This window comes from Misgurnus anguillicaudatus, chromosome 24 (assembly GCF_027580225.2).
Source record: "Misgurnus anguillicaudatus chromosome 24, ASM2758022v2, whole genome shotgun sequence".
NCBI lineage: Eukaryota > Metazoa > Chordata > Actinopteri > Cypriniformes > Cobitidae > Misgurnus > Misgurnus anguillicaudatus.
This window is the reverse complement of record NC_073360.2, coordinates 39,397,701-39,469,789: the sequence shown is the minus strand read 5'-3', so window position 1 is coordinate 39,469,789 and position 72,089 is coordinate 39,397,701. Positions and strand designations below refer to the sequence as shown.

The window sequence follows — 72,089 nt, the reverse complement described above, 5'->3', positions numbered from 1 at the left end:
GCTTGCATTTGGTTTTGCGTTATTTGAGAAGCAGGAACTGTGTACAGCCGAATGTACAGCTACCGTTAGTTATGGCTATTTGTTGTTGGTGTAGATATAACGGTATTGTTTACACATGGAGAGCTGTGAGTGATGAGTTGTGTTTCTGTGGTTTTGCGATAAGTTGTGTAGACAACCGCCTGTGACTGTGCGCATACTACGTTAAGTTTGTTAAACGCAGTTGCTAATTAAAAGTTTCCTGCGATCGTGAACTAACGCGTTACTTTTGTATGTTTTACATCCTCTGATCAGATCTGTTTAACTGCATAAGTTACAATAATAGTAATAATATTTTTTATTGACTGCAAATAATAATCATAATTCACGGGCTGACACATGAGATGCACACGATGTAGTCTGTATCCTATGTCAGTAACACACATTTTTTTTTACAATAAAGTTGTTTTTGTTAACATTAAATGCATTAGCTAACATGAATAAACAATAAGCAATATAGTTTTCCAGCATTTATTAATTTTTGTTAATGTTAGTCAATGCATTTGCTTATGTTAGTTCAGTGTGTCTTAGCCACTGTAAACAACAACATTAGATTTATAAAATGAAGGCTATTAATAAATGCTTATGTTAACATGAACTCCGATGTATTATTGCTGTACTTGCATTGCTCATGCTCATTGTTGGTTAATGTTAGCGAATGTATGTCAGAGTGATGTTATAATGGATAATGTACATTATGTGTATTATACGTTGTATAATGTATTATATACGTTAATTGCGTTATGTACATTACATATTATATAATGTTACGCTCAATAACCCCTTATTATATTAGCAGAGATGGCTTTTTTATGGGCTGACTACTGTGTTGAGTGCATGCGCGCGCACACACACGCGCAAGCACACACGCACACACTTTTTTAATCAAATAAATTCCTGAGCAGCAGGGCTGTAATGGGAAACACAATAGCACAGGTTTATGTGTCAGGATACAGCAGGACTTTTTTTGGGAGAAATGTTTGCGCAAACATGGTCTGAATGAGTCTTGGTAAAACTTTGTGCTTTGGAGAATACAGATTAGATCTAGTTAAAGAAAAACTTTTGTTTATTGATGGTTTGGCTTTGATGTGTGTGAGCTTTTTTTGGTTAAGAGATGCTAATCTGTGATGTATGTGGTCTGTAAATGTTGTAATCGTCTGGATGATAAACCACAGTAAAGCCAGCTCATCCAATTGGAGTTACAACTATCTGTTTGGTCTTGTTTGCTTGTTTTAACGTGTTTTACATGAGTTCAATTATTATTATGATTTATAAGACTGCTAACACATAAATAATTTAAGCCCAGACAAGTTGATTCAACTTAAAAAACATAGGGTAACTCACTGCCTAAAAAATTTCAATTTTGCTTTGTTAAATAAACAAGTACTTAAGATTGCTGAACAGACAATTAAAATGTTTCGTTCATTGAACATAAAATGTCTCAGTCCGGCAATATATCCTTGTTAGATTATAAATTAGATATACTTTTCAATAATGGTAACCATAATCTAATCTCATGAAGTAAAAAGATGAGCTCTTAAGGGACACTCCAGTTTTTTTTGAGGGTGTTCTCATTTTCCGGCTCCCCTGGAGTTGAACGTTTGATTCGTGCCGTTTTGGAGGCCATTCGGCTGGTCTCCGGGTCTGGCGGTACAACTTTTAGCATAGCTTAGCATAATACATTAACTCTAATTAGACCATTAGCATCGTGCTAAAAAATAACCAAAGAGTATCGATATTTTCCTATTTAAAACTTGATCCTTCTGTAGTAACATCAGGTACTAAGACCGACGTAAACGTTGCGATTTTCTAGGCAAATATGGCTAGGAACTATACTCTCATTCTGGCGAAATAAATAAGGACTTTGCTGCTGTAACATGGCAGCAGCAGCCACAATGATATCACGCAGTGCCTGAAAATAGTCCCCTGCCATTGAAAGTTACTAAGGGGACTATTTCCGTCTGTCTTAGTACACAATGAAACTACAGAAGAGTCAAGTTTAAAATAGGAAAAATATTTTTTTAGCTAATTTTTTTGGGTGATGCTAATGGTCTAATCAGATTCAATGGATTATGCTAAGCTATGCTAAAAGTGGTACCGTCAGACCCAGAGATCAGCTGAATGGATTCCAAAACGGTAAGAATCAAATGTTTAACTCTAGGGGAGCTGGAAAATGGGCATATTTTCAAAAAAAGTGGAGTGTCCCTTGAAGAGTTCATTTTTTTACTTCATGAGATTTGATTATGGTTACCATTGTTGTCCCTTTAACTTCACCACGAAAATAATAACCAACAATGATAACAAAAAAACAATATAAATAAAGACAACAAACAGCAAAACAACACATAATATTATTATTATTTATTTATGCATGCTGCAATTCATGATGGGTAACATTTGTAAATCCAGAGATTTAAATTAGCTAAAATAACAAATTGATTCAACCTAAAATTTCTTGCTGAATGAGGGAAATCATGCAATACGTGTGTTAAAGTAAAAACACTTATAGAGGAGATTTTGGGTTTAGGGTAATAGTACTTATTCATTTGGGTTGAAATAAAATGAGGGTTAACAGTGTGGCCACAAAGTATTTTACTTTTATACTAAAATGGTTTTGTTTGTGTACAGTTTTTGTTGTTATGAGCCATAATGTGCCGTAAGTCTTGTCTTTGTTTTTCTCTCTCTCCTTCAGGTGAATTGCCTGTGTGTTCTCCATAATGTGTGTCGTTCTACGTGTGTTTGTGGTGGTGTTGGTGTGCTCTTTAAGTGGCGTTGTGTCTCAGTCTCCGTCATATGGAGAGAGGGGTTCTGATCTTGGCCTGCAGGTGTTTTTGAGTGTTGTCCAGACTAAACCCCAGGAGAATGTGGTTCTGTCCCCTCACGGCGTGGCGTCCGTTCTGGGCATGCTGCTTCCAGGGACGCATGGGGAAACTCGCCGCCAACTACTCATGGGTCTCAAATACAAGAAGTCAGGTGGGTGAATGTTTTTTTTTTTCATTTTAGTGTTTTGTTTAAAGAATCTTTAAGATCCTTAGCATTTAGTTTACAACACAGGCACTAAAATTACTTTTAGAAAGTAATTAAAAAAAAATTCCTTCTGAAAAATTAATTTAATAAAACTGTTTCAGTCCTTGATCCTGATTGGTTAATAGAGATTCTGTGTATCACTGCACAAGACCCTTAGCAATGTCAACATGTGTGATACATTCTGTTACTTTGCACAGTCCATCAGGGACTATTTTTCCAGCGGAAGGACGGCTTTTAGTGATTTTACATTATGAAAGTTGCGTCGATCGATACATATTTTTTTGGATGTCCTATAACTGTGACAGCACAGCCTCTCATACCTTATTGCTTAGGTAGAATTTACATACTGTGTTAAAATATTCTTGAAATAGTTCATTTGGTGTTTGTCTTTCTCTCAGGTCCATATAAGATGTTGCGGAAACTTCATAAATCCCTGACGACCAAATCCAATGCTGATATTGTGACGATCGCAAACGCGCTGTTCCCCAACAAGGGTTTCAGCATGCATGAAGACTTTCTGACAACCAACAAAGAGAACTTCATGTGTGAAAGTCAAACTCTTGACTACAGCAATCCACAGACGGCTGCAAATGCCATTAATGAATGGGTCAAAAACAGCACCAAAGGTACGGATCAGGAAGAACTTGAGTTTGTTGCGAGTTTGTTCTAAACCCTTAAACCAAAGAATTTTACAGAATTTATTTTATCTAGGCAAATTATATCTATAATACAACTTTGTTTATCCGTAATAGGGCCAGATTTACCAAATAGGGCAAATTAATGCAACAGCGCATTTTCAAAAAAAAGCTTTGATGGGATCATGCGGGTGGTTTACTGACAGGCACAACATCTCATTTCCATAATGACCGACGCAATCTTCCAAGAGCAACGCATATTGGCATTTATCTATTAGTTCACAGTGTTTAAGACAAGATTTTTGTAGGCGTTAAATAGTAGCGCAAATTCCAGCAACCCTTGTGTGATTAATTTAAAGGTGCCAAAGAATGCATTAAAATAATTTCTTAAATTGTTCTCTGATATCTACATAGAAGTTATGTGGCTTTATTAACGTTTTCCCCACCAGCGTTAAAAAAAAGGTGCCAGTCAGCGGCAGCATTTTTTAAAATGATTTTCACAAAAGTTTAATGCCTTCCAGAAAATGTTCTTCTAGAAATATATAAACATACAAAATATCAAATAGAAAAATACAAAGTTTCATCCTACCTTTATTTGTTTTCTTTTATCACCTCTCAAATATGGGTAGGTTTCTTTAAAAATACCAAATTTTGAGGAAAAAGAGATAATTGCGTTTTTGTGAAGGACTTTTGATAGAGATCAGATGCAGATCGATTGTCAAAACATACAGGGAGTTTTAACTGTTTGCCCTAAGGGAATACTTTCAGCTTTTATAAGTAGGGTAAGAGGGTCACCTAGTGAACAATAGCAGAAATACGGATTGCCGGACAAACTCGTCATTGTCAGGCAAGCGTCTTCTTTTAATTGACGAGTTAACTCGTCAATGGCGGAGAAAGAGTTAAGTGCAAAAATGTATCTAGAGACGGTTTTACATGTCCATTTACAACCCTAGGATTTGCCTTCTAGAATGAATTGGTCTATTATTACCTTAGGGTCATGAATAATAATGTAGAGCTCTGCTCTGATTGGCTGTTTCACAGAGCAGCTCCTTCTGTAGCTCTGTGTGTTTGTAAACAAACCTTATGTTTGGTCTGCATCAGACAAAGATGCAGAATTTAAGAAATAATCAATTGTTTGAAGATTGTTAATGGATGTTTTTGAGTGGCAATTTGTGTTTATCACTATGGACTGGCAAAACGTAGCTGTAACATCAATAGTAGAACTTTAGCCTAAACGCTAGCGTATAGAATTAACTAGCATATAGCGCTAACTCAGCAGTCACAACTTTGTTTTAGCATTGTAACAACATTTTAATTTATTGTGTAACTTAATGTTGGGGCGTTCATCTCGAGTGTAACGTCATGGTGTTATGTTGAGATTAGCTTTAAGCAGATTTTTGCATGCTTGAGGTTTACATAAAAAGGAGTAAACAATCTTGATTGATGCTCATGATATGTCATTACTATGCACAGAACTCTTATTATTCATCTATACTTGGATAAATACAGTTTTACATTCTACAGCCCCTTTAAATACTCTCCTACCATAAATTTTCCATCTGAAGGGAAACTCCTACAAATGCATATGCAATAAGGTCAGTCGCAAAAATAACGGCGTCCACCCCTATTTCAGCACTTATTTTTACTTCGTGTCTTTAGTACATCCTGACAGTAGTTATTTAAAAAGATGTTTGCGCTGGCACAAGCTGTTAGTAAATCTGGCCCATCATTTTGTATACTTTCTACTTTTTCATGCAAATATTATGTTGAATAATTACATTGTGATTTCCAGATGTCTTCTAACTTATTTTATTTATAAATATTCTCTACTATTTTTATCAGGCCATATTCCCAGTCTTGTTCAGCCAGACATGTTGGATCCAGCTCTGACCCGGTTAGTGGCGGTAAATTCCATTTACTTTAAAGGCCTGTGGAAGTCACGATTTCAGGCCCAGAGCACAAAACCGAGGAGCTTCACTCCAGCAGATGGGAAATCATACAAAGTGCCAATGATGTCTCAGCTCTCTGTCTTTAACATGGGTGAGATCTCCTCAATTAATTCTTACACACACGCAAGTGTTGAGTTATGAAATTATTTTTCTGCCCTGTGTCATTGTCTGGGTATGCATGGATTTGTTTGCCAGAGATATGAAGCCAGTTAAACTTGTAAACTATTTGATCACTGGGAACATTGTGGTATATTAACTCTTCAATCGAAATATTCCTTATAACCTTGCAGATTTGAATAAAACCGTGTCAAATTTAAATTACTTGGGTCTTATCTGCACCCAGATTGTGGCTGACCACATGGAGAACAATTTATTCAATAAAATAACAATAAACTTTTATGTGTCTGTTTTTATAGTCTAACAAGTACTTTAATAACAATATAAAATCTTTTATAGACAGTGGGAGAGTGCAATAATAAAGTTTCCCGGGGTGATTGATCCATACTGCCAAGTGTAATGTACTATGTTTTAAGGAACGCATATATATGACCCTGGAGTCTGGACCACAAAAGGTTTATACGAGATTTATACATCATCTAAAGCTGAATAAATGACCATCGATGTATGGTTTGTTAGGATAGGACAAGTTTTGGCCAAAACTGGAATCTGAGGATGCAAAAAAATGAAATATTGAGATAATCACCTTTTAAAGTTGTCCGAATAAAGTTCTTAGCAACACACATAACTAATGATAAATACATTTTGATATATTTATGGAAGGAACTTTACAAAATATTTTCATGGACATGATCTTTAATTAATATCCTAATGCTGCGTTCACACCAGCGGCAGTAAAGGCGTCAAGCGCGAGTGATTTCAATGTTAAGTCAATGTGATGACGCGTTGACCGCTTGCAGCACGAATTAGGCGTTTAGCGCGGTAGACGCGATTCCGCCTTATTCGCATGTCAATTTCGCACGAATGGCCTGAATTGAGCGTTGCCGCGGCAAACGTGCAAGTTGAAAATTTTAAATTTAGCGGAAAAAACGCACCGCGTAAACCAATCCAGAGCTTGCTCTAGTAGTGTTGGATTACAGGAAGCAAGCGGAGTCGCAGAAGCCCCTCCCATGACGCGAATTTCCACAAGAATGTCTCTGCCTAGAATTTAACGTGCGGCTTTCACGCGCGAATGAAGCGAGTAAACTCAAAATGTTCAAATTAGACGCAGTAGACGCAAATTAAACATCTCAAACGCGGCTGGTGTGAACCCACGGTTATGATTTTTGGCATAAAAATAGATAATTTTGACCCATAAAAACGTATTGTTGGCTATTGCTACAAATTTACCCATGCGACTTATGACTGGTTTTGTGGTACAGGGTCACATATAGTGAAAATTTGGCTAATTAAAGGAATAAGGTCAAAAACTTTGCACACAGTATTACTTTAGTCTTATAAACCAGACTTATGACACTGGAAGTAAAACAAAACTAAGCGCAAATCATTAAATTCGGCTGCTGCTGCGATTTTATGGGTTGGCCCCACTCTCTCAGGCACAAACACAGACGACCTTATCCCCCCTTATCTTTGTTCCCAAAACAGTATTAGGTTCCCACTTGATATTTTGATTCTGGCTCACAAAGCAACCACAGTTTTTATGATCATTTGTTTATTGGCTACGTAGTGTCTCGTGTCAAATTCATAAATGTCTTTTACATTTTTAATGTATTGAACTTTACAAACACCCAGTGACACTCTTTCTCCGAAGAGTTTATTGCAGCAGCCTGGGAACCTGTAAACTGTGTTTCCCAGCGGGGCTAATAAAAGTCTGTGCACCATGACTCCAAGAAACTGCGTAAAACTGAACAATGGGATAACTCTGAGGCTTTGTGGTATATCTGCCTGTCTATTAAGCCTTTCTCTCTCTCTGTCTCTCCAGGTCAAGCGAGCACTCCAGATGATTTGAAGTATATAGTGATTGAACTGCCCTATCATGGCAACGGCATAAGTATGTTCATTGCAATGCCATCAGAAGAAGCCACGCCCCTGTCAGCCATCTTGCCACATATTTCCACGGCAACCATCCAAAGTTGGACCAAACTGCTGTCTCAGAGGAGAATGCGCCTTATGATGCCAAAGTAAGGCACGGCCAAACGTCTGTAGTCAAATCTATAACTAGCACCACTAACATTTTCTTTCTTTCTCTCTCTCGCTGTAGGTTCACGGCTGAGGCAGAGGTGGATTTGGAAGCTCCTCTTACAGCGATGGGAATCAAAGATCTGTTCAATAAGGCCAAAGCTGATTTCAGACATATGAGTGAGTGACAGCTGTCAGTCATGCATTAGGGTGCAGGCTGGTTGTTGACTGTGAACTGCAGGTGCATGAAACAGGTCTCGCGGGGCAGTGTGATAATATGAGTCAATATCTAAAGATGCTAAACAAGCTAGCGCAGGCTGATCTGTAAACAGTGCATTCTCTTTTGTTATGAGAGGTCCTTATTTAATCACCTTAAGTTTGATTTCAAGACCAAACTGGCCTTTTTTACTTCGATCCATTAATTAACATTAGTTATGCATTAGTTACCCCCCTTGTGTACGTTCCCTACATGGCCCCCCAGAAAACTTTCTAAAACTTAAAATTGGAATTAAACAAAACATAACATTATAAAAAGTAATGCTGTTGGTTAGTAGCCTTATTTTTCTGAGGTTTAATTACAGAGAATTTATAATAACTTAATTTATTTTATAAAATTACATAAAATTGGGGCTTCCCTGGAACAATTTTGAGAACCAGTGCATTAGTTAACAGTCTCTTACAACATTTCTTAATTCCCAGTCTAATAAAAAAATTATAATTTGTAATATACTGTAAGTCGCTTTGAAAAAAAAGTCTGCCAAATGCATAAACGTAATTTTAAAAATAACGAACAATAAGCCAGATTAATCAATTATCAATTGCTGTAGAATTTATTGTTATTTCATAGTAGTTATCGCAACAACGTATAGATGGTTTCAGCAGTAACAACATAAACAAGCGGCTGTCGTGGTCCGCACGTAACTTCCGGTAAACTCCGCTAAGAATTTATATAACAAGCAAAAAAACAACACATAGATTACCTAGGAAACCAAAACATTTGTTATTTTCGACGAGGCATTTGTTCAAGAGATCAGTTTAGCAACTAGTCAGACCATTAAAAAATGAAACCGGAAGTAAAGTTCGGATCCAGACGCGTATCGCGTCAGCGCACGTGTGTCCGATGAAACCGTCTATTTAACCAGGGTGATATAAGAGGAATTTGAGTCTCAGCCTCACGCCCATAAACTGTTGGCTGAATGCTGATGCATATTGTAAACTTTTCTGGAAACACTTAAGCCGCTTCAAAAGTCTTCCTCTGATTGGTTGAATTGTACAGGATTTCCGGGAGACCTGTGTCTTTAACACTCCGTCTGGAAATGACACAAAGCCAAAAAGTATGCGAGGTTTGCGGCATAAAGACGTCCAAGAGTTTTGCTTGCCTTAATGCAATTAGTAGTAGAGATATTTTAACATGTTTGCCATTGCAGGTATGTTCATGAATGAATGATTTACTGGTTGCATACCGGTCTGTTAATGTGGAGACATTTCCGAAAGGCGAAACGTGATTGGTTGCTTTACGTGTCAGTCATATGGCCTCTCAGGCTTTACTTGGCCATTGGCCATGGCTTCCTGACCTTCAGGTCTGGGTATGCGAGACTAGTACAAATGCAGTGTGCATCTGTAGCCCTCTTGTGGTGTTCAGAGGTAATGACACGACTGTCCATTTACTACTATTTTTAAAAGCGCAAGGATTGTAAGTAATATTTGCCAAAAATGCAAGCACAATGGAAAAACACATGTTAAGTACTGTTATTAAGGACACTAATCCTACTTTTGCAAACTACCTAGAGCAAAAAGTATGCATGTATTGATGTTTCTCTTTGGTTGGATTACAAGCAGAACAGAAATGACATTAACATGTTATGCATTCAGCAGATATCCAGTGTGACTTATGTTGCATTCAAGGTATATTTTTATCAGTATGTGTGCTCTCTGGGAATCAAACCCATAACGTTTGTGCTGCTAGCACAATAAGCTACAAGATCATATTGTCATGTATGATTGATTATAAATATATGTAAACAAGTGTGCAGTGCAGTATGATAAATATGCTTAAAATTAGGTGTTAAGACTGTGTTATGTGTGTGTGTCAGGTTCAGAGTCTGTCCACGTGTCCAAAGCACTACAGAAGGCAAAGATAGAAGTCAATGAAGATGGAACCAAAGCTTCTGCTGCAACGGGTAAGTTACAATGTAATAAAATGTATTTATTTTTTTACTTTGGCCATAACAATGCCCTATCATCCAAGATATTTGCATGGGTAAATTCGCATCTTTCATCGGGGAGAAATGAAATCATACAATCTGTTGTTGAAGGTCAGAAGTTGGGAGAATCTCATTCAGCAAGACCCTGCAGCTGTGCTCATGACCCTAATATGTGTTTGTTTACTCTCGCTCTTGCTCTCTCTCTTCTTATCTTTTTGTCTTTCCAGCTGCAGTCTTGCACGCCCGATCTTCTCCTCCATGGGTGAGCGTGGACAGACCGTTCCTGTTTCTCATCAGACATAACCCCACAGGTACACACCTTTGATACTTACCACAAACCATACCTGAATTTCAAACAAATGTAGTAATCATGTAAGATTTAAAGTAAAACAAGTTTTCAGGAGCATGTAGGTGAAACCATGCTAACAAATTTTAAATCTCATCTCTTTTTTCAGGAACTCTTCTGTTTGCTGGCCAGATCAACAAACCATGAGCCAAAAATCAGAGATTTAAATGCACATTCACCCACAACAACACACTCCACAAATACAGATATATATTAAACTTTTGTCTTGGATTGTGTCTTTTGTACCCACAGATTTTTGATTGTTGCCCGATGGATTTTTAACCTTCGTTTTGACTTTTTATTTTTATTAGACGACAGGATGTATTGGATTGCTGATATCATTGGAAAATGTTTTATAAGATTTTATACATAGTTCATCATTTGTGTTTTGTGCAAAACATTCTTGCAAAATGTGCCACTAAAAAACTAAAATGCTGTTCACATTGTGATTTTTCTCTTTTATCATTATTATTAAACTGTCCTAAATAAAATACTAGTGCATTTGTTTTATATTATGAATGCTATGTTTTACATCAAGTCACTTTTTATTAAATATGGTATTTAAACAGATTAATCTTGTGAACAGTTTTGTGTATTTATACCAAGCAGTTTTGTAGTATTTTTTTTTTTGTTGCTTCCAAAAACAAGTTTTTGGTTTTCAAGGAGACAATATATATTTACTGTAGTCATAGCAATTTGCCGGGTTTTAAAAATGCCAATGCCAAAAACTCAAAGACTGACCTTGATGGGGAATAGGGGCAAGTATCGCCCCGAAAAAGTATTCCTCCGATTGTCATATGTGCATTTTATCCATAGCTACACCTTCTCTCCGTCTTCTTATATTTTCGTCTGTCACCTTGATTATAATTCAAAAGAGATAAAAAGATACAAGAAAAACAAAATAGGTTAAAGAACTAGGTTTATTCTTTAGTTATGCATCTAAACTACACTAGTCAACATTTGAAGTGGATCAAAACCTTTCATAAAAGTTGTCCTAAAACCAAAATATGTATCAATTCTTGTCATAGGACAACTTTGATAAACTTTTTTGATCCATTTCAAATGTTGACTAGTATTTTTGCTAATATTTTAGTCAAATATCCTGCCCACAAACTATAAGCTGCACTTTTTTAAAGCTTATATCTGTATTTCTGAGAATGATCATTCTTCTGCTTTAAGTTTTATGATTAACTTTAAAATACTGTAAAATGTGAATTTATTAAAAGGCTATCAGGAAAAATGTATGTTTCTTGTTTCGTCACTTTAACAAAAATGGCATATTTTACCTCAAATCAAAAATTCACACTGAGATTTGACTACAACTAAATAGTTCGGACCAGACATGACTTACTGTGGGTCATTTTACATTTTCATCAGTGAACATTTGTGAAATATTAAACGTATGATTTATTTTAAGTTATTAAAGCTACCATTTTTCCTAAGTCTTACCCAGCGCTCCGTGACAGACGGTTACTGAAGCTTCCCGCCTCGTTGAACAGTAAAGCAATGCGTCTCCCATTTGATTGGTCCCTCAAACACTTTGACATTGTCCGTTTCTCAATCCGAAGGCTGCAGCCTCCAGAGGTCGCATTTCTAGGCTGCATGCGTAATCAAAACGGTCTTATTTAAGAATATTAACAACTGTAAAGTTAATTATTATTCTTAGTTGATCGTAAATTGTTTTCATATGCTTATGAATTGCGAATGTAATGCTCAATGAACTTGAATAAACCAGGCTTGGTGACGTATGTGGCCTGCATATGCGAACTTCGCAGGCTGCATTAGGCTTGTTCAAGTTCGTGCAGTCCCACATGAACCAACATGCGTATGACATCAAAGTACCGCGAGAACGATTCCAGAAATCATACAAACAAGTCAGATTTCGAATCGCTCTCGCGGTAATATGATGTCATCCTGCTGTCGGTTCTTTTAAACAAGCCTACTGACAGGCGCAGGAGAGCTCGTCATGCAATATATATTTCTATTTAAATAATTTACATTGATTGTGCATAATATGGCATTTTAATAAAGGACAATGATTATAAAACAACAATATATTTATGCGTGAAAAATGCACAGACATGTCAAGGTTTGAAAAACACATTTTTATCATACTAAAACAAATCCTACTAAAAGCCAACATAGAACCATAACAGCAAATCTAAATATTTTGTAATGGCTTTGTAAACAGGTTATGGTTTTAATAATATTTTAAGTATAAACCAATAGAGTTTGTGTTGTTTTTTTTATCAGACACACTTTAGAATATTATAAGAGCAAGGTGTGTTTATTTATAACGAACATTTTGTAAACAAAAGTAAAACAAAGAGCTTTAGTAAAAAATATCGGCGCAGACAGATTTCCGTATGACACAAAAGTACCGCGAGATCGATTCGAAAGCACGGCTTTCGCGGTACGTTGATGTCATACTACAATTGGTCTGCGCAGCGCCTTATTAAAGTCCAACACAGCTCATATGCGCGTTTTCACGAATCTTTACGGTATTCCGGGCGGTTGCGATTGAAGTTCGCCAGCGCTCAGCTGACTTGAGATCATCGGCAGGAGGAAAACAACGATGGCGGCGGAGATTCACTCGAGGCCTCAGAGCTCCAGACCCGTCCTGCTCAACAAGATCGAGGGTCACAGCGACGCGGTGAACGCCGCCGTGCTCATCCCGAAAGAGGACGGAGTGATCACAGTCGGAGAGGATAGGTACCATATTTGCATACATGACAACACTATTACACTCTCTAAACACAGATTTTTTTCATTGATGCGTATATTATTTTTATTATGTTTATTTAACATGAGTGTCTATTCACTGTGTTTAGTGTGTTTGAACCTTACCGTTGTTGTAAATATTAAAGTATAAAGGATTGTTTACTACAGTTTATCAAAACACTAGGTTAGAAAATGCCTACAGAATACTAAGTATACATTACCAAAGTGTACTAATACTACAATATACTACATTTTACAGCATTTAAATATGGATACTGAAGTATACTATACTACTTTTTTATTATGGCATGGTAGACATCAATACTATGATATGCGTAGTTAATGATGCTTTACTGTGTTTATGTGTGGTACTGCCATGGGTCTTGTTTTGTCTGTTGAATTGTATTTTAAATATAAGGACTTCAATCTGAGGTTTTAGGAATTTATTTTTTTCCTGATTGTCTAATACATTTTAGCATATATATTTTATTTTATTCATGTCCAAAGCCTTAGATAAACTGTGTTAGGGATGGTTATGTGTTTTTAAGTAATGCATACACTGTATGATTGTTGTTGACCTACATGTATTTTGTTCAGTATCAGTTACACAAATTTGTACATGTGATATGTATGATATTTTAGCAGGAACTGAAAGGAGAGGAACTGAGAGAAGCATCTGCAGATATGTGTGCATGTGTGTGTCTGTGTATGTATGTCACTTTTTGTGTTGCTTGGGTCAGTCCTTTTGTAGTGATTGACACCTGATATTAAATCTTTATAAAATTCACACTTTGTTGTTGTTGTTTGTTTCAGGACTATTCGAGTTTGGCTGAAAAGAGACAGTGGACAGTATTGGCCCAGCATCTATCACACGGTCTCCTGTAAGTTTTAATTCAACCCATCCACACAGTTTTTACATGCTATAGTATGGTACGGTTGCTATAGTAACCGCTTCTATTATCATATCAACTGTACCATCTTCTCTTACCTCACGCACATTTGCCAGCATCACCAGTAAACGTAAAGATTTTGCTCTTGCATCAGAGCTATATGATGCGAATTACGGTACATTCACACAGGGTGTCAGATTTAACGCTTCACATTTGCTTTGAATGGTCATGCGTCGCCGAACTGAATTGTGGATCCGTTAGCGTCACGTCACTGGCATTGCTTGTGGCAGAAGTTGAACATTTCTCAACTTTTCATGTCCCAACGCTGGCTTTAGCCAATCAGATCGCCTTATGCAAATAACCTAGTGCAGAGCCACTCAATTACGTTCATGCAAGACTGAAGAAGCATGTGTTGCGACCACTGTGATTGGCTGTTAGCCAAGCTTCAGACACACCCTCCGTCAAGCATAGAGACAGAGTGCAACGCGTCATAACCTGAAAATCAAATACATCTGTCTCCATTGACTTTGTATTGCGAGAGGCCGCCTCCTTGTCATTTCAGGCTTATACGCACAACCGGCGCAACGTCATAGAATGTTTCTGAACAGGTTCACGCCCACTTTTGGGGGAAATCGCACTAGACGTTCCATTGGCTTACATTCAAAATAGCGGAACAAAGCAACCTTCGTACACAGCCGGCAGGCGCAAAGAACCCACGAAATCACTCAGATCAAACATGCTGAGCACCCATCTGTCCACCCCGCCGGCCACAGAGCGCGAAAGATAAATTAACATATTTAATTTGGTCAATATAAAAACATGTCTCTTTCATTCTCCCAGCATCAAATTTGTGTAACAACGCTCCCTATTGGCTAGAGGTGTCTTACCCGGACATTTACTCGTACCTCATCGAGTCAACAGGGAAGCAAGTGAATGATTTTACTTCGTATTTGAAAGTTACTTCGTATTTATTTATTATGTCTTTATATTTAGAGTAATGAGTGCACTTTTCCGTCCAGCCATACAACTAACTGGCTTAGCGATATTTCCAGCAATCACTGGATGGCGTTGTTACACAAAATTTGACGCTGTGAGAATGAAAGGGACATGTTTTTATATTGACCAAATTAAATGTGTTAATGTACCTTTCGCAGTCTATGGCAGGCAGGATGGACAGATAAATACTCAACATGTTTAATCTGAGTGATTTCATAAGTTATTTACGCCTGCCGGCTGTGTAAAAACGTTGCTTTTTTCCGCTATTTTGAATGGAAGCCAATGGAAGCGCTGCTTTTTTATCCCCTGAAAAGGGGCGGTGACGAAATTTACAGTCAAGTTCCCGGATGTGCCGGTTGTCCGTATAACAAAAAGCAGAATAATGCCCAAAAGCTGCTGTGTGACAGGATGTACAGCTAACAAGCCAAGAAATATATTTTTATAAGCTGTCGTCCCAAAAAAACGAGCGTTTAAATACACAAAAGTGGAAAACAGGAACTTTTCATAGTACTACTATTAGTAGAAATGCGTCACTAGGGGGAAACGTAGTCGGCGATCCACTTTTTCTTCTTAAAGGCTGGGTTTTACAGCTCGACAGCTTATTAAAACTTATTCCTGGGTTCTTTGGCTTGTTAGCTGTACACCTTGTCACACAGCAGCTTTTAGGCATTATTCAGTTTTTTGTTATAAGCCAGGAATGACAAGGAGGCGGCCTCTAGCAATACAAAGTCAATGGAGACGGTTGGATTGTTTTCCCCCGGTGGGTGTGGTTTTCAAATTAGCATAACTGCGCCCTGTCTCTGTTAACGCTGACGCCCTGTGTAAATGTACCGTTAGGGCTGCACGGTATTAAAGAAAATGCGATATGCAATAACTTTCTAAATTATGCGATGTACGATACATGAAACAATAATGCTTTTAATTTGTAAAATCAACTTGAATAATTATTAAATGGATTTATTTTTTTAAAAAAAATCTGGAAAAAGACCTCTTTTCTCTCTCTGTCTCACCACGGTCTCTCAGCAATCTGCATCAACTTAAAACTTTCACTAAAGTATTAAAATAATTTATTTATTTTAGGATTTGAAAAATTATTTAGGTTAATACAGTGGTTCTCAAACTTTTTCAGCGTGCGGCCCCCCTTGTGTACGGTGCATTCCTTCACGGCCCCCCAAAGAAAATTTATGCCGAAAAACAGTTCTCAAACTTAACATTTCAATTATACAAAACATTAAATTATACAAAGTAGTGCTGTTGGGTAGTAGCCTTATTTTTTGTTGTTATTTAATTACACAAAATTCATAATAAATTAATGTATTTTATAAAATGTCATAAAACTGGGGCCCCCCTGGCACCATCTCGCGGCCCCCAGTTTGAGAACCACTGGGTTAATACAGTCAATTTTTTCACTGTTGCCAGATATTAGTATGAAAAACAAACAAAAATAAAAGGCCATAAAGAACAAAATAAGTTCAGATTTAAAGGAAAACACCACCGTTTTTCAATATTTTACTATGTTCTTACCTCAACTTAGACAAATGAATACATTCCAATCTTTTTTCAATTCGTGCACTTTTAATCTTTGTACAGCGCCTTGTGAATGTGTTAGCATTTAGCCTAGCCCCATTCATTCCTTAGGATCCAAACAGGGATGAATTCAGAAGCCACCAAACATACGTTTTCCCTATTTAAAGACTGTTACATGAGTAGTTACACAAGTAAATATGGTGGCACAAAATAAAACTTTTGTTTGGAGCCATAGGAATGAATGGGGCTAGGCTAAATGCTAACACATTCAAGAAGCGTTGTACAAAGATTAAAAGTGCACGCATTGAAAAAAGATTGGGATGTATTCATTTGTCTAAGTTGAGGAAAGAACAAAGTAAAATATTGAAAAACTGTGTTGTTTTCCTTTAATTTAGAGAAATCACTAACACTAACCTACACATAATCATCACTTTATAAATATCCCAAAGTGTCACATCAATTGCTAAAACACTAATGGGATCTGGCAACACTGCAAATTCTGCAACCACGCCCTCGTGGCTTATGTCAATCTCCGTCATTTTACACTTAACTATACAGTAAACTTTTCCAACGTATAGTTGCATACACGGATAACAATACTCTTTTAGAGAAATTCAAGTTAATTTTTTTAATATGAAAAAGACCTCATAGTTGGCTACGGTCATGATTTATTGCGATATGCATGTTTGCAATATTCTGCCATATCCTGCAGCCCTAATGGGAATTCATGTGTTTACAATATCCTCACAATGACACTTTTTTTTGTTGTAAGATTACTGTGGTTTATATCTAAACATTATGCTATCCCAGTTTAATATACAGAAGACTATAAACCCTTTCCCAGGTTGATTGTGAAAACACTGTGGTTTTGTGGCGCTATCAAACATATCTGGAATTGTCTCAGTCAGTCACATGAGTTTGAGGGCAGAACGGTTTGTGTTGGGAAATAGTTTTTGCAGTTGCATTTCTTTCTGCTAATATTACACACTCTGACTAAGTAGTTTTATGTTTCACATTTTTCCCCCTGAAGCATTGCATTTTTAACATGACCTATATATGCACTATTAATGTGATGCTTTAATTTGTAATCTCTGTTTTTCCAGCTCCTTGTTCATGTATGTCATATCATCACGACAGCAGGAGGATCTTCATAGGGCAGGACAATGGAGCTATTGTGGTAAGTGTCACCATCGGCCAAAACAACACATTTGGTCATCCACACCGGTTGTTTTACTTTTTTTTCCCCCAACACCCTAATATATCTCAGATAAATATATTTATGTCAGTTAATTAAAAACTGACTTTGTTTTCTCTGTTACGGTGCACAAATCTCTTAAATGACTCCGACTCATCTCATATCCTGTTTCACGCCACGTGTATTTTGTATAGTTTTGTAATGTTGTCTTTTGTTCTAATTTCACAGGAGTTTCTTATCTCAGACGATTTCAACAAAATGAACCATGTAAAAACATACCCAGGTAAAACCAGATGCTTATGAGAAGTAAATCGGCGTACATGCTTTACACAAAACATCAAACACTGTTGCATTTCTCTCACGTGTGTGCTGTGTGCCCTGGGTCCTTGAGAAAGAAACATACGCATACTACTGTATCCTTTTTTGGCCATGCCCAATTTCTCACAAATCATTTGTTTTTTCCCAGCATGCCCTTGGGGTAATGCAACTAGACACTCATACACTAACACGAGATGATTATTAGTAAATGAGTCAGAGCAGTTCTGGAAAAATCGAGTCTGGAAAAAACGGATAATGCCGGGAAAGTGAAAAGGCTGTAATGTGGTTAGAAAGGACCCACATCCCAATGACATCATCACACAAGCATCTCTACATTCAAAACTTGATCATAACCATAGCCGTGTGTGTTTTTGTGTGCAGCCCATCAGAACCGCGTGTCGGACCTGCTCTTCTCTCTGGAGTCTCATTTGTTGATCAGTACAGGTCATGATAAGACCGTCAGCTGGATGAGTACACAGAGCGGCGCTATGCTGGGACGTCACAGCTTCGGCTCATGGGCATCTTGCCTACAGTATCCTTTATCTGATCGACCCATGCATCACAAATCAGCTAGTTTTATACATTATAGTTGTTGAAAAGCAGTATTTAATTGTACTTGTTAAACAACGCATAAGTACACAAAGTTTGGTCAAGACAATGAAAACATGGTGGAAAGCAAGTATGTCCGATATGTATTCATACCTCACCCAGACATGCTATATAAAATGCACTGTTTTAACAATAAAGCAGTGGGTACTTCATCTAATTCGGTACGTACTTTTACATTATATGATTTTGGACTTTATTACAAATGTCAGAGATTATTTTATGACACGTTTCTTTGTAAAAGGCACATCAACCAGACATGTGTGCGACCAAACATTGATTTTGTATTTAGCTTAGTTTGATGTTGTTTGCTTAACAAAACTTTTAGATACGATAATGATACCCAGCATGTGTTTGTAGGAGATTATTCAGGTCTGATAACTTTACTGAAACTGGATGAGCAGACGTGTTCTGTCATTACCACGCTTAAAGGACATGAAGGTAACATACAAAAATTAGACGTTTACTTGAATACATTTTGTTAACTTTAGGATATTTAGTGCCATTTTGTCCACATACTATGGTTTTGTAACCACCAACACATTCTCACACACATATCTGAATGTGTTTTCTTAAGTCCGGAGTATAGTTAGTTTTTTATGTCTGTGTGAACGTACGTGCACCGTCGAACGCACAGCCTTGCAAAGCATAGTTTATTTGACTCATACGTGTACACACAGTGTTGGGTAAGCTCAAAAGTAATGAATTACTAGTTACTTAATACGTCTTCAATCATGTAATTAGATTACTTCACAAATTACCATATTTTCCGGAGTATAAGTCGCATCAATCAAAAATGCGTCATGAAGACGAAAAACGAAAGTCGCAATGGACTACACGTCGCATTTATTTAGAAAATGATTTCACAAAATCAAGCCAAATAACAGACATTTAATTTTGAAAGGTTATTCAACTTAACAATAGCACACAGAACAGCTGCCTGAATAGTTGTCTGTACGTTACAGTAATATTATCAGTTTTTTACACAATAAACAATAGCATACTGGACGTACCTGGAAGGCTAAATGATCAGAACAAGCCAATGGGCTCGTCATTCCACATCACTGAATTCATTGAATTACATAAATACAGGAGCAGCATATAGCGGACTCTTGCGGCTGTAGACGTTCATGTTGTCTCTTGGTTCATATATGTCAAAAGTAATTCATACTGACTTACAAGTCGCACCTGACTATAACTCGCAGGACCAGCCAAAGTATGAAAAAAAGTGTGACTTATAGTCTGGAAAATATGGTACTCTCTCCAAAAAGTATTTAATTACGTATTACTGATTACTTTCTAAATCCTATTACAAGGATAGGCCTAAAATGGCTCGAATAAATCATATAAATTTTTTTAATTTTAAGTAAATGGGGAGGGTTAAGGATGTAGAATAAGGTTTTGCAGAATAAGGCATTACTATGTGCTATTTAAGTATTAATAAACAGCCAAAGTCTAGTGATGGGCGATTTTGAAACGCTGCTTAATAAAACCTCGAAACATTTACAAATCTTTTGTTTTGAATCATTGGTTTAAAGCGTGTTTCAAACAAGTCACATGATTTAAGCAAAACATTTTTATAAAACATTCATCCTTCAGACAGATAACGCTATAATTTTGCCCTAAATAAAACTAAAAACACAGAATATACTTTTACTTAATGGCTTAATTAAGTTAAATAATAAATTTTTCTTAAAAACATGTTTTTAGAAAAACCTTTGCAACTATTTTGTAAGAAGTGTTAAATGTTGCGACTGAGATTTTGTCACTTTAACAATGTTTTCACCAGCAGGTGGCGCCATATGTAGGTGTTTGAGCGCTTCGAAACAGTGAATTATTTCTGGAAAAAAGCTTTGTTTCTCCATCACTAAAAAAAATAAGCATTTTAAAGTTAGACTTTAAATTGTCAAAGAAAAAGTTACAGTTAAATTACAGTAACTACTTACTTAGGAACTAGTTACACTTCTGGGTTACATACAACATTCTCCTGTAAGCGCATGTGCAACCTTTGTATACAAACATCAGGTTACAAAAACCCAGCGGTGTACTGTTTTGATGAAAACGCAGTGTACGCAGTCCCTCACATATGCATAAAAATGAAACCATGTCTCTCTCTCTTTCTCTTACTGTGTGTGTGTGTGTGTGTGTGTGTGTAGGTAGTATCGGCGCATTATATTGGGATCCAGTTCAGAGGTGGTTGTTTTCTGGAGCATCTGATCACAGCGTGATCATGTGGGACATCGGTGGGCGACGTGGTCGCACGTTATTACTACAGGGACATCAGTAAGAACCCCCAAACACATGCACATATTATTATAAATATGCACGTGAAATAGTGAGATCAGATTATTTCATGTTTGATGCAGGAAACTTAAATCTTTCTCTCATGTTTTAGTGAGAAGGTCCAGGCATTGAGGTATCTTCCGCTGACCCATCAGCTGGTATCCTGTTCTGCTGATGGAGGAATGACAGTGTGGAATATGGACACGACTCGTGAAGAGGTCATTATTAATAAACACACACAGACAAATAGTCACCTTTATTGACACCGTTTAATAAAAAATTTGGTCTCAGATAAAATGAGCTCACAAAATGTTAATGATGTCTTTTGAAGGATGTTTGATCACATGCTGGAAAGTTATTTATTAAATTTAAAATTAAACTTTAACGATGAACAATAGTAAATTTTGTTTAAAACATAATCATTATAACAACGCACTTACACAAGTACACAACAACACAAATGAATTAAAAGAAATAGCGATTTAGCATAATGGTGATCACAAAAATAAAAAAATGATGCACATTTCTTTTGTGCACACCCGTGTATGAGACATGTGCCAAATGTCTAATTGTGGACCAATGTCCAAAGTTTTCTTGAAGTTACCATGGTAACCCTTGCATCAGTCATTAGGTAAGCTTTCGTTTCTATGCCGACCAGAAACTTAAATGTCACGGAGAAGGATGTAATCTTTCTTTGTAACTCTTTGTTTCAGGCGCCGCAGTGGTTGGACAGCGACTCCTGTCAGAAATGCGAACAGCCGTTTTTTTGGAATATTAAACAGATGTGGGACACTAAGACCCTGGGGCTCAGACAGGTACACAAGGAGAAATAGATTTTGAGTCAAATTTAGGCTTGCAAAAATCTGTGCCTGCTGAAGTCTGCAAAGACACTCCCAAATATGTCTCGCGTCTTGCATATAAATTCAGTTTATAAAAGTGCTCCATGTTTAACCAAGTTCAGCCAACTATAGATACATTTGCACTTTTTGCACAAGTTGTCTTTAATGATAGTCAACATCATTCTTGTGTCTGTAGCATCACTGCAGGAAGTGCGGTAAGGCCATTTGTGGGAAATGCAGTTCGAAACGCTCCACGTACCCCATCATGGGTTTCGAGTTCCAGGTGCGCATGTGTGACGACTGCTACGGCACAATCAAAGAAGAAGATCGAGTTTTTTATTGCTTTCTTGTTAACAGTTTAACAGAGACCGTCTATAGCAGGGGTCCCCAAACTTTTCCTACAAAGGACCAAAACTCAAACCTGACAGTGGGCCAAAAGTTAATTTTGCTGTGTTATATTAAAAGTAAAGTTGCCATGATTTATCATTTTTATATATAAAAAAATAATTAAATAAACATTACTTTGTTTATGCATAACTAATGCAGTTTTATTTATAATTTTGCCAATCATTTTTAATTTCCTTTTGTCTGTGCCACTGCCTCGATCTCTTCATTATTAGCCATAGTACCCGAGTTCGTTGAGTTTTGTGATGCATGCTAAACACTTTCAAGTATGCATGTTCATTAAAAAAAATCCTTGCATTTATTTTTCAATTTACATTTTTGTAATGTACAAATAAAAAAAGTTAAATTTTGGAAATTTTTTAATTAGAAAATGTTTAATTCCCATCATTTTTCCTTTTTCATTTTTCCAAATTAAAGGTTATAGCTTGCCAACTTTGGCCCTAGTTTGGGCACCTCTGGATTATTGCTTTCTGCATTTCTCTTTTGTTTTCTGTTTGAAACGTGATGTTTTTTTTTTTAATAATATTAAATTTGATCTCTTTGTGTTTATGCAGTCGAGTGTCTCTGGCCACGTTTCATGAGGGGAAACACAACATCGCTCACATGGACATGGACCCGAGTCGTGGACTGATGGTTACGTGTGGGAGCGATCGAGTTGTTAAGGTCACACAGTCTTTTGCTTGCTTTTAGTATTTTTTGTGATTTTGTGTATGTTCAGAAATAATACTATAAGGGCTAGCCGATATATTCATATCATTATCTATTAGGGGTGTAAATCGGACAGTTTATTGCGGTACGATACAATATAGATTATCTCCAATGATGATGCAATATTTGCCGATACATCAAGTGTTTATTCAATGCAGTTACGATTCGATACAATTAATTTATCGATACTTTAATATTGCGTGCCTAGTTAAGTTACATTTTAACTCATTCACCACCAGCCATTTTTTGAAAAGTTGCCCCCCCTTCCGGGAATTTTTTCTTCTAAAAATATATAAAAACATACAAATCAAATGAAAGAATAGACCCCCTGATTTCAAACAAACAAACAAACAAAACCGGAAAAAAACGTTTCATCCTATCTATATTTTTTTCTCTGCTTATAAACTCTTAAATATGGGTATTTTCTTTTAAAAATATTTTTTTAGCAAAAATCTGAAATAATTGCATTTTTGTGAAGGAATTTTGTTAGATATTAGATTCAGAACATTATCAAAACATACACAGAGTTTAAAATTAGTAAGTTACGTTTTGGGTTCAGTTTTTTTTCATAAATTGGATAGTCGCTGTATTGCAGATTAACATGAAAATTCTTCAGAGACACTTTTTTTTTCTCTTAATTGACGAGATATCTCGTCAATGGCAGTGAAAGAGTTAATAACTTACGATTGCAACCAAAATATATAACATGAACGTTTAATATACTCTTTAAAAAAGGCACAATCTTTGTCCCAATTGGGCTATTTACAAAAACAAAATGAGAAAAATACACTTTTTAAAATAAAGAAAAATAAATAATTAGGCAAAACAATATCACATAAAAATCAAGCTTATGGCAACAGTCAAAGTCTTTAGTGTTTCTTTAGTCTTCTTTAGTGATTTTTAGTGTGCAAAGATTTTCTGCCAGTCTGTTTGTCCAATCCGTTTTCCAAATACAAAATATTTTCAAACCCATGATTTGCATCCGATAGCTACAGAGCCCCTAAGGCAGTGCCTCTCAAATAGTGGGGCGGGACCCCCAGGGGGGGCTCGAAGCGACACCAGGGGGGGCGCGCGAGCCCCCGGGGAAAATACTTTTTCAGGAAGTGATTTTTTTTGCACCGTCACTTAAAGACATTACACCCCAATCACGCTGATAAGCCACTTGATTTTTTTATTATTATTTATTGATTATATTTAATTTAATTTTTCAGTATCAAATGGTCAAAAAATATTATACTTTATATAAGGATTGATTTTTTTTTTTATTTCAGGCAAATTGATGCATTTTAAGTCTTTTCTGTTACAGACTAAAAAACAATTTTAATAAAGTTATTGTAAGTTGATCGATATTTCTTTTTTTGTTTTCTTTTTGTGTTTTCTCAATGTTAATAAGGATACAATGTTTTGCAGATGTGTAATTTTATAGACAAATTATACTATTTACAGTCGCGGCGGAGAGTTGGGGGGGCGCGAAATGTTTACTACTACTTAGGGGGGGCGTGACAGAAAATAATTGAGAAGCACTGCCCTAAGGGGACATGGAGCAAAAATGAAATAAAGTTTAGTTTCATGTGCTCACGCGAAACTTTCATGTGCTCACGCGAAACTTTCATGTGCTCACGCGAAACCTTCATGTGCTCACGCGAAACTTTCATGTGCTCACGCGAAACTTTCATGTGCTCACGCGAAACTTTCATGTGCTCACGCGAAACCTTCATGTGCAGAATTTTTTTGTGAAGCTAGCGCGTATTATACAATGTATAATACATAATATTATACACAGTAAACACACACATTTATATGGGCCATTCTACCGAATTGGTGCAAATTGACACTTAAAAACTTCTTGAAAAAAGTGTGTTTTTTCCTGCAAGCTTTGTAGTCATAAACATAGTAGAACATCTAAGGAACATTAATCTACTGATTGGACACTTTAATTTCCTAGCATGTTTTTATACAGTTTCGAAATGTTTTCTCTTTCCCAAAATTTGTCACTACCGAAACACAACAACATTTGATATAAAAATTAGGTTTTTAATAGCCTATTCTGATTTTCTTTACATTAACTTTCTAAATATATTTTTTACATTTTTTTAAAGACAGTGTCATGGGTAAATTGGTTAGAAATATTATTTTAACAAAACTATAAGAGTGGTTCATCAAATTAAATGCATTTTGAAAGCAATATTTCTCTGTAATTGCCATACATGCACTGATACAGTTTTCAAATTCAAGGATTCTTTAGTTTAAATTTTTATCTAACTAAATAAAATTATGTCATCTTTTCTGATAACAAAACCTATTTTATTTTTCCAGAACATTATTTGTTTCGGTCGTGACATCAAATGTTCGGTAGTGACGACCATATTGGATTGTCCATATTTTGTGTAAAAAAAAGTAATTAGTTAGTCAAAAATGGTTGGCATTATGCAGTCAAAACATACAGCACAAAGAATATCTAACGCAACACCACATAAAAGCACTTTGCACTGAAATGACGCTGAAGAGATGGCGGATAGTTCAGACCTTGAAGGGATGCAAGATGCTGTGTTGATTTTCACATCTCTTGAGAAAAAGATGACAATGTATGTCCATATAAAACTTCAAGCCCACAGTATAAACTACAGAATTTGGTGTGTGTGCACCCATGTCCATCTGTAATGTTGGTGTACACACGTGTGCCTGTTTTTCCATTACACATTCTAACTTCTCTAAACCTCCTTAACTGATTCTCTTGTTGCTGAGTTTGACTTTTTGGAGTTTGAAGTAAACTTAATTATTTATTTGATTTGAGGTAGGTTGAATACATTTTCATATAAAAGAACTAGTGATAGACCGATATATCGGCCGTTTTTTGCGAGTTTTATGTGTATTGGCATTGGCCGATTTGTGGCTGCTGTGTTCACAGAGTTTTTTCGGCATTATTTACACACAGAAATATAGTTTTTTAAGTTCAATAAATGTTACTTTTTTAAATTGAGACTTATAAAGATGACACGATGATGCCAAATGTTACAAGTACACTAAGTGAGCAAAATAAGTATCGGCTCAAGTAAATAGGCTCTCTCAGTCTGTCCGATTTACTTTCATCTTTCCGTCTATGCATGTTGGTGATTCCTCTCTCTATGTAGCTATCTGTACAAATTAACCAAAGATATTTACAGTTACATTATTAGTGTGAGCCTGCCCTGTCTACACTTAACAATGACATGTCAATTTACAATGATACTGATAAGTGCTATCTGTTATGTCATTTATATAAAGCAATCAGTCAAAGTCCCGCTAAATTAGCGCAGAAAGTTTTCCTAGAGACCAGAGGTAGAATCATATAGCCTTCATTTATATAAATAATGAGTCAAGCTTCTACTATATGAATTCATTAAATTAATCTGGCCTAGTTCATTTTATCTTAGTTTGTAGTCCTAGTCAAATCACGTACAACATTACAGAAATATGACTAACAAATTATTTGTACTGAAAAAGAATATATGTGCACTTGAAAGTTTCTATTTATTTATTAAAATAAAGAAATAAGTGTCATTTTGTCACTACCGAAACAATCACGTCACAACCGAAATGTCAACAAATGTTTCGGTTGTGACTGTTTCGGTAGTGACGATTTAAGCTAACTTTGATCCTACTGCTAAGATGCTAATCAGTACGTAGTTAACTAGCACAGTTCTCAACATTGAAACATGAGTAAAACCTAAATGACCAGTAGAAAAAATAAAAAAAACTTAATTAATCGTTGAAAACGTGTGATCGGTAGTGACATTCATAAATGTCACACACTGACTTCCAAACTTTTGATCACATTTACTTCAAAACCATGGGACTGATCTTATCACCATGTCACCACAAGGGAGAGAGACACAGACAAAGTTTCTGGTTCAAAATGGAGGGGAGTGGCTTAAAGCATTATTATATTATTGACCAAACTATGCAATGTTTCGGTAGTGACGTGAAAATGCGGGACAGTGTTTTTTTACATGATTTTACATGATTTTTTACTGAAAATATTCAATAAATATATTTTTGGTTTTAATTAACAAAAGTATTCAAAATGATACTTCTTAAAACAATGATAAAAAAAATTACAAAAATTATTTCATATTTTTTTTCCTATGTTGAAATTCAGACATTGGGGTTTGGGACAACCACCTCTCAATTGAAAGCACCATATAAATGATGATATTTTATATATAAAGCCTGCCGCTACCTCAAATATTACTTTGGGTGTTGATTGGTATTTGCTTATATTTTTTTATTATCAAACATTTTCCTACATTAATGCTTTTTAATTTAGTTTTTTGGTTCCGGGACAGCAATTTGCACGAATTCGGTAGAATGGCCCATATATGAATGTAAACAAAAAAACTTTATTCTGAGTTGCGATTAATCCTTGTGCAGCCTGATAACCCAATATAATATAATATAATATAAACCCAAATAATTATTTGATTGGTCTGTGTGCAGATTTGGGATATGACGCAGGTGATTGGCAGCAGTATAGCAGCAGGATTCTCTCCCCGTTGATTGGCTGTTTCTGAATCCACCGCCCAGCACTCCACCGGCGAAGACCTATTGAGGACCAGCGGTCATGATGAAAACGCTCACCTACCTAATTCTGTCTCTCTTCACCTGTGGAGTCTGCCGGACAGTCCCGCTGAAGTGTGTACCTGAATGTCTGTTTCTTATTTGGATAGTCTTAGATTTTTACCACATCTGCTCTGAACGAGAGTCATTGTCGACTCTTATGACCTGGATTTTAGTGAACGTGAACTCAAGGTACTTCTGTAAGCACAATATTTGCACCCTTTCTCTTTTTCTGTGTGTGTACAGTATGTGTGTGTGTGTGTTGGATGTTTCCCAAACTAAATGCTTACATATTACAAATTGTGCCCACCATTACTATTTAAACAAAGGACGTCTTCATCCAACATCCTGTTACTTCTTTATCCCTGTTTGACTTTAAAAAACCACTACTGCCCATAGTAACTGCCCCTCATGTTTCCATGGCAACTATGGTAGCATGGACATTCCCATCAAGACAAGACTAGTTAAGTTGCTTTGCCCAAAAGTGACACTGCAAACCGGGTAAAAAGTGTCGACCAAGATTAAAGATGTTTTGGGTTAATATTATTTATAGCATATAAGTCTGTGGAGATGTATTATTAAATGCATTAAGTTACTAAAATAATGTTTAGTGTTTACTTTTTTAAAACATGTTATAGCACTTATTAACTTACTAAAAACTTAAACCTTAATCAACTTACAAAACGTCTTTTGTCTCTCCTGTGTCACATCTGCAGTGTCTTAACGTTCAAGCATTTGTGCAACAACACGGTTGTTTGTGTGTTGTAAATGGCTGGCTTGTGTATGCCCGACGTTTCTATTTTATTATGCGTCTCTCATTGTGCACTTTGTAAATGATAACCTTCCTCATTTACGCTTTTTGCAGAAAGCGAGCAGGAAGTAAATGTAAGGCTTGTTGGAGTGATGTAAGAGAAAGCAGATTATGTTGTACACATACATGTCATACTGAAAAAGGTTTAAAAAATACTAAACTTCTGCCTGTCTGGCAGATAAAGACCATGAAGATGTGCTGCAAGACCTACATTCAGTTTGTATCTCAACTATCTGTCAAAAAAACACGATACCTTACCTTGATATAAAATATATGTATGTTTGTTTAAAGAAAACCTTTTTCGACCATTAGCTTTTTATAATTGTGACATTTAATGAACAAAAAAGCCTAATGGTTTTAATTAAGGTTTTATTTCTTTAAATGATAACATAATTACTTTTCTTTTGTGTTTGAGGTTTTTGATTGCTATTGACATCCGCATTAAATTGGGACTTCAGGGTGTCGCATCAGTCATGATCCGGTTTAAAATCATACAAACACATCTAACATTTCACTGGAAACACTTAAATGTGTTGTTTTTTTCTTTGTTCTTGTAATAATCACTCTAAAACTGTAAATAACTCTTTTTATGTAATTTTTCTAAGACTTACTTTACTCACTAGTTCAATAATTAAGTATTCTCTCTCTCTCTCTCTCTCTCTCTCTCTCTATCTACAGTATATATAAAGTTGAGCTGTAATGTTGGTACGCTCACACATCTGTATTTTTCATACGGGGTATATCTTGTTGCTAATATGAAAACTGACGTAATTCTTATGCGGGTTGGTAGTTTCAGCCCAGAGATTGAATGAAATATTACAATAAAAGTTCTATGCTGTATCTTACAGTTGTTTGCTTGTTGTGTTTTGTATCTAATAGAGAGAATCTCCAACATTTTTATTTTATCACAAAATCAAAATAGGAGACGGGTAGCTGCATCTTGGAGTAATGGGCGTGCCGAAAGGTTTCTCATTGGTGAAAGGAGTTTTCTTCAGGCAACTGCGTTGGAAAGTAAAGAGAATTTTTTTAAACACATTTTAAAAACATCATGAAATGTGCTATAATTGGGTCCCCAGTGCTTTTATCATCCTAGATCATGTGAAACAGATCAACCCAGTAATTTATTTTTGGTAAACCATTCTCTGCAAGTACGTAAAAAATCGTGCTCCCCTTGTGATGTCAGCAGGGGATAATACCGCCCCTTAATCTGCACTATCCAACCACAGCACTGCCATTTAGTGCAGAGTTCAGCTCATTTGCATTTAAAATGACACATTTTAACATGATATAATAAATTATCTGTGGTTTTTTTTATACTGTAAAACCTAACAGTTAACTCAAACCATTTAAGTAAACCGGTTGCATTAGACCATTTAAGTTTTAAAACACATACATTTAAGTACTGTGAACTTGAGTCATGTGCAATTATGCACTTGTGTGAACTTAAATATAAGTGCATAACTGCATATGACTCAATTTGTTTAAGTTCACAGTACTCAAATGTATGTGTTTTAAAACTAATGCAACCGGTTTACTTAAATGGTTTGAGTTGAGTTAACTTTTAGGTTTTACAGTGCTAAAACTTTACATTCGTAAATAAAGATTTATTTTACATCATAAAGTCTTGTGAAATGTCCCTTTTGCATATTAGAAATGTATTGCTGAAACCATTCAGGTTGTAGCAGTATTTAAAGAGTAACTAAACCTTAAACCAACTTATTTTGGTTAATGATCTGTAAGAGTGGGGCTTTATTAGTGCTGTTGGTTAATTTGAGTAACTTTTTTGACATTCGGGTATAAAGTGTTTCAATGCTACAATATATGGTGTAAAAACGTCTGAGTGGTGCCCTCTTCAGGTTGAACGGTGGCTACTGCAGTTGAATTTTCCTATTTGATATGTGACATAAGCGGTTCGACCCTACGTAAGCAGGTTCAAGCTCACCACGCCCTTGGTACAAGCTCAGTTTGTCCCCTCTATCTCCGTTGGGGTCTGCCCACTTGCATTTTTCAAATATTGCCAGTGGGTGGAGTCAGGCTCTGATCAGGGGTTTAGTTACGCTTTAAAGGGGACATATCATTAAAATCAGACTTTTTCCATGTTTAAGTGCTATTATTGGGTCCCCAGTGCTTTTTATCAACCTAAAAAATGTGTAAAGAACAACCCATTCATTTAGTTTTGGTAAACCATTCTCTGCAAGAATGTGAAAAAATATCATTGAAATTTGGTTCCTCTTGTGATTTCAGAAGGGGATCTTATTATAATAATACCGTCCCTTAATCTGCACTATCCAACCACGGCACTGTCAATTGAGTGCAGAGAGAAAAGAATTGACGGCACAATTGAGTTTCAATTTCCACAAACCACCATTATAGTGATCCGTGTTTGCATTTCATCAGCTCATTTGCATTTAAAAGGACACACCCCAAAAAACAGTAGCAAACAAAGTAGCAATTTAACATGCTATAATAAATGAAATTATAAATTATAATAAATATAAAACTTTTCATATGTACTCTGGGGACACCAAAGGTTTTTTTAAATCTTAAAATTCTTGTGAAATGTCCCCTTTAATATAATTTTTATTAACATTTAACATCCGCCTCACATCATCACACTTTCACCACACCTTTAAATATTTTTATTATCGCTTGAACAACTTTTGACAAGACAAATGCTTGACAAGAACAGTCATGTTATAATTAATCATCACCCAATCTGTATATGAAGAGTTTCGTTGCAAAACGAGATAAATCCATTTTTTAACATTTTTGTCAAAACATGTTTATTATTATGTTATCATTTTGTTTTATGGTGCTACTTAGCTGTATTTTTTAAGTTATGAAGGTTTAAATCAAAACAAACCAACTGCAGTTGAATTGATATAAATTGGAATGCACAACCAAAAAACGCGATTTCTGAACAATTAAAAAAAAGGTGGTTATCTCGTTTTGCAACAAAACTCTTCATATGCAGAAATGTAAAGAAATGTTATTGTCCGAACAGATGAGCTGCGTCTGAAATCGCTAACTTTCATACTATGTAGTAGGCGAAAATCAATATGCGAGCCGAGTAGTATGTTCGAATTCATAGTATTCGAAAAACCGAGTAACCGAAAAGTGCGCAGATAACCTTTTTCGACTGGATTTTTAACAAAAAAGCTTTACAAAACCAGAGTTTTGAGCGATTTAGGTACCATAAAATGTATTTTACAGTTGCAGTTGTTAAACAAAGCATACGTATGGTCGCGGTTGTTGTGATTACATCATAGGTCAAAGGACATACAGGTCACATGACAATGAAAACAGGACGGATACACTATGACTGTTTTAATGATAAACACAGTGCGCGATTTCAAACGCAGCGAAAATGATTTAGCACTTCCTCATTCTCTGGAACATCAGGTGACAGCTTTAAAGCCAAAGCACAACCCCACAAAATCACAAAATCGTTTTTCAGTCAGCTTCCTGGACGCCACCAGGTGATTGGCTGTGAGTGATTGATTGACAGCTAGGGTGACTCCGGTCAGAGCGGGTTCCCACCTGATTGACCTGATTTGTTGGAGTCACCGACACAGTAACAGCGCACTGTGATTGGTTAAGATTGATCACATGGTGCTTGGACCAGTAAGCTGTCGGAAAAGAGCGATTCCTGTTTCTAATGACAGGAGAGAATAAAATGTGAATAAAAAAGAATTCATTTTGATAACAGACAAAAGCGTGATTTTAAATTTATTGAGGTTTTTCACACCTTCACACTTTCAGAGTTCTGGAGGACATTTAATCTATCGGCAGATGTTAAAGGTTTAATGTGAGGTTTTTATTGTAAGTAGCCTACATCCACACTGCTTTTACTCATTAGACAGTTAAACACTATATTGGACTGTGTGTTAGTTGTCTACATCTATACTTGTGTTGCAACTTGCAAGTGTTTTGTATTGGAGAGATTTAGTGAGACTGGAAGGTCTTGGCAAGGTCATCCATCACGCTCATGAACTTCTGATCTTCCTGCTGTGAACTGTGCGTCCAGGCCAAAGGAAGGTGAGCTGACACCATCCGTCGATCTGATGCAGAAAAATCATACGGATACAGTCAGTAGTTGCGTTTCTATTACAATTCAAATTGAGCAAATTGAAACGCAAAGTCCCAAACCCCAACGTCACAGGGGTAAAGGCAAATCCTACAAAAATGTATGAATATGTTCATACAAATTACTATGAATTAGCCACCTCGAAAAATACATACGAATTGCCATAAGATAGCGTTGGAAACACGTAAATTTTGCAAAAACTCCCATATATCGCGAAAAAGTTTTTCAAGCAATTTGAAAAAGGAAAATATCACAAAACTGCAATGGAAACGGAAATGGCCTTTTCACAAATACACATGTTAGTCACATGATCATTCTTTAAATATGGCGCTGTATGTTTGGTTGGAGGACAAGATAGAAAAGGTGTGTTCGACTTCATGGGTCTGACAAGCACATGACATCAAAATACCGCAAAAGCGTTTCGAGAGTCAACTGTTTTCTAGTCGCTCTTGCAGTATTTTGATATCATCTGCATGTCAGTCTTCACGGCATCGTATGAAGTCAAATACACCCATCGCCAGGGTGCAATTTGCTGGGGGATTATCCCCCCTCTGGTCTTTACACCGAAAAACTAACTATTTACTTAAAAAAAATTCTCGTAACAATTTGAATGAACTTTTTCTAAGTAAAATGTACTGCTATTTTAAAGGTGCAGTGTGTAAATTTTAGCGGCATCTAGTGGTGAGGTTGCGAATTGCAGCCAATGGCTCAGTCCACTGCTCACCTCTTGCTTTTGAAACGCATAGAGAAGCTACGGTAGCCAACACAGGACAAACATGTCATCACTGGAGACAATTTAATAAAAAAGTTTGTCCATTATGAGCTTCTGTAGAAACATGGCGGGACAAAATGGTGACTTCCATGTAAGGGTACCCTCGGTGTATGTAGATAAAACGTCTCATTCTAAGGTAATAAACACATAACGGTTCATTATGAAAGGTCTTTATACACCCCTGATAATTTAGTTTTGTATATTATTTTGCATTTCTGTCAAGAGATCCTTCTAAAAATTACACACTGCACCTTTAAAGTACAACTTACCTACTAAAATCAAATAAAATCTACTTAATAATGCATGAAAAACATTTGTTAAATAATTAAGTACATGTCACGTAATTATTTTTATTTTAGAAGATATCTTTTAATTGTTTAGGTAAAGTCTATTACTTTTTGGAATGTTGAAGCATTGTGTCCTAAAAATATTAAATATATCTAACATACTCTTATGGGCGGTTTCCCGGACAGGGATTAGACTAGTCCTAGACTTAAACACTTTTAAGAGCTCTCCAAACTGAAAACAACTTGCACTGACATTTCTTAAAATACATCAGTGCCCTTTGTTTTACCTCAAAATGTACACAAGTAATGTTTTTAGTAAGGCATGTTTGTTTAAACTAGTTATATTTCCTAATTAAACTAAGGCCTAGTCCTGGATTAAGCTAATCCTGGTCCGGGAAACCGCCGCCCCTTAGTGTTATAAATGGCATTATAACACAAAATTCATGACTGACTATACAATAAAATGTTCTGAACAGCGTTCATGTAAGGAAACACTGATTACCTGAATGGTGACTTCACAAAATTATAATTTACAACATAAACAACATCAATAATATAAGAGCTTAAACCTTTATGAAATTTTTTAACAAATATTTAAGTAGTACATTTAAGTTCATTTTACTTGAATGTATTAGTTTAATGGATTTTATACGCTTAAGTTAAATTAACTCCGATTTTTTACTTGAAAGTACAGAGCCCCTTAGGGGACATGGAGCAAAAATTAAATAAAGTTTAGTTTTTGCGTGCGCATGTGAAACTATCGCGTTTAGTTTCGCGGGCGCACGTAAATCTATCACGTGCGCACGTGCAACTTTCGCTTCTGCACATGAAGGTTTCGCGTGCAGCACATGAAAGTTTCATGAAAGTTTCAATTTTTTACACCAATGTCAGTGTGTTAGGGGCTCAGTATCAAGTTTTTGATTAAAATGTACTGAATTATTTTAGGACTATGTGCAGTGACTATAAAACAGGTAAAAAATACAAGAAAATATATAATACGACTTTATTCCCACACAGTTCATTTTGTACATAAATTAATTGTGTATTTATCATCATTTTAGTTCTCAATAAATGTTAATAAACTATGAAGAAATTCTGAGGATTAGTCTAATATATTAAACTACACCAAAAGTTTTTTTTAAGTGTATATCCTTGCCTTTGATAAATAATTTTTTATCCCTGGTGGGGACAAAATGTATTTAATTGTCATCAAACATCCATATAAACAGCCTAAAATAAAGATAATTTAATAGGCAAGTAAAAACACTGTCACGCAATACAGCAAACAACAGTGAAAAAAGAGTAGGCCGCCTATTACAATCAGCGCTACCGCTCCTGTGACAACAAGTGACAGCACGTCTAGGTTATATCCTGATCCTTTATTAATCCATGCCCAAATTTTCCAAATGTCGGCAAGCACGAATAGTCTATTTCAGCGTGAAAACAGCCAAATAATAAATGAAAAGGATTCCAACAGCGACAGACGTTATAACTCATCGCCTTTAGCGTCCTTGTTAGAGTGTCCGACTCTCATGCCGGACCAGCATGGCTTTTAAAAATGTGTAGGCCTATAAAAATGTGTGTCCCTGTTTGGTTTGCAGGGTCAGAGGTTTGTGTCCGGCCGTGTCTGGTACTAAAGCTCCACCCGCTACAGCTGCATTGGAGAACTGCCAACACTTTTTTCCCTTTCTTAATCTCTCTCTTCTCCTTTTATCTTCTTCTGCTCATCTCTCCTCCTCTCAGTGTCTCTCTTTCACTTTCATTGTCATGCTCTCATCTGTCCATTCTTTATTTAATTGCTCTCATTTCCTTCGTCGTCTTCTCTCTTGTTCTGTTCTTCACCCTGCTTTTCTCTCTCCCATGAGCATCTTTCATCGGTTCTTTGTCTCGTGAAAGACTTACTTCCTTCATTTATTTAAAACGCAGATGCGTGATAAAGATGCAGGCTCTGTTTCAAAAGGTAGTGGCAACTTGGGTGTCATTGTATAGTATTTCAGTAACACATTTGTGCTGCCTTTTGACACAAATGTAAGGCAGCATCGAAAAGACAATCTCGAAATGCATATAAATACTTATTTTGTTAAAACATGTTGTTAAAATAGTTCAGTCTAATTTAAGAACAACATGCAAAGGCTTTTTTTGTCCATCACTGCCTAGGTAGGGCGTTTCAAATCACACTTCACACTTGAGGTACCTCACTAGGTTTTGTATTACAGCCATTGTGTGTGTGCTTGTGTGTTTGCTCACCCTGATAAAAACGCCCGCTGGGATTCTTGACAGCAGCTTCGGATACAGCGAGCCACACGACCGTATCGGCCCCTTGCTCTGGTGTCCTCAAACGCTCCTTCATTGAGCTGTGGAAGTCAGGCATTGCGTTTGCAATAGCTACAGGGAGAGATATAACAAGTATACAATATTAATAATCAGGTTTACTGAGCTGTTGTGCTTTGTTGCATACATTTGAGTCTATAAATATTTCTGTAAACTGCTTTGTAAAAATGCACGTTGTGTAAATATAAATTATCAGCTAATGTTCTTGGTCATTCGGCATCTGGCCAAAATGTTCATGTTTGTCAAAGTTTGTTATGCAAAACTGTGTGTGTGTGTGTATTTGTGCATTTGTGTGTGATTACTTGGCGTGTCGACCCAGCCTGGGTGCATCACAGAGAAATGTATGTTGGGATGAGCTTTTGCAAACTGCTCTGTCATCACAATCTGCTGCCTCTGAAAATGTGCAAACACATAACATGCAGAATATGTGATATCACTGAAACTACAAACAGAGACTACAATCACTTAAATAAATACACTTAACTACAAAGACATGTCAGTCTAAAGTTCACTATAGTCTACTACTAAACTAAACTATCTTGCCGAACTCTCATAAAGGCTCATAAATCGTCTCATAAATGATTCATGTTTTATCAGAATCTAATAACGTCAGAAGGTTTGTGTTTAGGGAGAGTTTAGGGATGGGTTATGAAATCATCTCTAAGTATAAAGACGTTATAAAGTCCTTTTTCTAGATTTAAACATATACAGTAGTATTTACACTGTTGTCAAATCCTAAATTGATAAACTGTAGTAAATATAGTATGCTTTAATATTAAATATGGGAAGGTTAAAAAACGCTATAGTACACTGTAAAAAATTATTGCCTTAAAAATTGCCTTTTGTTGAAACTTCGATTTACTTTCTATATACAAGTCATTTAAACTTACTGATATTTATCTTGACTAGGGATGAGTTGTTATAACTACAGATGAGCTGAAAAAAGTCAACTTATTTTTTTAAGTTGTAGCAACTCATCTCTTAGATAAATAATAAGATAAATAATAGTAAGTTAACATGACTTGCAAATCTGAGTTGATTCAACAAAAAAGTAAACCTACTATTTATTTATTTATTAATTTTTTAAAGTTATATTTTTTGGCAATTTTTGGCTTTATTTGACAGTGATTAAGGAGAGGACAGAAAAGTACAGAGAGAGGGGTATGGGATCGGCAAATGACCACGCGCCTTAAAATTAATTTGTTAAGTTAAAGTAACATAAAAAATATATCGTCGCTGTCCTTCTGAAACCTTGTATCTCCATAATTTCATTTTTGGTCATAACTCATTATTATTGGTCACTCTTTATGTTTCTCAGTGGCTTTGCAAATATTAATCAATAAAAAGTATTAAAAAATTTGGACATACAAGCTTTCGGAAGGACAGCGATGATATGTTGATTTGACAAAAATGCTGATTTTTTTACAGTGTATGTTAATATTACTGAATAATATAGTATATTTATAATTACTACACTACAATTTACTGCAGTTTACTATAGTAAAGTATCCACCTTATTTCGAATGCGAAAGTAAGTGATGTGATGTATTTCCTTTTTCTGTGCGAGACTTCAGTTTCAATATCCAGCCGATAGAAAACAGTGTCGTGGGAGCACGCATAAAACATGATTTAAACAGTTATGGTAAATATTTACTACACCTGCCATGTAGAACCTAGTGTGAAGATGAAATTAAGAAGTGGCCTGATACATTATATGAAGATATATTCAATCATTTCGTGTTTGGTGCTCGGAGTTGACGGGTCTTTAATGCGCAACTATAAAAACACATACCAGGATCTGTACAGTGGGAAAGTCAGTCAAGTGTTTGTACCTGAAAAGACCAAGAGTTTGTGTTTGTAACATTGTTCATGCATATGTTTAAAATGTCCCACTGGTGTGTTTTTTTACGGCAATGTTTAATTGACTGTAATAATGTTTGAGTTATTTGACAACTACACACCACAATAAACATTCATTACATTTATTTAGTTACATTTTAGTTTTTTGTTAAATATGCATGTGATATATTTTATTACATGGTGCACTAGAGGGAGACATGATTTAGGAAATTATTTGCTTTTTAATTTAAAACAGCTTTTATTTTACATACTTTATTATACTTTATTATTATTACTTTATTAGCAGTTTATGTTATACTGTATACATAAACATTCTGTACTGTAAACTGTTTTTGTAAAACATTTTTGTAGTAAGATGCACGTCGACATTCAGCTCTTGTGCTTGAATTATGATTAAAACAAATGTTTTGTAGAGATTAACTGTGTTTGTACCAGCTATTTTGGCAACCCCTAACTGCACAAATTTTGCTGGTTGTTCTGGATTTTATAATAAACATTTACTAGCCAGTCAAAACGGCACACCTGTGTCACTTGCAATATGACTACCATTAGCTTTAGTGGCTCACCGGAAGTCTTACACAAAGGAGCTCAAAGATGGCGGCGTACACATTTACGTCAAAAATAAGGTGGATACTTAAATATTTTTTACATGGATATATAGTTCAAAAAGTTTCTCTGTGTGTGCACAAATCTTGACTTTTATAATGTGTTTGTGTATACCTTGTTTTGTGCGTACACCATAGTGCCTTCATATCGCCCCCTTTCAGACTGCAAGTTTCCTGTCCGCAGTTTCTGCACCAACATCCCACCTGATGAGACTGTTATCTGAGAGAGAGAGAGAGAGAGAGAGAGAGAGAGAGAGAGAGAGAGAGAGAGAGAGACAGAGAGATTAAGGTGACCTGTACGATCCCTCTTTCTCGCTCTCTCTGTGTGTCTGTGTGTTTGGTTTACTCACAACTCTGGGGTCAGGACTTTTCTCCAGCAGAGGAACGAGGCTCTTGATGAGGATGTAGACGGCTGTGCAACCGCACACATCAAGCCGATATGACAATGAGGTTTGTGGAGAATACAAAACACGCAGTTAATATAGGACTGTAGATATATTGTAGTATATTGAGCTGTTTGTGTGCGTGTTAACTCACCCAGGGAATTGCTGGCGAAGCTTTTCTCCAATCCTTCACCATTAACTTCCCTCTTGGTCATCATGCAGCCAGCGTTATTGATCTGTCTCATTCAAATCAATGGATTAGATGAGAAACTAACTGACAATCAGTCATTATTCATCAATAATTTAGTTCATCAACACATAATAGATGTAAGCATTTAGGAGAGAGATGTGAGGCGTCACCAGAACATTGAGGGTTTTGTACTTCTTCTTAAAAGACTCGGCAAACTCCCAAACCTTCTTGGTTTCAGACAGATCCAAAATATGCACATAGATTTCCTGAAACAAAGACAAGAGATGCCATAATATACAACCTACAGATGTTTAATTTTTTAAAATCTTAATTGACCTAATATGAAGTTTTTAGATTTCTTAGATTTTTAGGGCCTGAGCGCCATGTAAGTATTATTATTATTTTTTTTTCATTTCTTATCACAAACTGTGGGGAGAAGTCATAACCAAGCATTTCACTTATCTACTTATGGCAAAAAAATTCTCTGGCCAAAAATACGTTTTAAATATATGCTAAATATATTTCTGAAAAAAAAAAAAACTCTGTCCAAAATATGTTTTAAATATATGCTAAATATATTTTTGAAAAAAAAAAACACTCTGCCCAAAATATGTTTTAAATATATGCTAAATATATTTTGGAAAAAAAAAAACTCTGGCCAAAATATGTTTTAAATATATGCTAAATATATTTTTGGAAAAAAAAAACTCTGGCCAAAATATGTTTTAAATATATGCTAAATATATAAAAAAAAACTCTGGCCAAAATATGTTTTAAATATATGCTAAATATATAAAAAAAAAAAAAACTCTGGCCAAAATATGTTTTAAATATATGCTAAATATATTTTTGAAAAAAAAAAAAATTTCTGGCCAAAATATGTTTTAAATATATGCTAAATATATTTTTGAAAAAAAAAAAAAACTCTGGCCAAAATATGTTTTAAATATATGCTAAATATATATATATAAAAAAAAAAACTCTGGCCAAAATATGTTTTAAATATATGCTAAATATATTTAAAAAAAAAAAAACTCTGGCCAAAATATGTTTTAAATATATGCTAAATATGTTTTTGGAAAAAAAAAACCTCTGGCCAAAATATGTTTTAAATATATGCTAAATATGTATAAAAAAACTCTGGCCAAACTATGTTTTAAATATATGCTAAATATATTTTTGAAAAACAAACTCTGCCCAAAATATGTTTTAAATATATGCTAAATATATTTTTGAAAAAAAAAACTCTGCCCAAAATATGTTTTAAATATATGCTAAATATATTTTTGAAAAAAAAACCTCTGGCCAAAATATGTTTTAAATATATGCTAAATATATTTTTGAAAAAAAAAGACTCTGCCCAAAATGTGTTTTAAATATATGCTAAATATATTTTTGAAAAAAAAAAAAAACCTCTGGCCAGAATATGTTTTAAATATATGCTAAATATATTTTTGAATTTGAAAATATCATATATGTTTATATGAAGATTGAAACTTAATATGTTTAAAAATGTATTCAAGGGCAAGCAAATATATTTATAAATTTAAAACCCATATGGCAAGAAATATATTCTTGATCCAAAATATATTTTAAATAAATGCTATACAATCTAATTTATAAAGTATATTTTTTAAAGTTGTAAATATATTTAATTTAAACCAATTTAAACCTGTTTCAAACATGTTTGTAACATAAACATACATTTTTTCTTCCAATGCGACGTGAATAAATTTCCTTGCTTTAAAATATATTTTTAAATTATACAAAAACATTCCATTAAATATTTTGGCATTTCAGCAAATATATTTTGAAAAGAAATATAAAAAAACATATTTTTTGTTGTATGGGTCATGTGTATGGCTGGGTCAAAAAGGGACAAACCCAGCATTTTGGGTTATAACAACCCAGCATATTACAACCCAGTGGGTTGTTTTCATCCCTTTTAAACACTTTTGAAAATAACCCAGCATTTTTTTTTTGAGTGTATGTGACCAATAAAACTTGAAATCTGTGTTTTATACAGAATGATAATAACAACCACGTGAGCCATTTTAATAACTCTACAAAAAATGCTGGGTAATTTTCAACCCAGCTTTGGGTCAAAAAGGGGCGTACTCAGCCACTGGATTCAATTAACCCAGAAAATGGATAAAAACAACCCATCATTTTAGGTTGAAACAACCCAACATAGCTTAAATTATAAGCCACGGGTTGAGTTCATACCTTTTTGACCCAATGTGAGGTTAAAAATAACCCAGCATTCCCTAGAGTGAATGTTTTGTATAATAGTGAACTAATTATTAAATTAAATGTATACCATGTACTGTAATGCATTGTACGTTACAATGAAAACGTCTGCCAAATGCATAAATGTAATGTGCAATAGTTGACCAGTCTTTGGGTTATCATCTCACACTTTTCATTTAACTTCTATCACAACAAAAATGCACACATACTTTATTTCCAGAATCTTTGACGATCTCAGCTCGAGCTTCTTCTGCCTTGTCTTTATTTCTACAGACCATGTGGACGGTACCACCTTGAAATAAAGAGTGTCAACTGGTTACATTTATTCATGTATGTACACTAAATGGCCAAAAGTATGCATATAATGTGCTTGATACACAATTAGCCCTTCCTTTAGTGCTACAACGGTGTCTGCTTATCTAGGAAAGGAACGTTTTTCATTAGATGTTGTAGTAGGGATTTGCTCCCAATGAGACACAAAAGCATCAGTGAAGTTGGACACTAATGTCGGGCACAATTGATGTTCCCAGAGCTGTAGCTGGTTGCAATTAAGTAAAGAAGGATGCTTAAAGAGAAAAGGTCTGCCTTAATCTTCTATCTGTCTGGAGAGATCCTTGATATTATACAACTTGGCCATGTAATGTGTTCACCACCTGGTTATTTTCTATCATCTACTAAACCCTGTGGGGAAAGTTCAACATGCTAGCAGCTGTTGTCATCACACACACGCACCTTTCTTCGCGATGGCCATGGCAGTCGCTTTACCGATGCCGCTGTTTGCTCCAGTGATCATGAAGGATCGGCCAGCCATCGAGGTCTCCAGGTCTTTCTCCACAAAGTTTTTAGACGCCGACACGAATCCCCCCCTGGAACGCAGAGGTTTCATTAATTTTGATACGTGACAGGGTTTCGCAATTATCTGTGGCAGCTTTGAACCCGGTGACATCTATTTAGATCTCAAACACACTGCCCCATTACTTCAACTCACTAATTAGCTCACATACTGGCATGCATTCATCTAAAACTTTTTAATATCACGCTCGGTCAAGGTGGAAAATCAAAATCATAGTTTTAACACGAAATTACAGCCAAAGTGCCTTAAAGCAGTGAGTTAAAGCAGCAGGGAACAAAATTATAAATGCAAATGGAGAAGAAACTTTCAAATGGAGAAAATGTTTCCTGTATCTTTTATTGATGAAATCAAAAGCTGTGCATGCAGTTAAATGCATCTGTCTATGAAAGCCAAAATAGGTGTTGACATTAACATGCATCATTTAGAAATCAAAATTGTCCCATTCGACTTAATAATTTGTACCTCGTGCTTGGTCTATGCAGTTGAATATTTTGTTATTTTTGGGTAATTTGGTTATATACTGCATGTCCAGTATAAATTACAGTATCTGAGTCCTGAAGTAAAACCAGTTAAGAATCACTGTCCTAAAGTATGGCCTTGCGTCATTGCTTAGCTAATGAGTGCGAGCCATCAGTGGGCCCTCTGAGACCGGCGCTCCTGGTATCAGCGGCCCTTGTGCTATTTACCCGAACTCAAAGACTGGCATTGTCCGCGTGTGCCAGGCCAGTAGCCACCGGGGCGGAGAGATGATGAGGCACAAAGAGGTGCTGGGGGCAACAAGCTTTTCTCGGTAAATGCAAGCACTGTTACGGGTGATGTGTGAGCTATTATGGAGCACGAGGGCGTAAACCAGGGTGACATTGAATTGAAGGAAAAACAAGAAAAGGTGGCGGCAAGACAATGCAAAAACAACTATTTGAGTGGTCTCTTTGACTAAAACATTTATAATCATTTTAATGAAACTTGGTATTTTTATGCCGAAGCAAATGTGCTGAAAACAAACAGTAGCCATATGTGTTCACTTAGTAAATTTAACTAAATAAAATGAGTAAAATAAATAAAAAAATATTGTTTTTTAACCAAATTTAAGTAAAAATAACACAAAAAGGTAACTGTGGGTTCACACCAGCCGCGCTTGAGGCATCAAATTCGTGTGTACCGCGTCTAGTTTGCTGCTTGAACATTTTGAGTTTACTCGCTTTATTCGCGCGTGAAATTCTAGTCATGGAGACATTCACGCGGAAATTCGCGTCATGGGAGAGGCTTCTGCGACTCCGCTCGCTTCCTGTATAATCGCGTCACTACTAGAGCAAGCTTCTGATTGGTTAATGCGGCATGTTTTTCCGCATTAACCAATCAAAAGCAAAACCAAAGGTCAAATTTTTAACTTGCGTGTTTCCCGCGGCAACGCTCAATTCGCACTATTCGCACAAACTAGACGCGCAAATAAGGCAAAATCACATCCACCGCGCCGCGTTAAATGCCTCATTCGTGCTGCGAGACCTTCAGACGCGCATCAACGCGTCTTCACATTGACTTAACATTGAAATCACTCACACTTGACGCCTCTACCTTGGCTGGTGTGAACGCAGCATTAGTAATTCTAAATGAACACATAATTAAGTAAATTCAACTAAATTTTATCATGCAAAATCTGTAGGAAGGAAATTAACTTAATAATTTTGTGTTAAAACTAATTTAATTATTTTTGTAAATATAACTAACTAGGCAGTGGACTTGTATACTGTTCAAAATAATACGCTGGATTTACTTAAAAATATAGTGCATCATTTTTGGACCCCTTTTTTAGTAAATTTCACATGGAATTTTAAGCAAGTGCTTAAAAAAGGCAAATTTTTAGCTTAAATTGCTTAAAATTCCATGTAAAATTTACTTTAAAAAGTGGATGCAAAAATTATGCACTATGTTTTTTTTTGGTAAATCCAGCGTATTTTTTCAATGTTGTCACAAGCTCTCAGACGTGTTGCATATGAGCAAACGTTATCATGAAAAGTAAAGTTTACTTTTTACCCAAAAGTTTTAACCATATGATATCTCAGATGTTAATATTTGGTGGTTTAAATGCCCTTGCAAAGTATCTATTAAATATTTTAAAGCATTTTTATGATCTTCCATACTGTAAATGCAAATTTCAGAAATGTCACATCTATAATCCTCTTTCTTTCTTCAAAAACGTAAATAAAATAAATATGAAATGTTCTTTGAAGAGTTGTCCCTTCTTCATTCATTGGGTAGATTTGTGTGATTTTAATTCACAGAATTTCTACAAAGTATTTTGTCTTTCAATAACTTTTTTGTCATGTCCATAGCGCATGCATATTTCCCTATGGAAACACTATATTGGTAATAAATGCTTTCTCTGAGAAATTATATTACAAGTTTGGAAATGTCACATCCATAACGCTTGAATTGGCCACATAAATAACACATTCGGTGTTTTTGGAGTACATGCTGTCTAAATGAGCTAATGAATTTATTTTCATACATTAACAGTCCATCCCTACATCATGTACTTTAATACAACATTTAGAAGATCTTTAAAGCTAAAACATACATGATGAACATCCAAACATTTTAATAAATTACAACTAATCATTTATTCTATTCTATTCACAATATATAACATTCTATTCTATTACATCACAATATATTACATTCTATTCTATTACATCACATTCTATTAAATTATATTATAGTAAGTGCACTTTAAAATGCAGCATGAAGTTTGAACAACTCAGTTTTGCAAGCCAATTCAACCTAATGTTTTCAATTTTGACATGTGATAAGTTGACATAACTAAGAAAAATAAGTTTAAATTGTTTAACTTAATTTGGTAATTTAAAGTAACATAAAAATATATGTTGACAAAATGCTGCAACAGGTCAAGATAGTCTTTTCTATTACAGTAGATTGCAGTTGGTAAAATTTTGAAATGGAAACTTTCACTGTATTTGACTTTTTTAACAATCCCATAAAAAGTGTACATTAACTAACTTATGTTTAGCATTAGTATTTGCTAATAATGTGCAGTTTTATTCTGAAGTATTAAGATATTTTCAGAGCAAATCTCTTACTTGGTGAATTCGGTGAGTCCTTTGAGAAACCATGCTGAGTTCCGGTACAGAGACATCATAACACCCCGAACAGACGCTCAGGTCACCCGCTGAGCTCGTGGATGCTCGCCGGTGCTTTTAACCATCACTGGGGTCACATGAGTGCCACACGCCACTCAATGAGGGGTGACACACACAGTGCCATCTACAGGTGATAAGAGAAATAACACACATGTTGTGTCCATGTGAAGAATAGTTTTTATTTTCACATTGTGTTTGATATATGACAATATCTCTGAGATCTTTATAAATAAAGCTATTTTAACCCTTTATCACTATTTTGTAAAAATATGACATAATTTCCTAAAATGTCACGGCACGGTCCAACAGGTGGGCGGGGCTAAGGTGTTAGATGCAAACCTGAAATAATCTTGACAAACTATATATTGTTGGAAAGCTGTAAAAATGTAGTTTTTATATTTCAAGGCCATTTGAGAATTGAAATTGTATAGTGACTAGGGATATATATCAATGAATCGCGATTAATCTATAGCAGAATAAAAGTTTTTGTTTACATCATATATGTGTGTAAACTGTGTATAATAATGATGTATATATAAATATACACACATGCATGTATAATTTAAAGAAATATATTTATATATTAAGTATTTATATTTATATATAATATAAATTATACATAAATTATACATAAATGTATATAAACATTTCTTAAATATATACATGCATGTGTGTGCATTTATCTATACAAAGTTATTATACACAGTTTACACACATATATGATGTAAACAAAAACTTTTATTCTGCTATAGATTAATCGCGATTAATTGTTATGCATCCCTAATAGTGACAGTCATTTTGCTAAATGTCATGAATCCGGAGAAATACATATTAATTATTATATAATCGTAATTCTAATATCCTTTAAAATAAATCTATAAATCTTCAAAAATCGTGACAACCTATATTTCATTGGAAAGCTCTATAAATTATGTATTCATATTATAAAACCTTTTTGCATTAATAATAATGCAATGACAGTAATTTATTAATTTGTGAAGATTATGCAGCAAACTGTTGACACCTAGTGGCCTTTGTTGGTAAAATCACTAAAGGTGTGACAGAAACCTTATTTTTTCTGATTTTAAATAAAATAAGTTAATGACAAACATTAAGGCTTTGAGGTGTTTTAAGTCTTCATGGAGTGAAACTAAAATATCATATCCTGATCTTTTCTGTCATGAAAATTGTATGATAATAATAGCCTATTATATGATGTTCTATAATGTATTCATTTTTAAAAACATGAATAATAATAATTTTATTTAGAATCTTAATTTAAAGTTTTATTCATTTATTTTAACCGTGAGGCTACAGATGAGCTTTTATTAAAATGCATTAAGAAACACATGGGGATTTGTTGTAGTGGAAAATATGTACTCATGAAACCTGTGCAGGTAAACCCAGCAGTCATCCACCAATCACAGGCGCGCACAGGTCTCTGCCACGCCCTCCGCGCGCACCTGTTGTGGGCGCGCACCTGTGAGGAAGCAGAAACAGAACAACACTAGGGTCGAGCTGAGAGTGACCCAAACCGACACGTGAGCAGCTGGACATGAACCCGTGCAGCAATCCACGAGTGGACCTTTAGGATCTGCGGACGTTTGGAGTGTCAGGATGGTGAGGTTACAAATGCGCACGCGCACACGTGCGACCGTTTCTAATCGCTAGTGTTAATAATGTTTTTATCATTTTCCTCAGCCGATCATAAACACACGAGGAGCATTCAAATTGAGGTCAGGCAGAGCTTTGCATTTGTATTTTCTTTTTTAAAGTTGTGTGCCTAGGATCTGTCTCCATTTCACACACAGTCTCTGTTCGTTTGCTGATAACAGGATCTTTTGTGTTTCTGTTTCTATCTAAAACACAATTATGTATTTATTGCTTTTATCTCTTTGCTTGGTTAATAACACACCAATGACATCCACGTACTGTTTCACCTTCACGTTGGTCAACACCCATTAAGCAGTGTGCGTGCGCGTGTGTCCTCCATCAAAGGTTAAAATTCGTTTAATGCTTTTTCCTAAAAATGTCACAGTTGTATCGTGCATTTGTTATTCTGTGCAAAGTATTTACATTTAATGCATCCGGCCCATGCTCTTATTTAATGTCATTTAAAGTACTCTTGATTAAACCCATAACCTTTGCTGGTATCATTTTTCAGTTGAGGAACAGGAACATATCAACATTTTTGTTATGTATTATATATAGCCTACATTAAGCTATAGGTTCATACATTATATTACCATTCGAAACAATAGAAGCCCTGATTTAGACTTCTGGGTCAATGTGTTTGTTATGTCGTGTCAGTGTGCATTTGGGGACAACATGGATGCTGGCTCTTGGCAACAGCCCTAAAATGTCAAACACAGATTCCCACTGGGGTCTCAGTAAGACGTCTACTTTGCGCCACATCTTTAGCTTGAGATCTGTAGGAGACTGACAGTGTGTGTCATTGGTAAGGTGTGTGTGATTGGAGTTTGCCACTTGATTTGATGTTTTGCATACAGAATGACTTTGCAGAACATTTATGGACATTGTATATCTCATTACAGTTTTATTACAATTCCAAAACAAAGAAAGTTTCAGGCACGATTTCAGACTCATTTGATGATGTCTCTATGTTTCTGCTGTAGATGCGTTTCCTGTTGCTGTTCAGCCGTCAGGGCAAACTGCGACTGCAGAAATGGTTCACGCCTCTCAGCGATCGAGACAAGAAGAAGATCATAAGAGACGTCACCTATCTTGTGCTGGCACGACCTCCGAAAGCCTGCAACTTCTTACAGTGGAGAGACCTAAAGATTGTTTATCGCCGGTCAGATGTCATCTTCTCTCTTACTTTTCCACATTCCAGCCCTGTTACTTTTTCCAGCAGAATAGTTTAACAGAACCTTTGACCTTTCAAGTTAATGATCAGCAGTCAAGCCCTTTCATTACGGTACACGTCTTGTGTGTCTTTACACCCAGCAAGCGATAAGAGTCATTTCACTGTCTAGGATAACTATAGACCGGATGTAGTCCGGCTGCACTGTAAAAAATTCTTTGCTGTCTTAATTTTTTTTAGATTAATTCTATTACATCACATTCTGTTATCTTACATCACATTCTAATACATTCTATTCTATTACATCACATATTACATTCTATTCTATTGCATTCCATTTTTATTTCATTCTATTCTATTACATCAAATTCTATTACATCACAATATATCATATTATATTTAATTATATTATAGTAAGTGCAGTTTAGTTTTGCGAGTCAATTCACCCTACTATTTTAAGTTTTCACCTTTGATAAGTTGACATAACTAAGAAAAATAAGTTGAAATTGTTTAACTTAATTTGTTAAAGCAAAAAAAGTTTATTTGACAAAAATTCTGCACTTTTTCAACTCAGATTAATACAGAGCCCCTAAGGTGAAATTGGAGTAAAAATAATCAAAAGTTTAGTTTCATGTGCTCACGTGAAGGTTTTGCGTGCTCACGTGAAGGTGTTGCGTGCTCACGTGAAAGTTTTGCGTGCTCACATTGAAACTTTCATGTGCAGAATTTTTCTAAAAGTTTAGTTTCACGTGCGCACGTGAAACTTTCTGGAGCGCGTGCGAAACTAAACGCGATAGCTTCACGTGCGCACGCGAAACTAAACTTTATTTAATTTTTCTCCTTGTCCCCTTAGGGGCTCCGTAGATTTACAAGTCATGCCAAATTACTATTATTTATCTTGACAAGATGAGTTGCTACAACTTATAAAATGAAGTTGACTTGTAACAGTTATAGAAGTTATAACAACTCATCTCTAATCAAGATAAATAATAGTAAGGGAAAACGACTTGTAAATCTGAGTTGATTTAACAAAAAAATTTAAGGCAGCAAATAATTTTTTTACAGTGTATGAGCACTTCTAGCCAAAATAAACTTGAATTTGGTTACATGTTGTTTTTGCCAAATAACTTGTGTGAAGTCTGATATTTCATCATGTAAGCAAAGCCCATATGGCAAAAAAATAAAATAAATAATATACAGAATACTACAAAACATGTATATTTTGAAATATGTTTACAAAAATGTATTTTTCACAAAAATATTTTTTGGCCATTTTGAAATATATTTTAAAAATAAATATATGAGGGATTTATTTTACATCGCATTTGAAGAAAAACAACAGGTTTGAAAAGGTTAAAATTTAGTATATTTTCAACTGCAAAAAATATTTTATTTTATTTTATATGTATACATTTTATACTTGAAGAGATAACCACCGTTTTTTAATTGTTCAGAAATCTCGTTTTTTGGTTGTGCATTCCAATTAATTTCAATTCAACTGCAGTTGGTTTGTTTTGATTTAAACCTTCATAGCTTAAAAAATAGTAGCACCATAAAACAAAATAATAACATGATAACATAATAAAATGTTAAAAAATGGATTTATCTCGTTTTGCAGCGAAACTCTTCACTTATACTTTATACAAACTTTTATATTTTGGCCAGGAAAAATATATTTTTTGCCATATGAGTTGTAAAATTAGAAATGTATTTATTGCCACTGAAATACTTTTGAAATATAATATATGAAGGTTAAAACTAAATATATTTTAAAATTTAAAAATATATTTAATTAGGCTTTACTTTCTACAAAATATTTTTAGCATATATTTAAAACACATTTTTGCCCAGAGAATTTTATTTTTTTTCCATAATATGGGAGTCAACAGTGATTACAAGGTGTTGGGTTTAATTTATTGATTTATTTTATGTATTTTTGGGCTTTGGTTAGTCTGTGTGTTTGAACAGCTATTAGAAGTCTTATCAACGCTAAATTCCTGGACGTTCAAAGAGAAATTGTCTGTGTAGATCTTTCACAATCTATATCAAACTGAATAACGTTTTGTACACACAATCTTGCAAAACACATTGGGATAAAGTCTGGTACACCAGCCAAGAAAGTTTCACTTATCAAACTATATAATTTCTCAGCATTGTGCATAGACAGTTGTGTGAACTACTTATAGACTTCATCTGAATTTCTCTGTACTCAGATGTAACCGTATACTGTAGATATAACAAAGCAGAACATTGATCATTTCCTCATGTCACGAATTCCCTTTTAATTGCAATCTAAGAAGTGAAATATAATCACGAAATATACAGAAAATCAACCTGCATTGTTCTTCCTCTGTCTTCTGTCCTGCAGTTATGCGAGTCTGTATTTCTGTTGTGGTTTGGAGCAGGGAGACAATGAGCTCATCACACTTGAACTCCTGCACAGATACGTCGAGCTGTTGGATCAGTATTTTGGCAATGTAAGAGCCAATCATCATATATTAAAAAACTAAAAGCAAAACTCACTGACATAGCGCTAGATTAAAATGGGTGCTTGCCAGCGCAATGATACGCAATGCTGAGATGTTCATTTGAGAGAGTCATTTTTGGCTCATTTCATTCACAAAAAATAGTCATAGATACCACCTACCTAACAAGCTGGATGATTCGACCCCAAACATGAACTGCAAATGATTTTTGAAGAGGTGGTTTTGTAAATAGAGATTGTAATGTGGGTGTGTTTGTTAATTCAGAGTATTATGAATCACTTTCTTGGTAAGATATTGATGTATTTGCACTTTGTGATGTTATCAAGGCATGTTAAAGGGATATTTCACCCAAACATGAAACTTCTGTCATCATTTACTAACCTTCTTATTATTATAAACCTGTATACATTTCTTTGTTCTGCTAACAAAGAAATTTATACAGGTCTTTTGGTAACTATTCTTTTAAAATTGTCTATATAAATAAGCAGTTGTGGTTTGTGTATATTGTGGTTTATTGTGCATGCATGATTCCATACTGTATGCTTTGACTTTGTGTTGTAGGTGTGTGAATTAGACATCATTTTTAATTTCGAGAAGGCGTATTTTATTCTGGATGAGTTTGTCATTGGTGGAGAGGTGCAGGAAACATCCAAAGCGTCTGTGGCCAAATCATTAGAGGAGGCTGATTCTCTTCAAGAGGTGAGATATACACGGCACGCGTGTGTGTGTTTGCATGAGCTAGCCCTGTCTGCTGACATTGATCGGACTTTTATGTTTTATTCATGCATTTGTCAAATGTCTTTTTAAGACCCGTGTTTTGTTTTTTTATTGGCAGACGATGGAGGAGTATATGAACAAACCCACATACTGAAGAAACACCTTCATCATCTGAATCCGCACAAAATCCAGGACAGGACATCCTGCTTTGGATGTTATGGATTTTTTTATTATTAATCATTTATAAGTGCACTGAAACAAAAAACACTTTTACTGCATTTAATATTGTAAGAATGTTATTGTTAAATTATACAAGTGTTTATTAAAAATGTATTATTTGTAATACATACCCACTAGGGTGAATGTGAACGTTTCAATCAACCAATCAGAAACCAGTAAATTTTAGGTTTAGATTTAGGATTGAGTAAAGGGCTTGTATACCATTCTTGCTAAACTGTTATTTGAGGGATACTGTAATTGATGGTTAGTTTGGATAGGACATGTTTCTTTGACAGGAGCGTTGATCCAGAAATACATCTTACTTAAAATGACAGGAACCAAAACACAAAAACACTGTTAATGGTTTCTGCTCACATTTTAGACATCTTTTCTTGCAGACAGTGACTCAGATGTAGTGTTCGAATTGAGGAGGGGCTGGGGGGGTCCAGGGCTCCCCTGGTTTTTATTAAAATTAAAATATTACATGAAAATTGTTGTGCTGCGCTGCCACAAAGCGATACTGTCCCAATTTTGCAATAAACTAATCCAAAAGATTTCTGTCTGAAATAAATTTAAACTCTTAAAGGGACACTTCACTTTTTTTGAAAATAGGCTTATTTTTCAGCCCACCTAGAGTTAAACATTTAAGCTTTACTGTTTTGGAAGCCATTCAGACGATTTCCGGGTCTGCCGGTACCACTTTTAGCAAAGCTTACAGCATAATCCATTGAATCTGATTAGACCATTAGCATTGCGCCCAAAAATGACAAAAGAGTTTCAATATTTTTCCTATTTAAAACTTGATTCTTCTGTAGTTACATCGTGTACTAAGACCGACGGAAAATAAAAAATTGTGATTTTTTTCAGGCCGATATAGCTAGAAACTATACTCTCATTCTGCCGTTATAATCAGTGACTTTGCTGCTGTAATATGGCTGCAGGAGGCGTAGTGATATTACGCAGCAGCCGAAAATAGTCCCCTTGGTAACTTTCTGGGGACTATTTTCGGGCGCTGCGTAATATCATTGCACATTTCACACTAATTTGAGGGGTTAAAAATGGTTAGGGTTTATCTTAAGACTAATTTTGGTTAAAATGTTGATCCAGGGTCACATCTTACTTTGTGAAATCACTGCGACCCTATAATGACAGGGGCTTGGGGCGACCCCCATAATCTTTGACATAATTTGAACACTGCTCAGATGTTTGATATTGTTTCAAAAACAAAAATATTTTTTTTTATTACTGATCATGTAAAATAGCATTGTATGTTGCAGAGAGCGTCCAGCTATCAATTTAAATCTTAAATGTTTTTAACTAATTAAATGATTACAAAAAATGTGCAGTTTTATTCCTGAGAATGTATCAATTAAACTTGTTGCACATGTTATCGATGTTGAACGTGCATGTCATTGAGAAAATACACAACCATAGTGTGAACAAGTGCTTTATTTACCTCTGCCACGTCACACATGACCGCATCACACGCACAAGATACTGACCGAAAAACATCAAAGAAAGCTCGAAAAACTGTGTGTGTTCATATGTCAATGAGGTAAATTCGGTGACTTTTTACATCGTTCTTTTTTTATAGCTACTGCAAAACGGCTACCTTGAAAGTAAACTAAAATAATTACTAAAATATTTATTCTAGACAACACAAAATTAGAAAAAAATCTACAAAACTACTTCGACTAAACGCAAGTGAGGAATATATATGCATTTTTAAAATACTTTATTTTATGACAATTCAAACCTTAAACAATGAATATAATCTTTATTTACATGTCTACATCTCGGGAACGGTTTTGCCCTCAGAGTCTATTTCGTCCGTCTCATCGCTGTCTGGCTCGAGGTACCTCAGGATCCTCATCATCCTGTCGTTGTCGTCTGAACCCGAGGGGGCGCTCTTGTGCTCCACCGGTCTCTTTTCTGGCACGTTTTGATCGAAGTAGTCCTGGACGGCCCTTTCGAGCTTACCGTATACCGACTGCTGCTCGGGTTGTAAACGTGCACGCCTCTGTCCCTTCGCGAGCATCTCTGACGCCAGGAAACTGGCCAGTTCGTCGTCCTCACCAGTTGTGTCGTCGTAGTCATCCCGGCTGGAGTCTGTGAACCCGTACGCAGGGAGGTCTCGTTCTCTCTCGTAGTAACGTGATGGTTTTGGTTGAGTTGGTCGTTTGTCGTTTAGCTGTGCCGCACTCACCAGCTCGAGGATCCTCAGGATGTCTTGTACAGCACTGTTGCTCTCTGATGTTTGCAGCGGGCGTTGGTGTGGTGCCGCGGCATAGGATGTGTGCGCGTTATGAGTGGTGGTGTATGCGCGTTGTGGGGTTCGTGACTGTGCCTGAGCTCGCTGTGGGGTTTTGAAGTCCCTCTGTTCATTTCGAAGAAGGTCAAGCACATCCGCCGGTGGGATCTGGAGCTTCTGTGAGATTTTGATAAGCTGAGATAAAGACTGGGGGAATGATCCGGGCTCAGACTTAATTTCTCTTTCTTCTTCATCCCTCTCCTCATCTACATCGTCGTCGTCGTCGTCTTTCTCTGCATCTTTTTTCTCAAGTTCTCTGTCAGTTGTTTGCTCCTCTTGTTCACCGCCATTCACCTCTTCACGTTTTTGCTCTTCTTCTTTCCTTTCTAAGAGTTTCAGCAGGTCTACAAGCTTTGTGATGTCATCAGGCTCCTCTTTTTCTCTTTGGTTTGATCTTTTGACTTCATCATCAGGTTTCCTGTTAAATCCATGTCTTTCTCTTTGTTCTTCTTCCGTCTCTGTTTGCTCCTCTAGAGGTTCCCATTCATCTGTTCCCATGAGGTCCTCCAAAGCCATCTTTCTTTGCTTGTACAAGCCATCATCGTCTTCATCATCATCGTCATCATCACGCTTGTTGTTGGTCTTAGCACTGGAGATTCCACTCAGTTCTTCAAATACAGATTGAAGCGTGGCCAGTTTCTGAGGCGTGTACTGTTCCTCTGCGTTCTCATTGGTCCGTTTTAGTGGCTGGTCTTCTTCATTGTCAAAAATAAGCGGGTACTGCCCATGTCGCCTGCGGATGCCTGGATTACCCCAAGAGGTTTCCATCGCCAGTTGCTGTTTTGGTCTCGGGAGAGGTTGGGTAGGAGGCTTTTGGGGTGTTTTTTGGGGCACTATCTGCTCTTCGGTCTGTTGCAGTGTAGTAAGCACTGCTTGGAGCCACTGTTGAGTATTGTCCCTCTCTTCCACGTCTCTATCCATCCCCGTGGATCCTCGGGCAGGAGCTGTTTGACGTAGCACTGAACGCACACTCTCTATGTCATCCGGTTCGAGGTCTGTGGTGGTCGGCTGATGATCGTCGACTGGAAGTTCGTATGGGGTTCTCTGGCTGAGACTTTGGATGTAGCGTAGGGCTCTGAGCATTTCAGCACTTGGAGGAGGGCGGAGCTGGGACACAGGTTCATACGATCTAGGTTCACTTAAGCGATGCTCCCTTAATGTGCCACCTTGAACTCCGTGAATGAGCGAGAGAATAAAGGGGAGGAGGTGTATAGCACAGCATAGAGATGGTATCTGCATGATTTTCCTGAGAAATGAGAGAGAGGAATTAAAGGGAAGAGATTGTGAATCATGTGTTCAAATGTGTATATAAATAGCCTACACAGATTTTTTAAAGCACAATTGTTGTTTTGTGAATGTTGATTGGCTATGGAGATCATATTAAAATAATTAACATTTTTTTAATGTAAATTAAAAAATAATTAATATAACATATTACCATTATTCGTATGCATGTAGGCTAACGGTAATCTACACACTTTTCTTTTACATATTATAACAAAAATGTTTGCTCCAAAACGGATAAAAATAGAAATACAATTAAAAGTATTTGTGAAGTATTGTACTTTGGCAATGTAAACATTTTTGCAGTTTTAACTTTATGACTTCATGTCGCGTGCTTGCAGTACTTAATTGAGCAGCGCGCCCTCTCTCTCTCTCTCTCTGTCTCTCCTCCTCTTCTCTCTCTTTCTCTCTCTCTCTCTCTCTGGTTGATGAGCGTTTGGAGCACTCAGAGACCGCGCGCGCGCACTGCGCGTTGAAAATCTCATTAGTTTCTAAATTGCCGCGATTGAGTCATAGCCTGTTGCTACGGGAGACCGCGCGCAAATCCGCACTGCTGCTGGAACTCAAAGTGCCGTTTAACGCGGGAATCAACACATACATCTAATAAATAAAAAATGTATTGAAAACGCATATGGCAGTATATAATATTTCTATAGGCTATGCGTAGAAAAGGCGTTTGTTTGTTTTAACTAGATTTGCTTAGATGTGCAAGTTACTTAAAATTGGATACTTTATACCTCAGGACTCTTAACGTATCGAATTGATATTAAGATAAGGTTTTCAAAATGTGCACGAATTATGCGCAAGCTGTAAACACAGGACGTGCGTTCCGTGCGCGCTACTCTTTAGTTGGTGTAAATTATGATTTACAGTATATGCGTCGTGTCTCGCTTGTTTGGCTCTTTATAAAGCGACTTTTAAAACGCATCTGAAAAAAAGACGCTTTTTAATAAAACAAAACCTCTTGCGCGCGTCTCACGGTAACGTGCATCAGGTTGTTGATTCACAGATAATAAACCACGGACATTTCCGAATAGACGAATGAGAGAGAAAAGTGAGTATTTAGTTCATTCAAGTCAATTTGACGGATTAGGAGTGTTTAAAAGCAAAAGCCCTCTTACCTTTGCGTTCGGTCTGCTTTGACAGAGAGTCGTGAGCGCGCCGCGTATCGCTCTCGGTGTGTTTGTCACTGTGATGCACCCCGAGCTCGTGCGCGGAATGTCTCTCGCGTCAGCACCACGGACAGCTCCTCCTGTTATATGCGTGCGTCACTGAGACAACATACGCAAAACAAGTTTTAAACATACACACATATACATACACACACATGCGCAATTCAAGGTTTTTGTTTGCTGGACAAAAACTAAATGAATGTTCTTGTTTCTCTTTATTTTGTTTGGGGCACTCTGTAAACATTGTACAGTATACATTCAACTATTGTAGCTAACTATATCTTAATTATCATATTTTTAGTAAAACTAATAAAATATTTGCCAATGAAAACCCAACAGTCTCTGCAGCTTTACTATAATAAAGGCATTGTTCATTTTCGGGATTTGAGACATCAGGGTAGCTATCCTTTACAAAGAAATTGTGTTTGTGTCAAAATATAGTTATTAGATAATTATAAAAATAATTACATAAAAATCCCTTTTACCATTTTAAACCAACCATATAGGCTGTAACGCATGTGCACCTTTGTTGTTAGGCAACACGTGTCTTTATTGCCTGTTTGATAAGATGTTTCATTGAGAAAGAGCCCTTGGAAAAACACCAGATCTATTCATCATGACCTTCTCTTATCTGTAAAGTGGAAACTCTTGAGTTCAGTGATTGCGGTGTTATTATTATAATAGTCCAACATTAAAGAATGATAATACTTTGTTATATCTTCTTGAGTCATTCATTTGAGGTGTTTCACAGTGAAGGATAACATGGCTTTGTGTTTTATTTATTTCTTATGACACAAATCTTTGAATATGTTTTGGAATGTACATAAAACATAGAACCTCTCTGTTTCTTCTATTCTAGATTCATGTTTTCCTATCTTTGTCTCAGACACGCACACACATGGCACAGCAGCTTGTGTCAGGCAGGGCCGGATAGCTGTGGGATGGTGGTCATGTTGATTTCACTTCTTCTGTTAAGAGTCTGGCCGATGATGAGTCACCCACTAGCGTCGCAGAGAGGGGAGAGAGAGACGAAAAGAGAGAGAGAGAGAGACAGGATGGAGTGCGTGTCTGACAGCAAGAGAGACGAGTAAATGTGTGCGTGGTTTAATGGGAAGTGACTTGGCATGCATATATGTTGAAGTAAGACGGGGTCTGCCCATCAGCTCTGAGTGGCCAGCAGCACATTTTATGAAGTGAGCGTATTTTTGGCAGCTTGTCAGAAGTTGGTAGGAGGGAGATTTCACACAGGAGACTCTTTCATTCAGAAATCCACTCCAGTGATGTGGGTGGCTAAATGTGTTGTACAGTTTGACTCAGTGCCTCTAGTACAAAACACACATGCACAAATGTTTGTGTAGTATAATGTTGTTTATTCTGTATCATATTCTTATTCTCATCTCGTCTCTTTTTGAGAATAGAGGAGAAAGTGAGGTAGGGGTTTGTGTGACATCATTGCATGTGCTCGGCTCTTTCTGTGTGTGTGTGTGTGTGTGTGTGTTGTATGAGCAGGTGCACCATTGTTTTGTTTCCTGTACTTTCAGTTAACAATTCAGGTTGACATTATCTCAGTGTGTGTGTGTGTGTGTGTGTGTGTGTGTGTGTGTGTGTGTGTGTGTGTGTGTGTGTGTGTGTGTGTGTGTGCTCTGTTTACCTATTTTGTTACATAAGGTTTGCTCTCTTTAGGCTATTTTTGAGAACAAATTACATTAAGATAGCATGGAAAACAAACACAGAGGCACATGCACACTCGGAAACACACATTCAGAGACATCAGAGAAGAGGTTCGCATCATTTTCACTTGCTTGCATTTGATCTGAGACTAATTTCAGCTGAAGTGGCCAAAGATCTCAGTGGATTATATCAGAGGATATTTGGGACCCTATTTGTGAAAACCCAGCTAAAGTAATTTGTTTGTGATTTAATTGAAAGGCCACAACCCCACACGATTGTTTTGACAGTGTGCCATATCACTTACATTTTTAGTTTATATTAGCCACAATGATCTAGTAAACTATGAAACAATGTGTGCCATTACTCACATCATGTAAAGCTAACATAAGGGGTTGTGCACACCAAAACTTTTAAACGCGGCTGAAAGCGCCTGGAGGACATCGAATGCCAGCTGTTTTTTCAGCTGAGCACCAGCTCTCTTCAGCCGAGCGCTTTTGTAGCTGTGATACTTGAGCAGTGAGCCGGTTGGTTGTTGTGATACTTGTCCCGCCCCTCCTTCACTGTGATTGGACGGGTGCGTAAGAACTGACATTGACGAGCGGAGCTTTCACCCAAAGTTGAACCTCTTTCAACTCTCGGCGCTCAGTGCCGAGTGCAGAAAAAACGCCGAGCGCTGCGCTTCCAGTGGAAACAATTGAAAACATGTGCCGGCCGCGGGCGTAAAAGCTTTGGTGTGCACGCCCCCTAACACATGCTCTTTCTGCTCATCTCATTTTAATCTTGAGTACCTTGAGTATTATTACATTGTTTATATCTCCGAAGAGTCTTTAGTTTGATCAGATTAATAAAAGACGGATCAGCTCTAGCGATTGTTTCCGAAAAAGATCCCTAAGGCGTCCAGCGGGAGGAGCAAGTCACAAACAAGCACATACAAAATATTATGCCACTATGTCTGGATCACTTATGATTCACTACATGTCTGTGTCGTTTACATTATATTCACTTATGTGCCGGATGCAAACAAAACACTGACATTTGATGCAGTTACATACCGCCTGCGACTTATGACCTGGTTGGGATCGCCCCATTACAACGAAATCCAGCGTTAAACAAACAAACAAATACGCAAAACGAATAAACAAACTATATTCATTGTTTTCTCTCCTTGCATCTAAAACACACTTCTTTCGTGCCATTCACTGTAAAAAATAAAAAATTCCATAGAAATTACACTGTAAAAAATTCCGTAGAAATTACAATGTTATCGCAACTGGGTTGCCGGTAATTTACCGTAGATTAAAATTTTATGTTACTTACTTGCAAGAGTTTGTTCAAAGTTAAATCAATTTTAAATATTAACAAGTCTTTAACTTTACAGAATAAAACTATACAATAACAGCCTCATGCAAAGCATTCTGGGAACCAGAAATCATCATCAACCTTTTTCTGTTTTTTGCTTCAGATTTTGTTTCCCAGAATGTTTAGCTTGATGCTGTTTTTTTAGTTTTACTCTGTAAAGACAAAGACTTGTAAATGTTTAATGTTCATTTAACTTTGAACAAAATGTTGCCAGTAAAAAACATAAATATAAATCTACGGTAAGTTACTGGCAACCCAGCTGCAATTTCTACAGATTTTTTTTTACAGTGTACAGTGTTACTTGCAGCTGGTTGCCGGTAACTTACCGTAGATTTAAATTTATGTTATTCACTGGTAACATTTTGTTCAAAGTTAAATGAACATTAAACATTTACAAGTCTTTGTCTTTACAGCGTAAAACTAAAATAACACCATCAAGCAAAACATTCTGGGAAACAAAATCTGAAGCAAAAAACAGAAAAAGGTTGATGATGATTTCTGGTTCCCAGAATGCTTTGCATGAGGCTGTTATTGTATAGTTTTATTCTGTAAAGATAAAGACTTATTAATATTTAAAATTTATTTAACTTTGAACAAACTCTTGCCAGTAAATAACATAATTTTAAATCTACGGTAAGTTACCGGCAACCAGCTGCCAGTAACACTGTAATGTCTACGGAATTTTTTTATATTTTGATTCTTGATATAAAACAAGCTGTTATGTGAAGTGATGCTTGTGCCTTTTTTTCAGAAGAAACAATGCTAATGAGCGTACTTGCAGACTCTGATTGACACGTGGCTGTGCTTTTCTGGGGGAATTGCTCATAAAAGGAATATGGGGTCAGTTAGACGTAATGGGTACCCATGTTCGGAAAAAAAACGTTCTGTAGGCTTGTAGGAATAAGAAGGCGTGAGTTTGGCCCAGAAATACTCTGTCCCAAGCTCAACTGCTTTTTTGACACTTTGCATTTGTTTAACATGAGGATTACAATAATGTCTTATGCTGAGTTTACACCAACCGCGTTTCAGGCATCAAAATCGCGTCTACCGCGCTTGAACAGTTTGAATGCATTCGCGCATCTAGAGCAAAGTAGACGCGCGGAAAAGCAAGCATTTGACGCGTGTCAGAGGCAAAATCCACTTCTTGTTGGAGGGGCAAGTGCTATGTGTTTATCTGTTCGCAGGATGGCTAATGTTGATTGTGCATTTATCGAGAGAGTTACCGGTTGGCACAGGTCGATAAACGTCACGTGACTCAAAAGTGAAATGTGTATTTACAACTTACCAGGTTGCCCAAAGTCCTCACTGACACTCTTCCAAGCGAGGAGCTTTTTATTCCTGTCTCTATAGAAATAAGAACTTGTGTCGTATAGCTCCGGGTGACTGCTCACGGACAATATCAAGCCTTCATGCTGAATGAGTGACTCCGGGCGGGGCTGGTGTACCGCGGACAACGCTCAATTGGCGCCTTTCACGTGAACTAGACGCACGAATGAGGCGGAAACGCCTCTTCCGTGCTGCGCCAAATGACTTAACATTGAAAACACTCGCGCTTCATGCCTTTCCCACTGTTGGTGTGAAAGCAGCATTAGACCACCACCACCAGACTTGTTGTTTTTGTTTTAATGTCCATCCATATTTATTTTTCAATCTATTTTATTAAGATACAAACAGAAAATACAGATAATATGTACAAAAATTTTCAGGACTAAATATCTTTAAAATGAGAAATAAGGATTTACTTTTATTTAGGTTTAAGAGATCCTGCAGTTTTCTGCAGGGGAGTTTACCTTAAAAACTTAACACATCAGTTTACATTTTTATACAGTTTTTGTACTATATACACATTTCCTGTATTTTCTGCATGTATTCTATTAAAGAGACTGAGAAACAATTATATATGATCACTATAACATAACAAAAACAACAAATCTAAATCTGGAATGGTGGCCTAAGACTTTCGCACAGTACTGTAAATTAGAGCAAGATTACGTCTATGTGTTTGCTTATCTGTCAAGTATCACTCCTTTTTGCCGACTTTCCCGGTAGCGCCTCACTGCAGAACACAACATCCAGGGGGCAGGGTTGGATTCAGATCCAGGGGCGGAGCTGGATCCAGATCCAGAGATCCCATTGGTCGGCAGTTTTACCACAAGACACGTCATACACGTGTTGCTGCGTTACCATTTCCGCATTAAAGCAACACTATGTAGTTTTTTTACCTTTAAATAATGTCTCTAAAATTATGTCAGTGATAGAACAACTTTTAACTGGACAAATCGTACTGTTGCTGCAACCTGAGCAGCCTCCTAGCTGCTACAAGCACACCCTGAAAGTTGAGGTGGAGGGTAGAAAACACAGCCCTGCCCCTCCCACTGCCTGCAGAAGAGTGTCTGATACCAGAAACTGTTGCACTTTTCAACCACATGGGGGAGCTGTAAGTCATTTTTACATGGAAACTACATAGTGTTGCTTTAAGTAGTAACTAAATTAAGTTATTAAATGAACTTTACTTATGACTACAATAAAAGTAGTGACTTTAGGGTGAAATGTAAGTTTTTTGCTATAATGTTTTGGAGTAAAACATTTCGGGTAAGCCTACAACGAGTAATCTTACCACATGCAGTTAAGACCTATGAATGGATACAGTATAAATATGCATAATTATTAAAATATATTTGTTATGGCATGTTATTTAGAAATGAATAAATTGAATGTTTATCTTGTATGGACGGTGAACTTGTTTTAACGCATCTTTGCCTACAGCCATTAGGAAACAGGTTTCCCTCATAGATGGTTTACTTTTTTTATTTGCTAATAAAAGATATCAATTTAATTTGTTTTTATATTTACTCGTATAGGAATAGCTGTGTAATAAGTGGGATAATGTACAAATAAATCCCTTCAGTGATATCACACTGTCGGGAACGTGTCCTTACCTCATTTTAATATTTCCTTAAAATTTCATCAATTCCAGATTGTTGTTTTGTCTCAGTATAATCCACATTAGTCTCTTATGGGACTCTAAATAGATCAACACATCATAATTTGATAGCTTCCTCTCCACAACACACATAGACATACATGCCCACAGCAGCGAATCATTGCTGGGATCTGAGAATGTCTGTGTCTCATCTTCTTGCGGCCTTTTATCAATTATTGATCACCATCATTTTCTTCCCTAAATGGACTCGATGTCCCATAATGCCACCTACGCAGTCATTAAAACCGGGATTGTTTCCTGTTTGGGTTCATAGATGAGAAATTAGTTTAAACCGTATCAGTAAAATAGTTTATCGTAGACTACAGACGTGCAAAAGTGAATGTGGTGTTAAATAATCTTAACCTTTATCTTCTTCAGTTTGTTGCCATACCACTGCTTCTCATAACAAGGTCACTTTCCTTTATCACAGCTCACCAGAGAAAAGAGAAGAAGAGACGCTGAGATAAACAGACATGCCGGAGAACAACAGAGATGCCGCGCTGCTTCAGGAACGCTTTGAGGATCTGAATCGTAAATGGTGAAAGGAAAGTACTCAACAAAAGCAATAGTGACCAAAATATCTGTTTAACACAGACCTGGTCTTTGCAGATGCAAGACTTGGCGCCGCCCATCTGACCTCTCAAGACCCGGCTGCTTTGCAGACAACTTGATTGACAGGTAATCTTTAGACACAGGGAGTGAGCCTAAAGCGACAGGAAACAACAGAGAACCTTAAAAAAGAAAAAAAGAGAAAGAGGCAGGGGTGGAGGATAGAAGAGTGTTTTGCAGTGCTGCCAGTAATGACTCATAGGTCAGATGTGTGTACGTGTGTAGCCGAAATTTAAATTAGTTTCAAAGATTGAATTTTTTAAATGAATAGTAGAAGAGAGAGTAGAAAAAGTGAAAGGTGCTCAATGACAAACCAAATTATATTTTTACTTCTTTTTAAAAAAGTTAAACATCCAAAGTGCACCATCTTGATTTTAGGTTGATGCAAATGATGGTTGCTATGAAGTTGCTACGGTGTTATGATCTATCGATCTAGGGTTAGAAGCGATCACTGCCCCAAGAGACTCACACACACACTCACTCACTTCTAGTCACGTTGTTTGCGGTACTGAATTGAGCCTCAGGTCTCTCTCGCTCTCTTTCACGCACACACACGCTCATAAATAAGACAAACACCTTTAATAACTCCATAAATGTGTCTTTGTTCCTTTGTGTGTATTGATTGGACAGCCCAGACACCACATATCACACAAACCATCTTCCTCTCACCTATCCACACCTGCCAGTGTTTGGTTGTCATAGTGACAGGTCTGTGGAGGGGGGTGCTTACATCAGCAGGACTGTCACAGGTGTCAATCATCCAAATTTTAGAAGCAACACTGGAGGTCAACATCTGTACCCATGGCAACCGTGCTGTTTTGTGTCTGGCAACCGCATTTTACCAACAGCTTCCAATTAGGAAGAGCAACCAATTATTGCTCATCTAATGAGCTTTACTCACAGACACGAGTAACACATTAGACTCTCAGATAAAAGAAAAGCTGTCACCTTTCGGAAAGTACACATTTGCACCTGATGAGAGCATATTAGTACCTCAGATGTACATTTTGGCACCATAAATGATACACATTAGGACATTTTAAAAGGGGAGTGCCCCCATGATGGCTTTTGTACTATTTTTGTACTTTATTTTTGCAAGCAGGTCTGTTTGCCTTGTCTCATACATAGTACTTCGCTCGGTCAACATCACACTACCGATTATGCAGAACAATAATTTCCACTACTAAAGATAGATTTATTAGTAATCTCCCAGACCTGGCCCAAATTAAACATGTAGCAGATAATCGTAAAGATAACATTAAACAAAGTTGTTCCAGCACATTATAAGCTATTTCTCCCATTAGATCAAAGAGAATCGAGAAAAAACTCCATCACCATGTATGACCACCAAAAATGGAAAATGGAGCGAAATTGGAGGAGCACAGAGGTATGGGATGCTGCATGGAAAGAAAGTGTTCAACACTACAGACAGGCTATAAAAAATGCCAGATCTATCTCAGCAAGCTCATAGAAGAAAATCATAAAAACTGTCGATTTGTCTTTAATACAGTTCAAACGGAAACAGATACTAAACTCCAACACAGTGGTAACGACTTCATGAACTCCTTCACTAACAAAATTATGGTTATTAGGGAAAATATCGAAGCTATGCAAGCAGCCACCATTTTACCAAATAGTACATTGAACAAGATTACCACATGAACAACTTGAGTCTTTTAAAGCTATTACAATAGAAGAGCTCTTAATAAATTTGGATTAATAAAATCATCCAAATCGTCGTGTATATTAGACCCTGTTCCCACAAAATTACCAAAAAAGGTATTCCCTGTAGTGTCAGACCCGGTACTACATATAATTAACTCATCACTAGAACTAGAATACGTTCCGACAGCTTTCAAACTGGCAGTTTTTAAAGAAGCATTTCACCCGTAGAAACATTAATCTTTACTGAAAGTGTGTCATATTTGTAAGGGAAATGTAATATACATTTAGAATTTGGTGCCTATTTGACGAGAAAAAGGGTGTTTGTAGTCTCACTCCCTCAACAAAGATATTGGACTTCCTTCTTTCAATGATGCAATATGATGATTTTTACATCATTGAAAGAAGGAAGTGCAACACTGAAATCTGTATTTCTCCTTTCTCAGTGGCACTGAGAAAATGATTAATGACCATTCAAAAAACATGTCTGGGGTTCTAACTATAGAAAGCTTAATGTAAATGGGTGAAGTGTCCCTTTAAACCCCTCATTAAAAAGATGCACCTCGACCAAGGAAAGCTTAATAATTTTAGACGAATCTCAAATCTTCATTTTCTTTCTAAAATATTAGAAAAAGTTGTGGCAAGCCAGCTATGCACATTCTTAGTGAATAATAGTACGTATGAAAAGTTCCAATCAGGATTCAGGCCCCACCACAGCACAGAAGACAGCACTGCTTAAAGTAACAAATGCCCTCCTTTTAACATTAGATTGTAGTGAAATCTCAATTCTTATATTACTAGACCTTATGCAGCCTTTGACACAATAGATCACATAATCTTACTCAGTAGACTAGAAAACTATGTTGGCATCAGTGTTCAGGCATTAGCCTGGTTTAAATCGTATCTAACCAAGAGCTATCACTTTGTTTATGTAAATGAGGAAAAGTCATGTCACTCTCAATTTAAATATGGCATACCGCAGGGATCAGTTCTAGGCCCTCTCCTGTTCTCATTATGTTACCTCTAGGAGACATTATCAGGAAAGAGTAACATATTCACTGCTATGCAAATGATACCCAGCTTTACATCTCCTCACATCCTAGCGAAACCCACCATTTTTCTAAGCTAACAGACTGTATTAGCAATATCAGTGACTGGATGCCAAATAACTATGCTAAAGTAAGTTTGCCAGTAACTAACTGTATAATTTATGTCATTTACAGTTTGTTCAAAGTTAAATGAACATTAAACATTAACAAGTCTTTGTCTTTACAAAATAAAACTATAAAATAAAAGCCTCAGCCTTTTTCCGTTTTTTCCTTCACATTTTGTTTCCCAGAATGCTTTGCATGCTGCTATTATTGATGTTTTATTCTGTAAAGAAAAACAATTGTTAATGGTTAATGTTTATTTAACTTTGAACAAATTGTTTTTACAGTGTTGGTTTAATTTCCAAAACTTTCCAGAGCAACACTGTTGTTTATTTTATTATTTACTTTATTGAAAAAGTGTAATCTAATTTATTTATTGGTATGTCTGTCAACCTATCAACCTCTCTGTCTATGCAAATCAAAAATTTGGCTTCAAGTTTGGCCTTGGCCAGGATCATTTTCCCTTGCTTTTATTCTGTGACGTTCTGTTGTACGTATATCAATGTGCCCAAATACTGTTTTTTTACATGTTGCTTTATATGCATGAGAAAAAATGTTACAATTAAAATCTCCTACTTTCTTTGTGCGTGTTTGTGTGTGAGTGCTATAAATACTCCCAACCGGTGAGTCATCGACCGCTGCACCAAACAGTCTTTTCAACCGTGTCCATTCTGGCATTATCATGCTCGCACACACAGCTCAGTGATTTAAATTTAGCCTAAAACAGAATTTAAATTTGGTACGCACATTTAGACAGACAGAGAACGCCTTCAGCTGAAACCAAACTGTGAATTAATGAGACAAGATGTTAGTTGAGGTCGGATAAAGTTAGAAACCCCTGAATTCGGTTCTCCACCTCTCATGTCACCAGCGGATCCATCAGACTTTCCCCAAATCAGACCTGTGAGGGTAAAGCTCAGCATGAAGCAATGATTCACTGGAGAGATGAAAGCAAAGACATACTCCTCATCTTTTCTTCAAGACGAAAGATTTTACATCTAGTTTTTTTTATGACGCCAGATCTACACAAAGTTGAAAGCAAGATGAAAGATTCCTCAGCATATGTATTGGCCTTAACAAGCATCTTCATTAGATTTATTCGCAAAGTAAAAAGGTGTCGCTTGTTATTGGGATTTACAGTACACACACACATATAGATCTAACACAAAAACAACCATTCAGGCTTAGTCACCTATTTATCGTGTTCATTAAATGAACATTATGCTTTGCCAAATGACTCTCATGTGTTTACAGATCCATGTTTTCCAGTTGCTGTGTCTCTGCACGTATCCATGCAATAATCTGAAGGTAATGAAACAGCTGGTGGTCTTCTGAAATCATGAAGCTTATCTTGTTGGTTAGGCAAACATTACTGTATTGCTTTTCCTCATATGTCCAGTTAGTCATGACAAATCACAAGTATTAAACTTCCTGTTATATTCATGTCCTGTGGCATTTACGCTGTGGACTTTAATAATATAACTTAGTTTGTGGTTGTTTGCTTGCAAAGGTGTGGCGTTAAAAAGTTAATATGACATTATAAAATCTTCGGATCAGTCTATTAGTTGTGTTATTTGAACTTGAACACTGATTCCACCTCTTAACACTCACCTAAAGACCCCTAGTTTGCATGGCTGTCCATTCAGTATCCGGATATGTGACCGGCACATGTAAATTAAGTATTCCCTATGGTACCTGTTGCCATAGAAACTCTCATTAAGTCCTGTAATACATGATGTGTGTGTGTTGTGTGTGTGTGTAGAGTCCTTTGAGGATGGTTTGGGTCAATGTGCATCTTATCAATATGTTTAATATCATTGGTGCTCCTGGCCTTTTCTTGTGAGATTACATCGCTTCAATTAAATCAGACTAATCTGGTTTTTCCATCATGCCAGCTCGTGTTGTTTGCTTAACATTTAGATTCGAAGCATTTGCGATGTATTTTTTTCTTTTAGTGGCAAATCAAAAAAGGTCGGTGAGTGAAACAGAAGATATGTAGGTAAAAATAACTTGTTTTTATGTCAGGCATTTACACTTTAAAGGTTAAACTCTCAAGGGAAATGTTACACAATAAAAGTGCGAACACGAGAAAGAGATGCTTTAAGACGACCTTAAACATATTCTTTCATACCTTTATTTTTTACCATGACGAGAGAGAGAGAGAGAGAGATTGAGAGAGAGAGAGAGAGAGAGAGAGAGAGACACCCAAAAAACACTATATATATATATGTGTGTTAGAGAAGGAACAAAAATAAAAAAGGAAAAAATAAAGAAAAGAAAAAGAAAAAGAAAGAAAAGAAATACAAGAGTAAAGAGATACAAAGAAAGAAACAGAGAGAGTTGAGTGTGTGTGAATGAGTCTTTTATTACCCCTAACGAGTGACGGACGGACAGACAGACGGACAAGTCTATCTATATCAACATCAAAGTTATCGAGCAACTCCATAGCAACCACATCAACCTAGCATCATGATGAGGTCAACCATGCCTTAACTTTTTTTAAGTAAAAATCAAAATCAGAGAGAGAGAGAGATAGGGAAGAGAGGAGGGGGAGACGGATGGAGAGGAAGGGAGGGAGGGTGTGTGAATTTCATTTTAGCACAGGAAAAATGAGTCACACTAACTCTCCCTTTCACAGTCTTATGCTACGTACACACCCATCGCGTTAAGGTACCTGTGTCGCTGTGTGTCGCTCGCCGTAGGTTATCCGTAGCCTGTGCGTAGCTCTGCGTAGCCTGACGTGCACCTCGCAAAATGTTTAACAGCGCATCAGTTCTACGAGGACCGCAAGCACTGTGATTGGTCCACCAGAACCCCCCGTCAGGTAAAAAAAGTTGAGGAGTGATTTAACTTAAACTGCAACAAAAGTCGCTGATTATTTACTTCCATCATTGCTGGTCTTCTCAAATCATACACCGCAAGTTGCTGTTTCTTTTTCATTTGAGGGTTAACTTGCCAAGCTGCTTCTTCTCTGACGGTCGCGCTGCTACTGTGGTTACACACGTGGATACTGCCAACACGTGGTCAGCGCGTGTGTTTGCGGACGGCGACGCAAAAGTATAAATAAAAACCAACGCGGAACCTACGCCGTAGGACCTACACACAACTATAAAGGGCCCTTTACTCGCTCTAGATTACTCGCAGGATTTAACTTCGTGTCATGCAAATTTTTCGCTCGAGTTGAATATTTTCAGACGCGTTTGAGGCAAATAGCACGTGTTTTCTTGCAAACCCGCCGCCCATATCACATCAATCGCAACGCCTCACACGAGGACCCGTCTAATCGCGTCTTTGCACTGACTTTGTATGTAATCCACTCGCGCAAATCGTTGAACTCAAAAGGCGTCAAAATCGCTTCTACCTGCCTAGTTTGCCGCTTGAACACTTTGAGTTTACTCGATTCATTTGCGCGTGAAAGCTGCGCGTGAAATTCTAGTCATCGAGACATTCACGCGGAAATTCGCGTCATGTGAGGGGCTTCTGAGACTCCGCTTGCTTCCTGTAATCATGTCACTACTAGAGCAAGCTCCTGATTGGTTAATGCAGTGCGTTTTTCCGCTGAAGTTCAAATTTTTAAACTCGCTCGTTTAAAGTGTATAAGCGGCATTCGTGCGAACTAGACACGCGAATGGGGCGGAATCGCGTCTACCGCGCCGGCTAAACGCCTCATTCGCACCGCGAGAGCTCCAGATGCGCTTCAACGTGTCTTCACATTGACTTAACATTGAAATCACCCACGCTTGACGCCTCTACCGCAGCTGGTGTGAACGCAGCATTAGTTAACTTATTTAATAATCTGATATTTGGGGGCATTAAGCTTCCTTGTAAACATAGACAGATTGTTGTGACTCTGTGTTCTTTATATTTGGTTTGTGTTTATGGATTAGAATGTCTCATTTTCACAACATTGTTTAAAATTCATGAAACCTGTGATTATAGGACATAAAATAATTCAATAAATAATTCAAGCTATGTTTTTGTTAAAGCTGCGGTCGGCAAGATATTTTTGATCATATTTACTGAAACCGACACTATGCTCCGATAGAACAACATAAATTAGACTGTTTAAAGAACAAGTTGGGTATTTTACACTTAAAGCCCTGTTTTCAGATTGTTTATGATGAAATAGAACGGTTTTGACTGAAATTTGAACATATGACGCTGGCCCGAGAATTTTCGGTTTCTGTTGTATCAGCCCCCACCCAGAGGCGGTCTTAACATAGAGGCCAAGGTAGGCGGCTGCTTGGGGCCCCCTACCAGCGGTCATATTAGGGGGGCCCCCAACCAACCTAATGAATAAATTAATAAATAAAACCCTTATCATCATGAACACTTCAAAAGCATTGTAAATTGTATTAATATTCTATTTCACAACGAAATGCACTAGTCCGTAAAGGTGTGCGCCTCAGTCCTGATTAAAACTGCTAAATGTTTAATACAAAATCCAGAATTTTACTCTTTAATTGCCAATCATTTTTTTTCAAAAACTCAAAACTGATTTGGGGAAACACACATGCAATTACTTATTTTCAATATAAAAAAGTGATTGTCGACTGGATTTTTTTACCTTTTATCACAGTCTTCGCCATGTGAAAGATTAATAATAACATTGGCTTTGATGCATTGCTAGTTTTTGTGCAGCATCAGATTTAAATGTTTTCTCCCTCATTTACTGTCCGTGGCTGTTTTTGCCCCATTGACGTATTCTCTATTGGTTTGTGTAGTGCTACACTTTGTGTGTTCTCTGCTTTCCAGCTTCATTTTGGAGTAAACACATTTTTTTCGTTCTCTTTTTTAGATCGGAAAGGAGGCCCCATACATACCTTCGCCTTGGGCCCCCGATTTGCTAAATCCGTCACTGCCCCCACCCTCACAACGGCTGAACAATCCTTCCTAAAATGCATTAAACTTTCTTTTACAAAGACGTGAAACTCACCGAGTGGTGTCACAAGGGGATCTTATTATAAAAATAATACCGGCCCTTAAAGGATTAGTCCATTTTTTAAAAAACATCCAGATAATTTATTCACCACCATGTCATCCAAAATATTGATGCCTTTTTTGTTCAGTCGAGAAGATATTATGTTTTTTGAGGAAAACATTCCAGGATTTTTCTCATTTTCATGGACCCCAACACTTAACACAGTTAACTGCACGTTTATATTGGAGGAAATCCATTCAGACAGAGCATGGGAGAACTTTCCACTGCAATCCCTCGAGAGGAAGATGGGCCACTGACTGATTTCATTTTATTAAAACAACAAAGACTGCAAAGATAGATTGTGTAGATCTGCAAAATCAAAAAAATCTGATTATACCATTAACAAACCCCTCATTGTCTTTCAACAGAGAAAGAAAAATATTTGGGGAGTAAAGAGTTGGCAGATTTTATCTCTACAATGACGCAAGTGGGATTGAATCTTTTCCCATCTGCAAGAGAACATCTTATAACATCTGATAGGAGTCTCTTGAGAGGCTGCTGTGGTCTCTCACGCCCCCGTGTGGCAGTGATCTGTTAGTGCAAATAAAGACACGAAACTTCATTTACAGAAACGTTTTAATAAGGTGACGCACAAGACAATAAAAACTTAAATAAACGAATCCATACATGTAGGACAATATATACAGACCATTTAAGGTAAAATGCAAACATATAAAATCATTTTACATGTACATGATATAAGGAAAGAGCTTTTTCAAGTTATTCCAGGTTTATGGCGATGCGTTCCCATCGCGTTGAACAGTTTATATTTACCACTACATATATTGCATTTATTAATGCTGCAAATACACCAAATGCGATCTCCTTTAAACAGAGAAAGAACTTTCTTGCTGTCAAATTGATGACAGAGATGACCAATACAAAATTACACTGTAAAAAATATTGTTCTTCAAAGGTTCTTCACAGTAATGCCAAAAAAGAAACATTTTTGTTTCTCTAAATAACTTTTCAGTCAGTTGCTCTTAAAAGAACCATTTTTTGTTTTTGAAGAATAAGAAAAAGTCATTCAGCCCCGTGACGGAACCTAGTCAGGAAGTTTCGTTCACGTTTTCCACTTCGCAGTTCTGATCAGAACCCAAACCAGTCTTTACCGGTTCCTCAGACCCGGGTTCCTCCTCCTCTATAGTGAATCGCACATCGGCTGTGGAGCTGAGAGAACTCACGCTGCTTTGCTCCACCGAGCAGAGCACGCAGGCCAGAGGTGCCAACACGCGCCCGCCCTCGAGCGCGAATCCCGCGTGCCTGCCGGTGTTTAGCGTGAACGGGACGGGCGTGGAGCACAGCGCGGGAAACGAAGGGAGGCTGAAACTGTGCTTTTTTTGGCTCGCGCCCCACTCGCGTTGCTCCACTTCGTGCAGAAGGCGCGTGAACGCATTCGAGCGTCTCTTCTCGCGCTGTTTGGTGCGCATGTAACCGAGCATGACAGCGATGAGAAAGACTCCATAGAAGGATACGACGATGACGATGTACAAGTACGCGTTGCCGTCTCTGCCGCCGAGCGTGGAAAGTCTCGTGGTCTGCTGCTGCGATGAGAGCGCGTGCGATGCGGTGGCGTTGCGCGCCAACTCCATTGCGACAGTAACAGAGTTACCTGTAAAATATTTTAAATAGAAGTTAAATCAGATAAATACAACATAT

At 36.6% G+C, this 72,089-nt stretch overlaps 6 protein-coding genes across 6 annotated transcripts in view; 3 read left to right on the top strand and 3 right to left on the bottom strand.

Moving 5' to 3' along the window:
- serpine2 (serpin peptidase inhibitor, clade E (nexin, plasminogen activator inhibitor type 1), member 2) overlaps positions 1-10,824 on the top strand; it is an 11,003-nt gene extending 179 nt beyond the window's left edge. The window contains exons 2-9 of the mRNA XM_055197467.2: positions 2,729-3,009; positions 3,462-3,689; positions 5,541-5,738; positions 7,587-7,785; positions 7,866-7,963; positions 9,877-9,963; positions 10,215-10,298; positions 10,443-10,824. Coding sequence (XP_055053442.2) covers positions 2,754-3,009; positions 3,462-3,689; positions 5,541-5,738; positions 7,587-7,785; positions 7,866-7,963; positions 9,877-9,963; positions 10,215-10,298; positions 10,443-10,480 — 1,188 coding nt within the window. The 5' untranslated portion in view covers positions 2,729-2,753 and the 3' untranslated portion in view covers positions 10,481-10,824. The remainder of the gene's footprint in view (positions 1-2,728; positions 3,010-3,461; positions 3,690-5,540; positions 5,739-7,586; positions 7,786-7,865; positions 7,964-9,876; positions 9,964-10,214; positions 10,299-10,442) is intronic.
- Positions 10,825-12,810: 1,986 nt separating this feature from the next.
- wdfy1 (WD repeat and FYVE domain containing 1) lies at positions 12,811-29,073 on the top strand. The gene is made up of 12 exons (XM_073862568.1): positions 12,811-13,045; positions 13,868-13,935; positions 17,571-17,644; positions 17,891-17,945; positions 18,362-18,512; positions 18,915-19,027; positions 20,743-20,869; positions 20,982-21,087; positions 21,583-21,684; positions 21,905-22,041; positions 22,674-22,776; positions 27,298-29,073. Exons 1-12 carry the CDS (start codon positions 12,909-12,911, stop codon positions 27,355-27,357), a joined length of 1,233 nt encoding a protein of 410 aa, XP_073718669.1. The 5' UTR covers positions 12,811-12,908; the 3' UTR covers positions 27,358-29,073.
- A 1,779-nt stretch (positions 29,074-30,852) lies between these two features.
- Positions 30,853-45,093, bottom strand: dhrs12la (dehydrogenase/reductase 12-like a). The gene is made up of 10 exons (XM_055197463.2): positions 44,942-45,093; positions 41,726-41,859; positions 41,203-41,285; positions 38,914-39,009; positions 38,708-38,789; positions 38,521-38,582; positions 38,286-38,390; positions 36,008-36,098; positions 35,622-35,759; positions 30,853-32,289 (listed from the first exon to the last, which is right to left on the bottom strand). The coding sequence occupies exons 1-10, from the start codon at positions 44,998-45,000 to the stop codon at positions 32,174-32,176; spliced, it is 966 nt and encodes a 321-aa protein (XP_055053438.1). The 5' UTR covers positions 45,001-45,093; the 3' UTR covers positions 30,853-32,173.
- A 1,369-nt stretch (positions 45,094-46,462) lies between these two features.
- ap1s3a (adaptor related protein complex 1 subunit sigma 3a) lies at positions 46,463-51,776 on the top strand. Its single transcript, XM_055197462.2, has 5 exons — positions 46,463-46,621; positions 47,638-47,816; positions 50,194-50,302; positions 50,873-51,010; positions 51,147-51,776. Exons 1-5 carry the CDS (start codon positions 46,619-46,621, stop codon positions 51,180-51,182), a joined length of 465 nt encoding a protein of 154 aa, XP_055053437.1. The 5' UTR covers positions 46,463-46,618; the 3' UTR covers positions 51,183-51,776.
- A 902-nt stretch (positions 51,777-52,678) lies between these two features.
- scg2a (secretogranin II a) lies at positions 52,679-56,107 on the bottom strand. The gene is made up of 2 exons (XM_055197461.2): positions 55,964-56,107; positions 52,679-54,804 (listed from the first exon to the last, which is right to left on the bottom strand). Exon 2 carries the CDS (start codon positions 54,795-54,797, stop codon positions 53,037-53,039), a length of 1,761 nt encoding a protein of 586 aa, XP_055053436.2. The 5' UTR covers positions 54,798-54,804; positions 55,964-56,107; the 3' UTR covers positions 52,679-53,036.
- A 14,881-nt stretch (positions 56,108-70,988) lies between these two features.
- kcne4 (potassium voltage-gated channel, Isk-related family, member 4) overlaps positions 70,989-72,089 on the bottom strand; it is a 1,607-nt gene continuing 506 nt past the window's right edge. The window contains exon 2 of the mRNA XM_055195522.2: positions 70,989-72,042. Coding sequence (XP_055051497.2) covers positions 71,480-72,022 — 543 coding nt within the window. The 5' untranslated portion in view covers positions 72,023-72,042 and the 3' untranslated portion in view covers positions 70,989-71,479. The remainder of the gene's footprint in view (positions 72,043-72,089) is intronic.

What these genes read in the sequence shown, in the direction of transcription:
- wdfy1 (XM_073862568.1), top strand. Translation starts at nt 12,909, where the DNA reads ATGGCGGCGGAGATTCACTCGAGGCCTCAGAGCTCCAGACCCGTCCTG. An exon ending in CACGCTTAAAGGACATGAAG is followed by an intron (nt 19,028 to 20,742) that starts GTAACATACAAA and finishes GTGTGTGTGTAG; the next exon opens with GTAGTATCGGCGCATTATAT. An exon ending in ATCAAAGAAGAAGATCGAGT is followed by an intron (nt 22,042 to 22,673) that starts TTTTTATTGCTT and finishes ATGCAGTCGAGT; the next exon opens with GTCTCTGGCCACGTTTCATG.
- ap1s3a (XM_055197462.2), top strand. An exon ending in CTAAAGATTGTTTATCGCCG is followed by an intron (nt 47,817 to 50,193) that starts GTCAGATGTCAT and finishes TCTGTCCTGCAG; the next exon opens with TTATGCGAGTCTGTATTTCT. An exon ending in AGGCTGATTCTCTTCAAGAG is followed by an intron (nt 51,011 to 51,146) that starts GTGAGATATACA and finishes TTTTATTGGCAG; the next exon opens with ACGATGGAGGAGTATATGAA.
- scg2a (XM_055197461.2), bottom strand. Translation starts at nt 54,797, where the DNA reads ATGCAGATACCATCTCTATGCTGTGCTATACACCTCCTCCCCTTTATT.
- dhrs12la (XM_055197463.2), bottom strand. Translation starts at nt 45,000, where the DNA reads ATGATGTCTCTGTACCGGAACTCAGCATGGTTTCTCAAAGGACTCACC. An exon ending in CATGGCCATCGCGAAGAAAG is followed by an intron (nt 41,286 to 41,725) that starts GTGCGTGTGTGT and finishes CTTTATTTCAAG; the next exon opens with GTGGTACCGTCCACATGGTC. An exon ending in CTTCGCCAGCAATTCCCTGG is followed by an intron (nt 38,583 to 38,707) that starts GTGAGTTAACAC and finishes GCGGTTGCACAG; the next exon opens with CCGTCTACATCCTCATCAAG.